At 53.6% G+C, this 70248-nt stretch overlaps 2 protein-coding genes and 1 long non-coding RNA gene across 4 annotated transcripts in view; all 3 read left to right on the forward strand.

Annotated features, from left to right (window-relative positions):
* The first annotated feature begins 14334 nt into the window (after window positions 1–14334).
* Window positions 14335–57165, forward strand: cdc25d (cell division cycle 25 homolog d). 2 transcript variants are annotated; one of them, XM_072479674.1, is made up of 12 exons: window positions 14335–14644; window positions 15996–16090; window positions 20160–20211; window positions 21146–21179; window positions 26333–26398; window positions 30146–30289; window positions 34327–34422; window positions 36748–36810; window positions 50000–50098; window positions 53226–53359; window positions 55078–55189; window positions 56346–57165. In XM_072479674.1, the coding sequence occupies exons 1-12, from the start codon at window positions 14547–14549 to the stop codon at window positions 56484–56486; spliced, it is 1134 nt and encodes a 377-aa protein (XP_072335775.1). In that variant the 5' UTR covers window positions 14335–14546; the 3' UTR covers window positions 56487–57165. The 2 variants fall into 2 exon arrangements, with proteins under 2 accessions (XP_072335775.1, XP_072335777.1); XM_072479676.1 differs by having other exon boundaries at window positions 14606–14644; window positions 21150–21179; window positions 56346–57163.
* A 6294-nt stretch (window positions 57166–63459) lies between these two features.
* Window positions 63460–64329, forward strand: LOC140392467 (uncharacterized). The gene is made up of 2 exons (XR_011935378.1): window positions 63460–63880; window positions 64132–64329. It is a non-coding gene; the product is annotated as an uncharacterized lncRNA (long non-coding RNA).
* Window positions 64330–67371: 3042 nt separating this feature from the next.
* pgam1b (phosphoglycerate mutase 1b) overlaps window positions 67372–70248 on the forward strand; it is a 24394-nt gene continuing 21517 nt past the window's right edge. The window contains exon 1 of the mRNA XM_072477720.1: window positions 67372–68045. Coding sequence (XP_072333821.1) covers window positions 67650–68045 — 396 coding nt within the window. The 5' untranslated portion in view covers window positions 67372–67649. The remainder of the gene's footprint in view (window positions 68046–70248) is intronic.

The following is a 70248-nucleotide window of genomic DNA, read 5'->3' on the forward strand; positions in this document are numbered from 1 at the left end:
AACTTACTGAATTGTGGTCACTGTTCCTGAAATGCTCCCCTATTCATTTGATTTGATTTATTGTCACATGTAGCGAAGTACAGTGAAAAATATTTTTTTGCGGCCGAGGAACGTACACAGTACGTACATAGTAGGCACAAGAATAATCAACAGGGAACATTGACAAATAGTACACCGACAAAACAGTGATTGGTTACAGTGCGGAACAAGGGGCCAAACAAAGCAAATACTTGAGCAAGAGCAGCATAGGGCGTCGTGAATAGTGTTCTTACAGGGAACAGATCAGTCCGAGCGGAAGTTGTTGAGGAATCTTGTAGCTGTGGGGGAGAAGCTGTTCCTATGTCTAGATGTGCGAGTCTTCAGACTTCTGTACCTTCTGCCTGATGGAAGGGTCTGGAAGAAGGCAATGCCTGGGTGGGAGGGGTCTCTGATATTGCTGTCTGCCTTCCTGAGGCAGCGAGAGGTGTACACAGAATCATGTGGGGGTGGCAGGTTTGTGTGATGCGTTGGGCTGAGTTCACCACAGTCTGCAGTTTCTTGCGATCTTGGACTGAACAGTTGCCATACCAGGCTGTGATGCAGCCGGATAGGATGCTCTCTATCGCACATCTGTAGAAGTTTGTGAGAGTTGATGCAGACATGCCAAATTTCTTTAGCTTCCGCAGGAAGTAGAGACGTTGTTGGGCTTTCTTGACTGTTGCACCAACATGAGTGGACCTGGACAGACTGTTGGTGATGGTGACCACCAGGAACTTAAAGCTATCGACTTCGGAGCCATTGGTACAGACAGGAGTGTGTGTCGTGCTTCCTGAAGTCGATAGTCAGTTCTTTGATCTTTCCAACATTTCGAGAGAGGTTGTTTTCGGTGCTCCATGCAACCAAGTGATTTATCTCCCTCCTGTAGTCTGATTCGTCGTTCTTTGAGATGCAGCCCACCACAGTTGTATCATCCGCAAACTTATAGATTGAGTTGGAGTTAAATGTTGCCACACAGTCATGGGTTAATAGGGAGTACATTGAGGACTGAGCACACATCCTTGCAGGGTTCCGGTGTTGAGGACTGTTGTGGAGGAGGTGCTGTTGCCAATCCTGACAGATTGTGGTCTGTTGGTGAGGAAGTCGAGGATCCAGCTGCACAGGGAGGGGTCAAGTCCAAGATTGCGGAGTTTGGTTATTAGTCTTGTTGGGATAATGGTGTTGAAGGCGGAACTGTAGTCTATGAACAGCAGTCTTACATAGGTGTCCTTGTTGTCGAGGTGTTCGAGTGTTGATTGCAGAGCCAGTGAGATAGCATCTGCTGCGGACCGGTTGCGGTCCACTGAAGTTACTGAAACTTCTACCACCTGGCCGGGCTCATTCCCCAATACCAGGTCCAGTACCGCCCCTTCCCAAGTTGGTCTAGCTATGTATTGTTTTAAGAAGCCCTCCTGGATGCTCCTTACAAACTCTGCCCCATCCAAGCCCCTAGCACTCAGTGAGTCCCAGTCAATATTTGGGAAGTTAAAGTCACCCATCACAACAACCCTGTTGTTTTTACTCCTTTCCAAAATCTGTCTACCTATCTGCTCCTCTATCTCCCGCTGGCTATTGGGAGGCCTGTAGTAAACCCCCAACATTGTGGCTGCACCCTTCTTATTCCTGATCTCTACCCATTTAGCCTCGCTGCCCTCTGAGATGTCCTCCCGTAGTACAGCTGTGATATTCTCCCTAACCAGTAGCACAACTCCTCCACCCCTTTTACATCCCCCTCTGTCCCGCCTGAAACATCTAAATCCTGGAACGTTTAGCTGCCAATCCTGTCCTTCCCTCAACCAGGTCTCTGTAATGGCAACAACATCATAGTTCCAAGGACTAATCCAAGTTCTAAGTTCATCTGCCTTACCTGTTATACTTCTTGCATTAAAACATATGCACTTCAGGCCACCAGTCCCGCTGTTTTCAGCAACATCTCCCTGCCTGCTCTTCCTCAGAGCCATATTGGCCCTATTCCCTAGTTCTCCCTCAATTTTTTCACCTTCTGACCTATTGCTCCCGTGCCCACCCCCCTGCCATACTAGTTTAAACCCGCCCGTGTGACACTAGCAAACCTTGCGGTCAGGATATTTATGCCTCTCCAGTTTAGATGCAACCCGTCCTTCTTATACAGGTCACACCTGCCCCGGAAGAGCTCCCAGTGGTCCAGATAACGGAAACTCTCTCCCCTACACCAGCTGTTTAGCCACATGTTTAGCTGCTCTATCTTCCTATTTCTAGCCTCACTGGCACGTGGCACAGGGAATAATCCCAAGATTACAACCCTCGAGGTCCTGTCTTTTAACTTTCTGCCTAGCTCCCTGAACTCCTGCTGCAGGACCTCATGCCCCTTCCTGCCTATGTCGTTAGTACCAATATACACCATGACCTCTGCCTGTTTGCCCTCCCCCTTCAGGATGCCCGCTACCCGTTCTGAAACATCCTGTGCTCTGGCACCAGGGAGGCAACATACTATCCTGGAGTCTCTTACACATCCACAGAAGTGCCTATCTATGCCCCTGACTATAGAGTCCCCTATGACTATTGCTCTTCTGCGCTTTGACCCTCCCTGCTGAACATCAGAGCCAGCCGTGGTGCCACTGATCTGGCTGCTGCTGTTTTCCCCTGATAGACTATTCCCCCGATAGTATCCAAAGGGGTATATCTGTTCGAGAGGGGGGACAACCACAGGGATTCCTGCACTGACTGCCTGCCCCTTCTGGTGGTCACCCATCTCTTTGCCTGCACCTTGTATGTGACCACATCTCCAAAACTCCTATCTGTGACGTTTTCTGCCCCCTGCATGCTCCTAAGTGCATCCAACTGCTGCTCCGACCGTACCACGCGGTCTGTGGGGAGCTCCAGTTGGGTGCACCTTCTGCAGATGTAGCCGTCCGGGACGCTGGAAGCCTCCTGGAACTGCCACATCTCACAGTCAGAGCACTGCACCCCTCTAATTGACATCGCGTTAACTAATTAATGAATATGTGAAGGTGATAGGGGGATGGAAATTGGAAGCAAAATTGATAAATTCTTCCAGGTCTAGATGGGGACATGAAACGGCACCGAAACAGTCATCGGTAGGCCCATCATGTCAGTCTCTTCCTGCCCCACTGAATTTTATACTCCATACTCTTTCCTCTTGTTCAGTCCCTTCCCACCTATATTCTCAATTCTTCTGATTCCCGACATCATATCACAATTCCCAGTTCTTCAGCCCTAACTGCATCCTCTTCACCAGGATGTCCAACCCCTCTGTACCTCCATTCCCCACCAGGATGTCCAACCCCTCATGAAAAATCTTTGGCGGGTAGGATCAAGGAAAACCCCAAGGCCTTTTACACATATGTGAGAAATATCAGAATGACTAGAGCGAGGGTAGGTCCGATCAAGGACAGTAGCGGGAGATTGTGTATTGAGTCTGAAGAGATAGGAGAAGTCTTGAACGAGTACTTTTCTTCTGTATTTACAAATGAGAGGGGCCATATTGTTGGAGAGGACAGTGTGAAACAGACTGGTAAGCTCGAGGAAATACTTGTTAGGAAGGAAGATGTGTTGGGCATTTTGAAAAACTTGAGGATAGACAAGTCCCACGGGCCTGACGGGATATATCCAAGGATTCTATGGGAAGCAAGAGATGAAATTGCAGAGCCGTTGGCAATGATCTTTTCGTCCTCACTGTCAACAGGGGTGGTACCAGAGGATTGGAGAGTGGCGAATGTCGTGCCCCTGTTCAAAAAAGGGACTAGAGATAACCCTGGGAATTACAGGCCAGTTAGTCTTACTTCGGTGGTAGGCAAAGTAATGGAAAGGGTACTGAAGATAGGATTTCTGAGCATCTGGAAAGACACTGCTTGATTAGGGATAGTCAGCACGGATTTGTGAGGGGTAGGTCTTGCCTCACAAGTCTTATTGAATTCTTTAAGGAGGTGACCAAACACGTGGATGAAGGTAAAGCAGTGGATGTAGTGTACATGGATTTTAATAAGGCATTTGATAAGGTTCCCCATGGTAGGCTTATGCAGAAAGTAAGGAGGCATGGGATAGTGGGAAATTTGGCCAGTTGGATAACGAACTGGCTAACCGATAGAAGTCAGAGAGTGGTGGTGGATGGCAAATATTCAGCCTGGAGCCCAGTTACCAGTGGCGTACCGCAGGGATCAGTTCTGGGTCTTCTACTATTTGTGATTTTCATTAATGACTTGGATGAGGGAGTTGAAGGGTGGGTCAGTAGATTTGCAGACGATACGAAGATTGGTGGAGTTGTGGATAGTGAGGAGGGCTGTTGTCGGCTGCAAAGAGACATAGATAGGATGCAGAGCTGGGCTGAGAAGTGGCAGATGGAGTTTAACCCTGAAAAGTGTGAGGTTGTCCATTTTGGAAGGACAAATATGAATGCGGAATACAGGGTTAATGGTAGGGTTCTTGGCAATGTGGAGGAGCAGAGAGATCCTGGGGTCTATGTTCAGAGATCTTTAAAAGTTGCCACTCAAGTGGATAGAGCTGTGAAGAAGGCCTATGGTGTACTACCATGCATTAGCAGAGGGATTGAATTTAAGAGCCGTGAGGTGATGATGCAGCTGTACAAAACCTTGGTAAGGCCACATTTGGAGTACTGTGTGCAGATCTGGTCGCCTCATTTTAGAAAGGATGTGGAAGCTTTGGAAAAGGTGCAAAGGAGATTTACCAGGATGTTGCCTGGAATGGAGAGTAGGTCTTACGAGGAAAGGTTGAGGGTGCTAGGCCTTTTCTCATTAGAACGGAGAAGGATGAGGGGCGACTTGATAGAGGTTTATAAGATGATCAGGGGAATAGATAGAGTAGACAGTCAGAGACTTTTTCCCCGGGTGGAACAAGCCATTACAAGGGGACATGAATTTAAGGTGAATGGTGGAAGATATAGGGGGGGTGTCAGAGGTAGGTTCTTTACCCAGAGAGTAGTGGGGGCATGGAATGTACTGCCTGTGGAAGCAGTTGAGTCGGAAACATTAGGGACCTTCAAGCGGCTATTGAATAGGTACATGGATTACGGTAAAATGATGGGGTGTAGATTAATTTGTTCTTATTCTAGGGCAAAAGTTCGGCACAACATCGTGGGCCGAAGGGCCTGTTCTGTGCTGTATTTTTCTCTGTTCTATGTGTACCTCCATTCCGCACAAGGATGGTCGGAGGGCTCTCCGCCTCTTCCTTGGACAGAGGCCTGAACAATTCCCATCCACCATCACTCTCCTCCATCTGGCTGAAACCTGTCCTCTCACTCAACAATTTCTCCTTTAACATGTCTCATTTCCTCCAAACCAAAGGTGTGGCTATGGGGACCCGCATGGGTCCCAGTTTTGCCTGTCTCTTTATGGGGTATGTGGAACACTCCTTGTTCCAGTCCTATTTCAGCCCCCTCCCACCACTCCATTATCGGTACATCGATGACTGTTTCAGAGCCATTTCATGCCCTCATCTACACCTGGAAAGTTTTATCAATTTTGCTTCCAATTTTCACCCCCCATCACCTTCACAAAGTCCATCTCCGACACTTTGCTTCCGTTTCTTGTCCTCTCTATCTCCATTTCTGGGGATAGACTGTCCACTGATATCCATTACAGGCCCATCGCCTCCCAGTTACCTCGAATGCAGCTCTTCACACCCCACATCCGGGGACGACTCCATCCCATTCTCCCAGTTCCTTCGCCTCCGTGGCATCTGTTCTCACCCCTTTCCAAAATGGTGCTTCTTCCTTAATCGTGGTTTCCCACCCACTGTGTTCGACAGGGCTCTCAACTGTGTCTGACCCATCTCCTGCACCTCTGCTCTCACCCCTTCCCCTCCTTCCCAGAACCAGGATAGGGTCACCATACTCCTCACTTTCACCCCACCAGCCTCTGCATTCAAAGGATCATCCTCCACCATGATGGAGAGTCACAACTCCAGCATGATGCCACCACCAAACACATCTTCCCCTAACTCCCCCTGTTAGCATTCCTTAGGGACTATTCCCTCTGGGATACCCTGGTCCATTCCTCCATCATCCCCAACACCTCACCCTCTGTAGGGGCTGTTTAGCACAGGGCTAAATCGCTGGCTTTGAAAGCAGACCGAGGCAGGCCAGCAGCATGGTTCGATTCCCGTACCAGCCTCCTCGAACAGGTGCCGGAAAGTGGCGACTAGGAGCTTTCCACAGTAACTTCATTTGAAGCCCAGACCGCAGATGCTCCGATATAGAGGAGACCACATTGGGAGCAGCGAATTGTTCTCCTGGTAGCCTGGCCAATATTTATCCCTCAATCACTAAAACAGATGAGCAGGTCGCTGCTTGTGGGATCTTACAGAGCACACCTTGACCCTCTCCAACATTACGACATGTTGGTTGGGGTTTGTGTTTGGGGGGAATGATGGTTATTTTGTTGTGGGTTCTGTTGGATGTAATTTATGAAAAGTGTGAAAATTATAAATGCCTCAATAAAATATTTTCTAAAAAAAAGACATGTAAGTTTGTCTTTGTAAATATTGATTTGGGTGCTAGGTTTTGTGTCGTGCAGATAACCAACTTCAAACACCAGGGATCAAGTTGCTGCATTTCCTGAGCAGTGGGATTTTATAATGTGACAGTCGTGATGTGTTGGGTGATCTGGATCACAAACAGGTCACCAACACTGGAAGTGGTGCAACTCTATTTCATTATAAGGTTAACTATATTAACATACTTGAACTGTGGGTAAATGCAGTACCAGCTTTAACTGCTGACCCTTGCCTAATCCTAACCAGGTGAGGCACTCAGCACATGGTGAATGTCTGTGATGCAGGCTGTGAGCTCTGTGCTCCGAGCTGGCTGCTACTCGAATGAGCGGGAGCTCTCCCGTCCCCTGTCTTTATAGTGCGTGTGCTCTCACTGGTGATTGGCTGTGGTGTTGTGTATGCTGATTGGTCCCACTGCATGTCCATCAGTGTGTGTGTGTGTCTGCACCATAATGTACTGGTGTATATTATGACAAGTAGATTTGTAGAATTGAACAATCGAGGGTCTACAAAATAACAAAAACAGGAAATGCTGGCCGATCGCAGCATCTGTGGAGAGAGAAGGGGGCTAACGTTTCGGGTCTGGGTGACTCTTTGTCAAATGGCGGTCTACAATACTTTGGGTGTTTTCCAGTGGTTGCCATAGAGTCATTATGCACATAACAAGCCCATTCAGCCCATCAAGTGCATGCCAGTCCTCAGTAGAGCTATCTAGTCAGTCCCAATTCCCCTGTTCTTTTCCACGTGGTCTTGGAAGTCGCCCTTTCAAATTCCTTCTGAAATCATTCATCACCTCTGCCTCCACCAAACGACAAGGCAGCAAGTTCCCAGTCATGAGACCAGCGCAGCCAATAGAAGGAAGAAATTAATCTGCAACCTGGCAACTTCTTTTTTTAAATAAATTTAGAGTACCCAATTCATTTTTTCCAATTAAGGAACAATTTAGCGCGGCCAATCCACCTAGCCTGCACATCTTTGGGTTGTGGGGGCGAAACCCACGCAAACACAGGGAGAATGTGCAAACTCCACATGGACAGTGACCCAGAGCCGGGATCGAACCTGGGACCTCGGCGCTGTGAGGCAGCAGTGCTTACCACTGCGCCACTGTGCTGCCCTAAGGGGCTGGTTTAGCACACTGGGCTAAATCGCTGGCTTTTACAGCAGACCAAGGCAGGCCAGCAGCACGGTCCAATTCCCGTACCAGGCGCCGGAAAGTGGCGACTAGGGGCTTTTCACAGTTACTTCATTTGAAGCCTACTTGTGACAATAAGCGATTTTCATTTCATTTTCATTCACCTGGCAACTGCTTAACATTTAAATAGGACACAAAGCTTCTGGTTTTAAAACAGAACTTGACTTATCCCACATGCAACGTGGAGCCACGAGAATAAAGGCTTTCAGTAAATGATTAGAGGAACAAAGCAAGCTTTATGACTGAAACCCTCGTCCCACTTCCTGTCCTACACACTATCCTGTTCCCCGTTATAGTTCTGGATTTTCAGGGGAAAAAAAGCCCTGGCCAACCCCAGACATCCTGGAGTGTCGTAGTCATAGCCATCCCAATGGGCCAATGGCTGCTGCCTATCAGGATACTGAGTTTCATAGGCCAGCAATGATCTGGTCCATGGTTATGACCATAGAATCAGACAGAAGAGAAGGAATCCATCCAGCCCATCCTGCCAGCTCTTTGAAAGAGCTACAAAAGAATCAGGACCTCGGGCGAAATTCTCCCGAAACGGCGCGATGTCCGCCGACTGGCGCCCAAAACGGTGCCAATCAGACGGGCATCGCGCCGCCCCAAAGGTGCGGAATGCTCCGCATCTTTGGGGGCCGAGCCCCAACATTGAGGGGCTAGGCCGACGTCGGAGGGATTTCCGCCCCGCCAGCTGGCGGAAACGGCCTTTGGTGCCCCGCCAGCTGGCGCGGAAATGACATTTCCGGGCGGCGCATGCGCGGGAGCGTCAGCGGCCGCTGACGGCATTCCCACGCATGCGCAGTGGAGGGAGTCTCTTCTGCCCGGACCATGGTGGTGACCGTGGCGGAGGCGGAAGGGAAAGAGTGCCCCCACGGCACAGGCCCGCCCGCGGATCGGTGGGCCCCGATCGCGGGCCAGGCCACCGTGGGGGCACCCCCCGGGGCCAGATCGCCCCGCGCCCCCCCCCCAGGACCCCGGAGCCCGCCCGCGCCGCCTTGTCCCGCCGTTCAAAAGGTGGTTTAATCCACGCCGGCGGGACAGGCAATTTATCGGCGAGACTTCGGCCCGATTCCCGCCCCCGCCGAATATCCGGTACCGGAGACTTCGGCAACCGGTGGGGGCGGGATTCACGGCAGCCCCCGGCGAGTCTCCAACCTGGCGGGTGTTTGGAGAATGACGCCCCAGAAGTCGGCAATTCAGCCCTTCGAGCCTGCTCCACCATCCAATCAGATCATGGCTGATCTCGTCCTGGTCTCAAATCCACCTCCCCACCTATTCCCATATCCCTTTAACCTGTTTTTTAATCAGAAATATATCTGTCTCCCTCTTGAAACCACTTAATGACTCAGATTCCACCGCACCATGGGGCAGCGAGTTCCACAAATTCACCACCCTCGGCGAGAAGTAGTTCCTCCTCGTCTCAGTTCTAAATCTACCGCCTCTCAGCCTATATCCGTGACCTCTCGTTCTAGAAGCCATTCTTAGTGACGCTCCACCGAGTCCAGTATTGAGCAGGGAGGGCAAAGAAAAGTAGGTGCATTTTCCTCTCACAGCCCCAGCATATCCCGAAACCGTTCACAGCCGATTAAGTACAGTGTGGAAGGGTAGATGTTGTTGCAATGTCGGAATTGCAGCAACTGATTTGCACACAGCAAGATCCTGATGTGATGAAATGACCATGAGTCTGAGGAATTCCAGCAGCAAAGATTTTATTTCAAGCAGAAAGGAGGAGAAATGGCCTCAGTCTCCCAGAGACCCTCTCCCAATTCTACAGACGTTGCAGCCCATGTTTATAGTGTTTATCCTACTTCAGTATACTTATCTTCCTAATTTCACCACAACGTTTCTTGGCAATCATTCATTTCTTAACTAGCCAAACTACTACACCAGCAGATATTCCTGTCATCTCGAACCTCAGCCTTCAGTTCCCCCCTGCCTTCCGCTTCTGTATAACAATGAATGGTCTGTATCCTGACGCGGGCCAGCTACGAAGCCAACAACCCCAGAGTCACCTTTGGTCAAGAATCACATCCTTCCCGGGAAAGGAACCTTCATAACAACCACGCTGCTTTTAAGATTAGTAAAGCATTTTAATATTAACCGGCCTCCCCGTTCAGGCGCTGGAATGTGGCGGCTGGGGGCTTTTCGCAGTAACTTCACTGAAGCCTACTTGTGACAATGGGCGATTATTATTATTGTTATTATTTAAGAATTAATAAAAAAATAATAGAAAAAGGTTCCGGATGTCTTTGTTGTAAAAGACAGCATTCGAGCACATTCTATCAGCAGGTCACCTTCGTAAGACTGAAAGACACGCCAATAGAATCTCCAGTGGAAGGGTCTGCATTAGTCGACCTCGTTAGCGATGACAAAGTCTTGGAGTCAGATCGCAAGGACAGTTGTCATAGCACCAGACAGAGATGGGAGGGAGGGGGTGGGCGGGGGGGGGGGGGGGGTAGTCATTCCAGGAGAAGCTAGAAACCTCTGGAGAGGGTGTAGGTATAAGTGCATGGCTAGCAAAAGATTTGGTAAAAATCTATGTGTAACGTCAGATTGAAATTTGAACTATGTCTGTATATGTCTAAAATTATAAGGGGCATAGATAGAGTAGACAGGAAGAAACCTTTCCCCTTGGTGGAGGGATTAATGACCAGGGGGCAGAGATTTAAAGTAAGAGGCAGGAGGTTTAGAGGGCGTGTGAGGAAAAACATTTTCACCCAGATGGTTGTGGGAGTCTGGAACTCGCTGCCTGAAAGGGTGGTGGAGGCGGAGACCCTCAGAACATTGAAGGAGTATTTAGATGTACAGTTGCAATGCCAAGGCAGTCAAGGCTATGGACAAAGTGCTGGAAAATAGGTTTAGAATAGTTAGATGGTTGTTTTTGACGGGCGCAGATGTGATGGGCCAAATGGTCCCTTCTGTGGCACGGTGGCACAGTGGTTAGCACTGCTGCCTCACAGCGCCAGGGACGCGGGTTCAAATCCATCCTCGGGTTACTGTCTGTGTGGAGTCTGCACGTTCTCCCCGTGTGTGCGTGGGTTTCCTCCGGGCGCTCTCTGGTTTCCTCCCACAGTCTAAAGATGTGTAGTTCAGGTGGACTGGCCGTGCTAAATTGCCCTTAGTGTCCAGGGATGTGCAGTTTAGGTTATGGGATTACGGGGATAGGTAGTGGTGGACACTTGTAAATGGGAAGAGTGCTCATTCGAAGGGTCGGTGTACTCTTGATGGGCTGAATGGCCTTCTTCTGCACTATAGGGATACCATGATTCTATGATTCTGTGGTGTAGACCTCTATGGCTCTGTGATGTGCGAAGAATGGTATAAGAATGTGCAGTTTTTCTGTAAACAGCAGAGTGCAAATTAGCTATTGGGTTGAACTGGCTCTCTCTGCATATGCTTGAATGAATAAACGATCGTAACCTACTCCACATCTCCTGAGAGTAACTGGTAAGAAATCAGCAATAACAGATTAACAGCTCTAACAGCAGAGTAGTGGTAATGTCACTGGATGAGTAACAAGATGCTCTGGACATGGGTCCAATTCCCACAGCAGCAGCAGATGGAATTTAAATGCAATTAATATATAAATTTGGAGGGGCAGCACGGTGGTGCAGTGGTTAACACTGCTGCCTCACGGCGCCGAGGTCCCAGGTTCGATCCCAGCAAGGGTCACTGTCCGTGTGTAGTTTGCACATTCTCCCCGTGTCTGCGTGGGTTTCGCCCCCACAACCCAAAGATGTGCAGGGTAGGTGGATTGGCGCACGCTAAAATTGCCCCTTAATTGGAAAAAATTAATTGGGTACTCTAAATTAAAAGAAATATATATATATAAATTTGAAACTGAAAGCAAGTCTCAGTAATGGTGATCAAAAAAAATATTTTGTGGTGTCCCAGCCAGGGGTGGGGGCAGGGATGGGAGGGTTGCCATTCCGTAGGGCAGATACCTGGGGGTGCAGGTTGCTCATGATTGCGGGGGGGGGGGGGGGGAAACTACAACATTTCTAGTTTGGTGAGGAGGGTAAAAGCTGATCTGGCAAGGTGGGATGGTCTCCCTCTGTCACTGGCGGGTAGGGTACAGGCGGTTAAAATAAACGTGTTGCCACAATTTCTGTTTATTTTTCAATGCCTGCCGATTTTCCTGCCAAAGACATTTTGTTAGAGAGATTGAAGGGATGATTACCTCGTTCATATGGGGAGGGAAGATGGCCAGAATTAAAAAGGTGCTACAACAGAGGGGAAGGCAGGCAGGGGGTTTGGGTCTTTCGAAACTGATGTATTATTACTGGGTGGCGAATGTGGAGAAGGTACGGAGCTGGGTCAGAGGGGTTGACTCCCAATGGGTCAGAATGGAGGAGAATTTGGGTATGGGGTCGGGATTGAAGGCGCTAGCGGCAGCGCCACTCCCGACAGCCCCGGGGAGATCCTCAGAGAGTCCGGTAGTAATAGCTTCATTGAGAATTTGGAGGCAGTTTCGACAACACTTCGGGTTGGGGGCAGGGTCAAGGGAAATGCCGATTTGGGGGATCCATAAATTTGAGCCAGGGAAGTGGGATGGAAATTTTCAGAGATGGGAGGAGAAAGGAATTAGGACACTAAAAGATTTGTTTCTTGGGGGTCATTTTGCGGGATTGAAGGAGCTGGGAGCGAAGTATGGGCTGGAGCAGGGGGAAATATTTAGATACGTGCAGGTTTGAGACTTTGCCAGAAAGGAGATACAGAGCTTCCCGGAGGAGCCGGCCTCCACATTACTGGAGGAGGTGCTGACGACAGGGGGACTGGAGAAGGGGGTAGTGTCGGCGGTTTACGGGGCTATTTTGGAGGAGGAGAAGGCGCCGCTTGATGAGATCAAGGTAAAGTGGGAGGAAAAGTTGGGAGAGGGTATGGAGGATCGGTTCTGGTGTGAGGTGCTCCAGAGGGTGAACGCCTCCACCTCGTACGCAAGGATGGGGCTGATACAGCTGAAGGTGGTATACAGAGCACACCTCACAAGGGCGAGGATGAGCCGGCTCTTTGAGGGGCTAGAAGATGTGTGTGAACGTTGCGGGGGGGAGGGGCCGCAAACCACGTTCATATGTTTTGGTCCTGTCCAAAGCTGGAGGATTACTGGAAGGAGGTGTTTAGGGTAATCTCTAAAGTGGTGCACGTGAAACTGGACCCGAGCCCCCAGGTGGCCATATTCGGGGTGTCGGACCAGCCGGGGTTGGAAACGGGCGCGGAGGCAGATGTTGCAGCCTTAGCCTCGTTGATCACCCGAAGGCGGATCCTGTTAGGGTGGAGATCAACCTCTCCACCCTGTGCCCTGGCGTGGCGGGGGGACCTGCTGGAATTCTTGACGCTTGAAAAGGTCAAATTTGAACTGAGGGGAAGGATGGAGGGGTTCTACAATTCATGGGCGTTATTCATTATGCACTTTCGAGAATTGGATCACATCGAACATTGGGGCAGGGGGGGGGGGCTAGAAGGGTTCAGGGGAGGGGGCTGTATGTGTTAACGGTGACTATGGGTGATTCCTGATTCCTTTTTTGTCATTTGTTTATGTTAACATGCGGGCTAATGTTTGGGGTTTGGTGGGAGGATCGGATCGTTGTTATTGATATGGGGATTGACATTACATTCGTCACTGATTATTGTTTTTTGTTCGGTATGAATTTGGGAGAAAATGTGAAAAAGGAGGATTAAAAAAATATTTTTTTTAAATGGTGACCAAGAAATTATCAGCGATGATTGTAAAATCCCATCGGGATCACTAACGTCCTTTAGGGAAGAAATCTACCTTCCTTATTGTGGTGATATGTCTGTGCACAGTTTTGTATATAGTTAGCAATGCGACTTCCAACCAGCTGGTGGCGCCAGACATCCATTACATGTCTTGAGATACTCGCCAGTTGATAGTAAGACGTACAAGAGGATAGTCGCACTTAGAGTTCCAGGAGAATTCACTGAATTCATTTAGTAGCCATTGTCTGTGTGATAATCTGTTACTTATCTTTCCACTTGTTTGTTAATACATCATCTTTCTAGTTAAACAACTAGGTGTTCTGTGTACATCTTTACAATGGTTATATCACAAACCACTTACCTGGTCTGTCCTCAGAGGGTCAGTGCAGACTCAAAGGGCCGAATGGGATCCTATGTGACTCCAGACCCCCAGCCGCTCAGTTCAAGGGGAAATTAAGGATGGACAATAGATGCCAGTGATGCCATGCTTTACACTGATTTCTCCGCTGGCAAGGCTGGGTCCTTTGTCACCTTGTTCGGTAATGCAATTGTATATCATTTCACTGTTTATTATTTGCACAATCCTGTGCAATATGAAAATAAACTGTTCTAAATGACGCGTTGACTAAATTGGCTTAATTGTGCACCACCAGAGGCGTTTGTATTGCAGTTGGACGGCATTTACACGCGAGATTGGGGCAAGTTTCCACCCAGCCGATATTTCCGCCACTCGGCGCATTGCATCGAGACATTTGCACTGGGGAGAACCGGCGCTGGCGAATTTGCGGAGTAATTGCGCCTCCCTCCCGCTCGCAGGCTGGATTAACCCGACATTCTCCCCCGGGGAGCGCTTCAAGGACCAAAGCGTCCCTGACAACCGCTTATCCCAGCAACAAGTCAGCAGCAAGCGGGGCTGAGTGAGTGATGCTGCAGAGAGAGTCACTGCAACGGGAAGCTGCAAGGTGACAACCGCAAATGTCATTCCCCAAACAAACTTTGCATTGTTTTCAGAGTTCAATTGCATTTCTTTCTGATTGAACCGGAAGGCTGGACAGGACATCGATCCTGAACTGTGCAGACCGAAGACTCAGAGAAGCTGCAAGGGGAGAGGATGTCCTTCTCTCCTGACCCACCTTTCTACCCACACCTCCACTTCTCTCCCGTCTCCAGCCTGTCCTTCAATCTCAACAGCCTCAGCTGCCAGGAGAGGTAATCCAAACAGTGCAGAATGAACCAGCATTACTGCCAAACGAGAAGCGGTCGAGTTAAATTTTAAACAAAGATGTATTTGTTTTTAGATGTTTAATTGATTGGAACGCTTTCTGTTTAGCAATCTTAAATTAGCATTTATTGCCCATCCCTAATTGCCTCCTTGAGCCGCTCCAGTCTATGTGGTGTAGGTACACCCACACTGCTGTTAGGGAGGGAGTTACAGGATTGTGATGCAGCCGCTGTCAAGGAAGGGCCGATATAGAACAGTACAGCACAGAACAGGCCCTTCGGCCCTCGATGTTGCGCCGAGCATTGTCCGAAACCAAGACCAAGCTATTCCACTCCCTGCCATTCTGGTGTGCTCCATGTGCCTATCCAATAACCGCTTGAAAGTTCCTAAAGTGTCCAACTCCACTATCACAGCAGGCAGTCCATTCCACACCCTAACCACTCTCTGAGTAAAGAACCTACCTCGGACATCCCTCCTATATCTCCCACCCCGAACCTTATAGTTATGCCCCCTTGTAACAGCTACATCCACCCTAGGAAAGAGTCTCTGAACATCCACTCTATCTATCCCCCTCATCATCTTATAAACCTCTATTAAGTCACCCCTCATCCTCCTTCGCTCCAATGAGAGAAGCCCTACCTCCCTCAACCTTTCCTCATAAGACCTACCCGCCAATCCAGGCAGCATCAGATGAACACAACACAGATGAAAAATGAAAATCGCTTATTGTCACAAGCAGGCTTCAAATGAAGTTACTGTGAAAAGCCCCTAGTCGCCACATTCCGGCGCCTGTTCGGGGAGGCTGTTACGGGAATTGAACCGTGCTGCTGGCCTGCTTTGGTCTGCTTTCAAAGCCAGCGATTTAGCCCTGTGCTAAACAGCCTCTCAGGAAGTGATTTGGTATTTTGTGTCATCCCGATGGTGTTATAGAAATGCAATATCTCACCTGAAGGGCAGGACCTGTGACAGTGCAGCAGTCCCTCAGTAATGCAGTGGGCGTCTCAACTTAGACTTTGTATTTATGTCCCTGGAGTGGGCTTTGAGCTCAGAAGCTCCTGAATCAAAGACGAGAGGAAGAACAAGGAAAACATAGGAATTCTTAGAAGAACTTTATCAGTTAGAGAAAGTCAATCAATGTGTAGGTAATGAAGTGTAATTTATTTTTGAAATGTTCTACAAAAATGTTTTAAATGCAGATGAGGAGGTTTACGTCAGGAGATTTAAACACAGGGCCCCTCCTTGTCAACTGTAAAAGGAAATGGTTAAAATATTTGATCTCTCTATATATGCTCCCTCTGCTCCAGCTTGTTTATGTTTGCTGTTATTCCCTGAACTCAGCGACACCCCCAAGCGCAGACTCAAGCTTTCTCCCGAGAGTGGAAACCCGAGCCCTGAGGCCTTGCCCGTTGCCACGGATACCAAAACTCCTACAGGTCGGTACAGGTTGTGCCCTGCTGGTAAATGGGGTCTGTTGCCATGGTATCAACATCCTGTCGGGGACGACGGAGGGGTGGGTGTGGGTGGGTGAGGGGGGAACAGAATATTTTGCACAAAACGGTCATTGAAGGGGAGCAGCTAAGGGGGTTCTGCCTTTCTGCGTTTAGAAGCCACAGGGCCGGACACGCCTAAAAAATATAACTTTGCATCTAGAGGCAGATTGGCAATCGGAGACAGATGCAGCAAATGGTCAGACTCGCTCATGAATACAGAAACATTTCTTACACCTGCAAGAACTCACGGCTGTGAATCTGATCATTTGTTGCATCTGTCTCTGCATACCTTTCATGTACAGTGACATAGTAGCGACAGCACAAACATAGCTTTGGTCCAGTAGAGCCCAAGCTGGAATTAATGGTCCACATGAGCCTCTTCCCAGCTAACCCCATCAACTCTACTCTCTTTAACTTCCTTATTGGATTCATTAGTGACTACCTTCCTGTATTTATGGACCGAAGTTTTGCTCTGCCTCACAAGTGGAAAAAGCTCTACAGATGTACCCTAGCGAACCTCTTTATAATCTCAAAGACCTCTAATGGGTCATTCCTCAGTCTTTTCTTTTCCCACATCTTCAGTCTACTCAATCTTCCCTGACGTGAGGAACAGGCCGGACTCTAACACTAAGGTCTGGATTTTGCAGTCCCTGCCAGCAGCGGACACCATAATAATAATAATCGTTATTGTCACAAGTAGGCTCACATCAACACTGCAATGAAGTTACTGTGAAAAGCCCCAAGTCGTCACATTCCGGCGCCTGTTCGGGTACACAGAGGGAGAATTCAGAATGTCCAATTCACCGAAGAAGTAGATCTTTCAGAACTTGTGGGAGGAAACCGGAGCACCCGGAGGAAACCCACGCAGACACGGGGAGAACATGCAGAGTCCACACAGTCAGTGACCCAAGCCAGGAATCGAACCTGGGACCCTGGCGCTGCGAAGCAACAGTGCTAACCACTGTGCTACCGGCAGGACGGGAATATTCCAAATGATCCCTTCCCGCCCATGATGATGCTCACTGCTGGCGGGGACTGTAACATTCTGAATGGATTTTGAGTGAGTTAAAATTGGACTGAGCCTCTTAATTCTGGTAATCTGGGACATCTTTGTTAACCTTCTCTACTGCCTTTTTGTGGCTTCCCGTAAAGTATTTTCACTTTTCCCCTAATGATGTGGAGAGAGGAGATAAAGTACTGAGAATATTAATTGAACCTGTGCAAGGATGAGCCTGATACAGTTTAAGGTGGTGCACAGGGTGCATATGACTCGGGTGAGAATGAGTGGGTTCATTCAGGGGGTAGCAGATGAGTGAGAGGTGTGGGTGGGGCCAGTGAATCACACGCACATGTTTTGGGATTGTGAAAAATTGGGAAGGCGGGAGCGTTCGCGGTCTTAGCCAGGACAGTGGAGGAGGGAGTGGACCCGGACCCTTTGGTGGCGATATTTGGGGTTTCAGAGAAGCCGGAGCTCATGGAGAGGAGGAAGGCCGATGTCTTGGCCTTCGCCTCTCTGATTGCACTGAGGTGAATTCTACTGGAGTGGGGGTCGGCATCGCCACCGGAGGTAGCGGCTTGGTTGGGTGACCTGTACGACTTCCTGCGTTTGGAGAAGATAAAGAATGAGTTAAGGGGCTCAGCAGGGGAGTTTGAGAAAAGGTGGGGGATGTTTGTGACCGTGTTTGAGGAGCTGTTCGTTGTAGGGGGGGAGGGGGAAAAAATCTGTCCAGACTGTATAGTTGATTGCTGGGAAGTATGTTTCCCGGGGTGTTTATGGGTTGTAACCTGTTTTGAAACATGCCTGTAATAAAATACATTTTTTTAAAAATGAGAATATTAGTTGAAAATATTGTGAAATCAAATCAGTACAAAAGGGTCATATAATGCCATATCACGTCATTTAGCGACTCCTATACAACTAATAAAACATAGAATATTGTTGCATGTAGTTGAGTGAAAGGCAAGATCTCACAAACAAATGGTTAATGAATCTGTTTTATTCAGGGAGGAATGTTTGCCAGCAAAAATCTGCATTCTTCTTCAAATATGCAATAGTTTCCCCAAATAATTGCCTTGGCTTAATGTATCATCCAAAGGCAGTGGAGAGTGGCAGTGGAGAGTGGCAGTGGAGAGTGGCAGTGGAGAGTGACAGTGGAGATTGGCAGTGCAGAGTGGCAGTGGAGAGTGGCAGTGGAGAGTGGCAGTGGTGAGTGGCAGTGGAGAGTGGCAGTGGAGAGTGGGAGTGCAGAGTGGCAGTGGAGAGTGACAGTGGAGAGTGACAGTGGAGAGTGGCAGTGGAGAGTGGCAGTGGAGAGTGGCAGTGGAGAGTGACAGTGGAGATTGGCAGTGGAGAGTGGCAGTGGAGAGTGGCAGTGGTGAGTGGCAGTGGAGAGTGGCAGTGGAGAGTGGGAGTGCAGAGTGGCAGTGGAGAGTGACAGTGGAGAGTGACAGTGGAGAGTGGCAGTGGAGAGTGGCAGTGGAGAGTGACAGTGGAGATTGGCAGTGGAGAGTGGCAGTGCAGAGTGGCAGTGGAGATTGACAGTGGAGAGTGGCAGTGCAGAGTGGCAGTGGAGAGTGGCAGTGGAGAGTGGGAGTGCAGAGTGGCAGTGGAGAGTGACAGTGGAGAGTGACAGTGGAGAGTGGCAGTGGAGAGTGGCAGTGGAGAGTGGCAGTGCAGAATGGAAGTGCAGAGTGGCAGTGGAGAGTGGCAGTGGAGAGTGGCAGTGGTGAGTGGCAGTGGAGATTGGCAGTGGAGAGTGGCAGTGGAGAGTGGCAGTGGAGAGTGACAGTGGAGAGTGGCAGTGGAGAGTGGCAGTGCAGAGTGGCAGTGGAGAGTGACAGTGGAGAGTGGCAGTGGAGAGTGGCAGTGGAGAGTGGCAGTGGAGAGTGACAGTGGAGAGTGGCAGTGGAGAGTGACAGTGGAGATTGGCAGTGCAAAATGGCAGTGGAGAGTGGCAGTGGAGAGTGGCAGTGGTGAGTGGCAGTGGAGATTGGCAGTGGAGAGTGGCAGTGGAGATTGACAGTGGAGACTGGCAGTGGAGAGTGGCAGTGCAGAGTGGCAGTGGAGAGTGACAGTGGAGAGTGGCAGTGGAGAGTGGCAGTGCAGAGTGGCAGTGGAGAGTGACAGTGGAGAGTGGCAGTGGAGAGTGGCAGTGGAGAGTGGCAGTGGAGAGTGACAGTGGAGAGTGGCAGTGGAGAGTGACAGTGGAGATTGGCAGTGCAGAATGGCAGTGGAGAGTGGCAGTGGAGAGTGGCAGTGGTGAGTGGCAGTGGAGATTGGCAGTGGAGAGTGGGAGTGGAGATTGACAGTGGAGACTGGCAGTGGAGAGTGGCAGTGGAGAGTGGCAGTGCAGAGTGGCAGTGGAGAGTGACAGTGGAGAGTGGCAGTGGAGAGTGGCAGTGGAGAGTGGCAGTGCAGAGTGGCAGTGGAGATTGACAGTGGAGAGTGGCAGTGGAGAGTGACAGTGGAGAGTGGCAGTGCAGAGTGGCAGTGGAGAGTGACAGTGCAGAGTGGCAGTGCAGAGTGGCAGTGCAGAGTGGCAGTGGAGAGTGGCAGTGGAGAGTGGCAGTGCAGAATGGCAGTGCAGAGTGGCAGTGCAGAGTGGCAGTGGAGAGTGGCAGTGGTGAGTGGCAGTGGAGATTGGCAGTGGAGAGTGGGAGTGGGGATTGACAGTGGAGAGTGGCAGTGGAGATTGACAGTGGAGAGTGGCAGTGCAGAGTGGCAGTGGAGAGTGGCAGTGCAGAATGGCAGTGCAGAGTGGCAGTGGAGAGTGGCAGTGGAGAGTGGCAGTGGAGAGTGCCTTCAGTACTGCAGTGCGTGTGTCAGCCTGGACTATGTCTCTGGTGAGGGGTTTGAACTCATAGCCCTCTGAGTCAACAGTGTTACCCACTGAGCATGGCAGACAGCTCCAGGCTGCCAGGGAATTCCTTGTGATAAAGACCGAGAGGCAAAGCAGGAATCAGGGATGCTGCAGAAATGAGTTAATTGTATCTTTTGCATTACTCATTACAGATCAGTCCCCCAACTCACCATGCAGACTGGAGGCGATGAACACAGACCAATGGTGTGTCTCCAGGAATGAATGACAGGACATCTCATCCTGGCATCTATGTATTATGTGATGAACCTTTTTTTTGTGGGGGGGGGGGTTGGGGTGTGTGAGTGGGTGTGTTGGGGTGTATGGATGTGGGTGGGTGTCACCTCTAAGCTCGGACTGGGGATAAAAGGACATCGGTGAATCGGCCCTTACCACGATCCGGGAGGTGTATAATTTCATTATTTCTTTAAAACCTCCCTTCAAAATTCCCAAACATCCATGGTGGATTTGAATTCACTTTATTATTGGTCCAGTAAATGTCACCATAACATTACAATGCAGGATCAAGTGACAGCTATTGAGGGCAGGGGAGTTGGCCTAGGTAGGGTACTCTTTCAGAGGATCTGTGTAGATTCGATGGGTTGAATGGCCTCCTTCTAGACTGTAGGAATTCTACAGTTCTACGGTTCTCTGCCCTCCCAGTGTTGGTGTGAAAGAGTGCGTGACACTATTTTGTAGAAGAGTAGGGAGTTTCTACCTGGTGTCTTCATTGAATAACAGGTCTTCTGGTCATTACTGTTTGCACGATTTTACCTTTTGCAAACTTGTTGCTGCATTTCCGACAATGGTGGGTACACGTCAAGAAAGTATCTCATTGGTTAGGAGATGTTTTAGGATGTCCCGCATTCTTGGAAGGCGCGAGAGAAATGCAAATTTTCTCTTTAAAAAAATAGCCAAATGAGGCTCTGGGGGCACTGTCGGGTGGGGGGGGGGGGGCAGACGGGTGGGGGAGGAAAGGGCGGAGGGGGGGCAGTCGGTAGGGGTAGGAAGGGGTTTCTGCTCGTGGGTATAGAGTTGTCCCAGCACAAGTCAGCATCTTCAGAGGCTGGGAATCATGGAAAAGTTAAAGGTTGAATCCCATTGCAGATGTGTCTGTGATCATGTTGCTCTCTCTCTGCAGCCAGACTCCAGTGAAACGCACAGTCCCCAAACCGGTAAGTGAGGAAAAGACTTCTGTTGATATAGTAAAACACTAGTAAATGACCTGAGTCACTTTCCGCTATCGGTTCATGATTCTAGGCATTTGTTTTATTCTAAAAAGCTCAAGAGAGAGCCTTTTGAAACTCACTCCACAGAGTCGCCCAATGGCTAGACCCCATATCGTTTCCATCCCGGGTTTTCAATTCAAATGCTTGACTTAAAGGTGTGAGAATAGGATGGTGAAAAGGGAATACATGCAAATACAAGATGTACACCCTGTACATAATCCATCGATCTAGATCATTTCTCAGGCGCTGACGGCAAAGTCTATCCCCAAAGATAATTTTTCCGATGCAGGGACGTTAGAAACTGGGGAATAATTAGGCCAGGGGATAGGGTGGAGGTGTTGACCTTGGGTACGGTGCTCTTTCCAAGAGGCAGTGCAGACTTGATGGGCCAAATGGCCTCCTTCTGCACTGTAAATTCTATGAAAATGGCTCTATGAAATAAATGATAAGAGAGATGCTGATTTGTTGGCAAGTTGGCTCTGAGATGTTGCCATGGAAAATGCACCAGGGAACAATTGTCCCACATGTTTTTGTTTATTCAAAAAAAAAGGTGCAATGTCTGGGAATGTTCCTTTTGTCTGAGGAGGACAGGTCTCTGCATATGAATAACATTAGCTGGTTGAATGGCAGAGCAGATTCGAAGGGTTGAATTGCCTACTTCTACTCCTAATTCCTATGTTTATATATGTATCTCCCAGAAAGTGTGAGTGAACTACATCGTGAGCCCAACTGAAAATCTTAAATTCATTGTTAGTGTAATTCTTAGCACATTCGGGATTATTCAGCAAGTGCTGCCCAATCATAGACTCACGCCTAAATTTAGACATTGGGATGGATTCTCCGGTTCCCCAGCCGTCACTTGTCAATGGGATTTTCCATTGAAGCCACCCAACGCCATCAGGAAACCCGTGGGCAGGGATACGCTACTGCCAGGAAAGGTGAATCGCAACAGCCGGAAAATTACGGCCATTGTGATGTGTGTTTAACATTATGTTCAAGGGAAGAAAACCAGAGTTTGTTTAATTTCTCTTCATAGCTTAATCCTTGGAGTCAGATATTTGGTGAATGTAAGACTTTGTCATATTTTGTACTTTTTGCAGTAATGTTATTAAAACCTGGGTTAAGATGCATACAGACAGTATGGCTGCTAGAGCTGTGATTAAAGTATCATAAAACTGAAATAAATCATTAAAGTGTTCTGCTAGATCTTGAGACCCATTTATGTGTTTACAGATAGCTAGCTAATGGAATATTGTTTTGTTTGGCTAAACACATCAAGAGACACCTTGTAAGAAGAGACAAAAGAATGCCTTACGCTTTGGGTATGGATGATGTAGATAATGGGAGGAGCCAGGTCCATCTGGGCTGGTTTAGCACAGGGCTAAAGAGCTGGCTTTTAAAGCAGACCTTGGCAGGCCAGCAGCACGGTTCAATTCCCGTACCAGCCTCCCCGAACAGGTGCCGGGATGTGGCGACTAGGGGCTTTTCACAGTAACTTCATTTGAAGCCTACTTGTGACAATAAGCGATTTTCATTTTCATCTGAAGAGTCAGTAGGTCCTAGAACTTTAAACTGAACAGAGGTTTTTCTGTTTGTTCCTGAAAGGCTGTTCCTGAACCCCTGGCTGTTAACATTATTCATGAATGGGGAGCATGGTGTTGCAGTGGTTAGCACTGCTGCCTCACGGCACCGAGGTCCCAGGTTCAATCCCAGCTCTGGGTCACTGTCCGTGTGGAGCTTGCACATTCTCCTCGTGTTTGCATGGGTTTCGTCCCCACAACCCAAAGATGTGCAGGGTAGATGGATTGGCCGCGCTAAATTGCTCCTTAATTGGAAACAATGAATTGGGTACTCTAAATTTTTAAAAAAAGAATAAAAAACTTTATTCATGAATGGAATTTAATATTGGTTTACTGGTAATATATATATTGGTTTGCTTAATTGGAATATAGTGGTAGGTTTAGGAAGTAAATTAATGTTTCTTCTTTTACCTAAGAATTGTTGTAACTGTTAACGATTAAGCTATTTCTTTGTTGCTGACATGGTTAATTCTGTGTTAAAATTAAAGTTTGTTTTAACATAAAAGGAATCTATTGGTCAGTGTTATCACTCTTGTGGTGCAGTAACATTTCCTCACAGTTTAACAAATTGGATTCTCGTTCGGGATCCTAACAGATATCATTCTGGTAAATACACGCTGCATCCCTCCAATACCAATGTATCTTTCTTGAGTTGTAGTGCCCAGAACTGCTCACAATAAATGCAGCTTTGATCTACCGAGGACTTTGTGTATCAGAAGTAGCACTCTTACCCCTTTTGTATTCTTGTCCTCTAGATATACAAGGCCACATTCCATTTGCCTTCTTTGATTCTTTGTCGTACTTGCTCACAGTGTTGTTATGGTCTCCATACTTGATCAGTCCCAGAAACTTTAGGAATTTCTAACTTTTCACCATTTAGAAAGTTCCCTGTTCGACACTTAGGACCTCTGGGACTATAGGCATGACCACCAATGGTAGGGTGATTAAAACCAGCAATGCCCAAAAGGCGGGAATTTGAGGAGCGTAGACATCGCAGAATGTTGTGGGGCTGGAGGACGTTACAGGGATATGGTGGGATTTTGGTAAAAGGATGATGATTTTAAAATGTGAGGTATTGATGGAGCTAGAGTCAGTGTAGGTCAGTGAGCACAGGGGGTGATGGATGAATGGGACTTCACAATTAAATTGATCAATGTAATTGCATTATTAACAAATCTGCAACATTGAGAAAGTATGCGGGTGACTTGAAGATCCCGATTCCATACACAGGGGCGGATGGAGGCGAGTGATCGTAAGGGTGCTAGTTTGAGGGCCTCGGTTACTGTTCCCCTTCTGATTTCCCCCCGCAAAGTTTACTTCAAGCCCGGTGATATGGAGGCAGTTCAGGCAACATTTTAAGTTGGGCGCCATGTCGATGCTAGCCCTAATCTGCAGATATCATCGCTTTGTTCCGGCGGTTTTGGATTTGTTGTTACAGTCAGGGGGGAAGGGGGGCTGGAGAGGCTGGGGGACATGTTTATAGAGGGGAGGTTCACCAGTTTTGAAGATTTGTTGGGTAAATTCCAACTTCGGAAGTCCAGTCTATTTAAGTTTTATCGGGTGCGTGACTTTTTGCGCAAGGAGATTCCTTCCTTCCCCTTGGTAACCTCGCCTCTCTGTTGGACAGGATCCTTATGATGGCTGAGCTGGGGAAGGGGAAGATATCAGATATTTATGGCCAGATTTTGTCAATGGAGCAAGCTCTGTTAGATGAGGTAAAAAGGAAGTGGGAGAGGGAGCTGGGTCCAATTTCTGATGTGGGGAGGGTGTAGAGTGAAGCTTTTCACAGAGTCAACTCCACCTCCTCATGTGCCCGTCTCAGCATGGTTCAGTTCAAGGTGGTGCACAGAGCACACCTGACCAGGGTTGGGGTGGATTTTATCCGAGAGCGGAGGTGCGAGCACTGTTCTTGGGGTCCGGTGAATCGTACACATATGTTCTGGTCATGTCCTAAACTTGTGAGCTTTTGGGTTTCCTGCTTCAACACAATGTCAGGGATTCTTGGGATTGAGCTGAGGTCCTTCCCGCTGGTGGCGATCTTTGGGGTCTCGGACGGGGGCGAAGGCGAGTTCTCCTTGGATGGACGACTCCAGACCTGCCAAGTGCATGGTCCTGGTTAAGTGACCTTTTGTACTTAGAGAAGGTCAAGCACATCCTAAGTGGGTCGGCAGAAGGGTTCTACTTGAGGTGGCAGCCACCATAGGCGAGGTGGTGGCGTAGTAGGATTGTCACTGGGCTAGTAAACCAGTGACCCTGGGTAACGCGCTGGGGTCCCGGGTTCAAATCCCCCCACTGCAGATGGTGAAATTTGAATTCAATAAAAATCTGGAATTAAAAGTCTAATGATGACCATGAAACTATTGCCGATTGTCGTAAAAACCCATCTGGTTCACTAATGTCCTTCAGGGAAGGAAATCTGCCGTCCTTACCTGGTCTGGCCTACATGTGACTCTAGATACACAGCAATTGTGGTTGACTCCTACCTGCCCCTCAAGGGCAATTAGGGATGGGCAATAAATGCTGACACAGCCGGCGACGCCCACGTCCCACGATGAAAAAAAATATTTCAGGGAGTTGTTCACGGTCAGATGTTAGGGAAGGGGGTTGTCGTTGTCTGGTTTTGATTTGTTTTCTTTTGGGGTGGCTGGGCGGGGGGGGGGGGGGGGGGTGAGGCTGGATAACTTTGGGACTCTGTTATAATGAAACATTTTCTCAATGAAGAGAGATATTTTTCTAAATTTGCAATTTTCAATTTTGCACAAAATCTAATCCTTGGATACCAGGTCCGGGATTCTCTGCCGGCGGGATGCTCCGTTTTGCCGGCGTCCGGGGGGGTTTCCCGACGGCGTGGGGCTGCCCCGCAATGGGAAACCCCATTGACCGGCCGGTGTAACGGAGCATCCCGCCGGAGGGTCGGGGCAGAAATGTGGCCCAGCGGGACGGAGAATCCCGGCCCAAAAGTTTCAGTAAGTGAGAAATCTGTCAATTAAAAATCATTTCAGAAAGTATTGTCGGAGGGTTGACGGAGCTGGCTATCCAGGTTGTGCAGTCAAAAGTTGAGAATTCGCAAAGACAAAACCCACAAGTGATGTGCACACAACGTGGTAATCACCACTATTGTACATATTAGAAGATGTGTGGTAAGGCCCCTGTACTACAGGTACGGGGGTAGTCCCTGCCTGCTGGCTCCGCCCAGTAGGCAGAGTATAAATATGTGTGCTCCCTATACAGCAGCCATTTCGCCAGCTCCTGTAGGAGGCCACACATCTTAGAGTAATAAAGCCTCAGTTGTATTCAACTCTCGTCTCTGTGCAATTGATCACACAACAACACAGAATGGGTATATTTGACGCAAACATTTGACAAAAAGTGATGACAGGAAGTCGCGTGGCAAAATCAGGAAGTGTCGACAGCCCTGAGAAGTTGTACAAAAGAATACTGATGTTTAGTTTGGTGGATTTCAACTTCCTTCTGTTTAAAATATTGCACACAAAAACTTCAACTGATTTATTTCCGTAGATACGTCTTCTGGACAAAATGAAGATTAAAGCGGAAGGAAATTTGCATCAAGCAGACAGGCAATCTGTGAGACTGAACACGCCATCTTTTAATCGTTCTTTTGCATGTGGTTGTTTTATCTCTGCTGATCTGTGTGGTGAATGTATTGTGCCAATAATCCACCATTGTATTTGTATCTGTGCTGTTGCCCTTGTATTTGTATCTGTGCTATGCTGTTGCCCTTGTGGGCTCCTCCTGTGGGCCATTGTATGGCATTATCCATAGGGGATCATGTTCGGGCCTCTATGGGCTCCGCCCATGGCTCCTCCCCTTGAAGGGAGGTAAAGAGCAATCGACCTGTAGGCAGTTCTCAGTATTGGATCAGTCGCAGGCAGGCACTGTTCTAAGTTGATTAAAGCCACAGTTTACTTCTACACCCGTGTCGAGTGAATTGATGGCCGCATCAATCTGTTCAGCCCCATCTTCCAGTGGGGCCCAGCTCAACACCCTGATGCCTCTCCCGCTTGTTCATCTCTCATCTGAGCCTTCACCTGCTCACCGTCAGCATCAGAGAATTTTCAGGTCCTCTCCATGTCTGACTGACCAATTCCTGCTTCCCAGCATAGCTCACTGGGTAATGATCAGGGGCAGGAATCCTGCTTAAGAGATCTCTCTGTCTGCAGGCTAAGTCAATGGTTGCTCTTCCACAGGCTGTTCCATTACACATCATCGAACCAGGCGGGGAACATGGATGGGTCAGTACCGCATTGAGTAGTTCACATCCGCAAAGAAATATGAGAGTCATTTGGAGTCTTACAGCAGAAACCGAGGCCCATTGAGTCTGCTCCAGCCATCAATTACCGACCTATTATAATCCCATGGCTGGCCAAAAATTCAGATTCTCCCATCCGCCGCCGGGTGGCGGCGTGAATCCCGCCCCGCCAGTCCGACGGCGGCTGCCGAATTCTCTGGCGCCGGTTTTCGGGCTGGGGTGGAGATCGCGCCACACCGGTCGGGGGCCGTTGGCAGCGGCCCCCCCCGGCAATTCTCCGAGATCAATGGGCCGAGCGGCCGCCCGTTTTCGGCCAGTCCCGCCGGTGTGAAATAGACAAGGTCCGTCCCGGCGGGACCCGGCTTGGAGGGTGGCTGGCAGAGTACTCGGGGGGGGGGGGGGGGGCAAAGGGGAGATCCGGCCCCAGGGGGCCCCCACGGTGGCCTGGCCCGCAATCGGGGCCCATCGATTTGCGGGCGGACCCGTGCCGTGGGGGCAGTCTTTCCCTCCGCGCCGGCCTCTGTGAGGCTCCGCCATGGCCGGCGCGGAGAAGAAACCCCCTGCACATGCGCCAGAACACGCTGGCGCTCCCGCGCAGGCGCAAACTCGCACTGGCCGGCGGAGGGTCTTCGGCGCTGGTTGGCGAGGCACCAACACCTCCAACGCCGGCCTAGCCCCGGGAAGTGCGGAGGATTCCGCACGGTCCGGGCAGCCCAATGCCAGAGGTGTTGAAGCCACTCTTTTGCGCCGGTACGGGCTGCCCGCCGATCGCGGGAGAATCCCCATGTGTTTGAAAAGACTGGCAGAAGGAGCTTAACTCTGTATCTAACCCCATGCTGTACCTGTCCTGGGAGTGTTTGATGGGGACAGTGTAGAAGGAGCTTAACTCTGTATCTAACCCCGTGCTGTACCTGTCCTGGGAGAGTTTGATGGGGACAGTGTAGAGAGAGCCTTACTCTGTATCTAACCCCGTGCTGTACCTGTCCTGGGAGTGTTTGATGGGGACAGTGTAGAAGGAGCTTAACTCTGTATCTAACCCCGTGCTGTACCTGTCCTGGGAGAGTTTGATGGGGACAGTGTAGAGGGAGCTTCACTCTGTATCTAACCCCGTGCTGTACCTGTCCTGGGAGAGTTTGATGGGGACAGTGTAGAGGGAGCTTCACTCTGTATCTAACCCCGTGCTGTACCTGTCCTGGGAGTGTTTGATGGGGACAGTGTAGAGTGAGCTTTACTCTGTATCTAACCCCGTGCTGTACCTGTCCTGGGAGTGTTTGATGGGGACAGTGTAGAGGGAGCTTTACTCTGTATCTAACCCCGTGCTGTACCTGTCCTGGGAGTGTTTGATGGGGACAGTGTAGAGTGAGCTTTACTCTGTATCTAACCCCGTCCTGTACCTGTCCTGGGAGTGTTTGACGGGGACAGTGTAGAGGGAGCTTTACTCTGTATCTAACCCCGTGCTGTACCTGTCCTGGGAGTGTTTGATGGGGACAGTGCAGAGGGAGCTTTACTCTGTATCTATCCCCGTGCTGTACCTGTCCTGGGAGTGTTTGATGGGGACAGTGTAGAGGGAGCTTTACTCTGTATCTAACCCCGTGCTGTACCTGTGCTGGGAGAGTTTGATGGAGACAGTGTAGAGGGAGCTTTACTCTGTATCTAACCCCGTGCTGTACCTGTCCTGGGAGTGTTTGATGGGGACAGTGTAGAGGGAGCTTTACTCTATATCTAACCCCGTGCTGTACCTGTCCTGGGAGAGTTTGATGGGGACAGTGTAGAGGGAGCTTCACTCTGTATCTAACCCCGTGCTGTACCTGTCCTGGGAGTGTTTGATGGGGACAGTGTAGAGGGAGCTTTACTCTGTGTCTAACCCCGTGCTGTACCTGTCCTGGGAGTGTTTGATGGGGACAGTGCAGAGGGAGCTTTACTCTGTATCTATCCCCGTGCTGTACCTGTCCTGGGAGTGTTTGATGGGGACAGTGTAGAGGGAGCTTTACTCTGTATCTAACCCCGTGCTGTACCTGTGCTGGGAGAGTTTGATGGAGACAGTGTAGAGGGAGCTTTACTCTGTATCTAACCCCGTGCTGTACCTGTCCTGGGAGTGTTTGATGGGGACAGTGTAGAGGGAGCTTTACTCTATATCTAACCCCGCACTGTACCTGTCCAGGGATTGTTTGATGGGGACAGTGTAGAGGGAGCTTTACTCTGTATCTAACCCCGTGCTGTACCTGTCCTGGGAGTGTTTGATGGGGACAGTGTAGAGGGAGCTTTACTATGTATCTAACCCCGTGCTGTACCTGGCCTGGGAGTGCTTGATTGGGACAGTGTAGAGGGAGCTTTACTCTGTATCTAACCCGTGCTGTACCTGTCCTGGGAATGTTTGCTGGGGACAGTGTAGAGGGAGCTTAACTCTGTATCTAACCCCGTGCTGTACCTGTCCTGGGAGTGTTTGATGGGGACAGTATGGAGGGAGCTTTACTCTGTATCTAACCACATGCTGTACCTGTCCTGGGAGTGTTTGATGGAGACAGTGTAGAGGGAGCTTTACTCTGTATCTAACCACATGCTGTACCTGTCCTGGGAGTGTTTGATGGGGACAGTGTAGAGGGAGCTTTACTCTGTATCTAACCCCGCGCTGTACCTGTCTCTGGGAGTGTTTGATGGGGACAGTGTAGAGGGAGATTTACTCTGTATCTAACCCCGTGCTGTACCTGTCCTGGGAGTGTTTAATGGGGACAGTGTAGAGGGAGCTTTACTCTGTATCTAACCCTGTGCTGTACCTGTCCTGGGAGTGTTTGATGGGGACAGTGTAGAGGGAGCTTTACTCTGTATCTAACCCCGTGCTGTACCTGTCCTGGGAGTGTTTGATGGGGACACTGTAGAGGGAGCTTTCCCTGAGAGTCTATCCAAAGGGGGAGAGTAATCATTTGTTTGGCTATCCAGTCCCTCTTGCTGAGCAAAGTTTTTTTTAAATTAAGTAGTTGTCCCTGTCTAGGTTCTGACACGTCCCCTGCGAAGAATCTTCTGTTGTGAGTGTATTGCTGATTTGGTTTTGTTGTTGTTGACAGGACAGTGGACATTCTGCGGCTGTTTATTCCTCGCCATTGAACCAGCTGTCTGGTAAACGTACTGACCAGGCTCACAGTCAGACACCAGCTCAGAAAAAAAGGAAAAACAGTTTCCATGGCTACAGGGACACAGAGCAGAGACGGGTAAAAGTTGTGATTCATATAGACGCTGAAACTAAGGCCGTGGATCTTTCTTGGCACAATTTCCCTGAGAGATTTACTCACTCTCAATCACGATGGGACGCGGGTCTGTGATTCCCAACAGGGTGATGGGACGCGGGTCTGTGATTCCCCACAGTGTGATGGGACGCGGGTCTGTGATTCCCCACAGGGTGATGGGACGCGAGTCTGTGATTCCCCACAGGGTGATGGGCGGCGGGTCTGTGATTCCCCACAGGGTGATGGGACGCGGGTCTGTGATTCCCCACAGGGTGATGGGACGCGGGTCTGTGATTCCCCACAGGGTGATGGGAGGCTGGTCTGTGATTCCCCACAGGGTGATGGGACGCGGGTCTGTGATTCCCCAGAGGGTGATGGGAGGCTGGTCTGTGATTCCCCACAGGGTGATGGGACGCTGGTCTGTGATTCCCCACAGGGTGATGGGATGCGGGTCTGTGATTCCCCACAGGGTGATGGGAGGCGGGTCTGTGATTCCCCACAGGGTGATGGTACGCTGGTCTGTGATTCCCCACAGGGTGATGGGATGCGGGTCTGTGATTCCCCACAGGGTGATGGGAGGCGGGTCTGTGATTCCCCACAGGATGATGGGATGTGGGTCTGTGATTCCCCACAGGGTGATGGGATGTCTGATTCCCCACAGGGTGATGGGATGTTGGTCTGTGATTCCCCACAGGGTGATGGGAGGCGGGTCTGTAATTCCCCACAGGGTGATGGGATGTCTGATTCCCCACAGGGTGATGGGACGCGGGTCTGTGATTCCTCACAGGGTGATGGGATGTCTGATTCCCCACAGGGTGATGGGATGTTGGTCTGTGATTCCCCACAGGGTGATGGGAGGCGGGTCTGTAATTCCCCACAGGGTGATGGGATGTCTGATTCCCCACAGGGTGATGGGACGCGGGTCTGTGATTCCCCACAGGGTGATGGGACGCGGGTCTGTGATTCCCCACAGGGTGATGGGACGCGGGTCTGTGATTCTCCACAGGGTGATGGGACACGGGTCTGTGATTCCCCACAGGGTGATGGGAGGCGGGTTTGTGAATCCCCACAGGGTGATGGGACGCGGGTCTGTGATTCCCCACAGGGTGATGGGACACGGGTCTGTGATTCCCCACAGAGTGATGGGACGCGGGTCTGTGATTCCCCACAGGTTGATGGGACGCGGGTCTGTGATTCCCCACAGGGTGATGGGATGTTGGTCTGTGATTCCCCACAGGGTGATGGGAGACGGGTCTGTGATTCCCCACAGAGTGATGGGAGCCGGGTCTGTGATTCCCCACAGGGTGATGGGATGTTGGTCTGTGATTCCCACAGGGGGATGGGAGGCGGGTCTGTGATTCCCCACAGGGTGATGGGACGCGGGTCTGTGATTCCCCACAGGGTGATGGGACATGTGTCTGTGATTCCCCACAGAGTGATGGGAGCCGGGTCTGTGATTCCCCACAGGGTGATGGGATGTTGGTCTGTGATTCCCACAGAGTGATGGGAGGCGGGTCTGTGAATCCCCACAGGGTGATGGGACGCGGGTCTGTGATTCCCCACAGCGTGATGGGACGCGGGTCTGTGATTCCCTACAGGGTGATGGGAGACGGGTCTGTGATTCCCCACAGGGTGATGGGACGCGTGTCTGTGATTCCCCACAGAGTGATGGGACGCGGGTCTGTGATTCCCCACAGCGTGATGGGACGCGGGTCTGTGATTCCCCACAGGGTGATGGGAGACGGGTCTGTGATTCCCCACAGGGTGATGGGAGGCGGGTCTGTGATTCCCCACAGAGTGATGGGCGGCGGGTCTGTGATTCCCCACAGGGTGATGGGAGGCGGGTCTGTGATTCCCCACAGGGTGATGGGTTGTTGGTCTGTGATTCCCCACAGGGTGATGGGAGGCGGGTCTGTGATTCCCCACAGGGTGATGGGACGCGTGTCTGTGATTCCCCACAGGGTGATGGGAGGCGGGTCTGTGATTCCCCACAGGGTGATGGGACGCGTGTCTGTGATTCCCCACAGGGTGATGTGACGCGGGTCTGTGAATCCCCACAGGGTGATGGGACATGGGTCTGTGATTCCCCACAGGGTGATGGGACGCGGGTCTGTGATTCCCCACAGGGTGATGGGACGCGGGTCTGTGATTCCCCACAGGGTGATGGGAGGCGGGTCTGTGATTCCCCACAGGGTGATGGGACGCGGGTCTGTGATTCCCCACAGGGTGATGGGATGTTGGTCTGTGATTCCCCACAGGGTGATGGGAGGCGGGTCTGTGATTCCCCACAGGGTGATGGGACGCGGGTCTGTGATTCCCCACAGGGTGATGGGAGGCGGGTCTGTGATTCCCCACAGAGTGATGGGACGCGGGTCTGTGATTCCCCACAGGGTGATGGGACGCGGGTCTGTGATTCCCCACAGGGTGATGGGATGTTGGTCTGTGATTCCCCACAGGGTGATGGGAGGCGGGTCTGTGATTCCCCACAGGGTGATGGGACGCGGGTCTGTGATTCCCCACAGGGTGATGGGCGGCGGGTCTGTGATTCCCCACAGGGTGATGGGACGCGGGTCTGTGATTCCCCACAGGGTGATGGGCGGCGGGTCTGTGATTCCCCACAGGGTGATGGGAGGCGGGTCTGTGATTCCCCACAGGGTGATGGGAGGCGGGTCTGTGATTCCCCACAGGGTGATGGGTTGTTGGTCTGTGATTCCCCACAGGGTGATGGGAGGCGGGTCTGTGATTCCCCACAGGGTGATGGGACGCGTGTCTGTGATTCCCCACAGGGTGATGGGAGGCGGGTCTGTGATTCCCCACAGGGTGATGGGAGGCGGGTCTGTGATTCCCCACAGGGTGATGGGTTGTTGGTCTGTGATTCCCCACAGGGTGATGGGAGGCGGGTCTGTGATTCCCCACAGGGTGATGGGACGCGTGTCTGTGATTCCCCACAGGGTGATGGGAGGCGGGTCTGTGATTCCCCACAGGGTGATGGGACGCGTGTCTGTGATTCCCCACAGGGTGATGTGACGCGGGTCTGTGAATCCCCACAGGGTGATGGGACATGGGTCTGTGATTCCCCACAGGGTGATGGGACGCGGGTCTGTGATTCCCCACAGGGTGATGGGACGCGGGTCTGTGATTCCCCACAGGGTGATGGGAGGCGGGTCTGTGATTCCCCACAGGGTGATGGGACGCGGGTCTGTGATTCCCCACAGGGTGATGGGATGTTGGTCTGTGATTCCCCACAGGGTGATGGGAGGCGGGTCTGTGATTCCCCACAGGGTGATGGGACGCGGGTCTGTGATTCCCCACAGGGTGATGGGAGGCGGGTCTGTGATTCCCCACAGAGTGATGGGACGCGGGTCTGTGATTCCCCACAGGGTGATGGGACGCGGGTCTGTGATTCCCCACAGGGTGATGGGATGTTGGTCTGTGATTCCCCACAGGGTGATGGGAGGCGGGTCTGTGATTCCCCACAGGGTGATGGGACGCGGGTCTGTGATTCCCCACAGGGTGATGGGCGGCGGGTCTGTGATTCCCCACAGGGTGATGGGACGCGGGTCTGTGATTCCCCACAGGGTGATGGGCGGCGGGTCTGTGATTCCCCACAGGGTGATGGGAGGCGGGTCTGTGATTCCCCACAGGGTGATGTGATGTCTGATTCCCCCTCACGGTGATGGAGTGTGGGTCTGTACTATCAAGAGACGGTAGAAGATCAATATTCAATCTCAGAGACAATGAGCAGGCCAATAAAAATAAATTGAACCCAGATTCCTGCTCCAGCCACTCTCCAGTGGAACGCTTGTTTGTACGAGGATTGTTCGTAAGATGCCCTCACAGTCGAAAAGCCTACCTTGGCTCATTGTCGAGACTCACATATGGCTACCTGAGTGAGGACAGGGGGCGACTGGTGGCCGTTGATGCCAGACCTGAGCGATGAGTCTGCATGTGTGGGGTGCAGACCGAGAACTATACTGTCCTTCTGTTCTTCTTCTGAGTTCCATCTCTGATTCCTTTTCCAGGTTTTTAATCCCTGTCGATTATCCGGCTCCCAGGAAGTCGACGTTAAACACATCCCAGACTCCGAAGATTGCGCTCTTATCGGAGATTTCTCTAAAGTAAGAACCATGTCAGACCTCATTGTTTCCCTCCCTCTCCTGCACCTACTAACATCCCCTTGCCTCCCACGCAATAACCTCCCCCCCCCCTCTCGGCTCCACTCCTCTCCCCATTACACCGATCCCACCTCCCCCAGTGCAGCTTGTGTAGAGGGAGTTTTACTCTGTATCTAACCCCATGCTGTACCTGTCCTGGGGGTGTTTGATGGGGACAGTGTAGAGGGAGCTTTACTCTGTATCTAACCCTGTGCAGTACCTGTCCTGGGAGAGTTTGATGGGAACAGTGTAGAGGGAGCTTTACTCTGTATCTAACCCCGTGCTGTACCTGTCCTGGGAGAGTTTGATGGGGACAGTGTAGGGGGAGCTTTACTCTGTATCTAACCCCGTGCTGTACCTGTCCTGGGAGAGTTTGATGGGGACAGTGTAGGGGGAGCTTTACTCTGTATCTAACCCCGTGCTGTACCTGTCCTGGGAGTGTTTGATGGGGACAGTGTAGAGGGAGCTTTACTCTGTATCTAACCCTGTGCAGTACCTGTCCTGGGAGAGTTTGATGGGAACAGTGTAGAGGGAGCTTTACTCTGTATCTAACCCCGTGCTGTACCTGTCCTGGGAGAGTTTGATGGGGACAGTGTAGGGGGAGCTTTACTCTGTATCTAACCCCGTGCTGTACCTGTCCTGGGAGAGTTTGATGGGGACAGTGTAGGGGGAGCTTTACTCTGTATCTAACCCTGTGCTGTACCTGTCCTGGGAGTGTTTGATGGGGACAGTGCAGAGAGAGTTTTACCCTGTATCTAACCATGTGCTGTACCTGTCCTGGGAGTGTTTGATGGGGATGGTGTAGAGGGAGCTTTACTCTGTATCTAACCCCGTGCTGTACCTGTCCTGGGAGTGTTTGATGGGGACAGTGTAGGGGGAGCTTTACTCTGTATCTAACCCCGTGCTGTACCTGTCCTGGGAGTGTTTGATGGGGACAGTGTAGAGGGAGCTTTACTCTGTATCTAACCCCGTGCTGTACCTGACCTGGGAGTGTTTGATGGGGACAGTGTAGAGAGAGTTTTACTTTGTATCTCACCCCGTGCTGTACCTGTCCTGGGAGAGTTTGATGGGGATAGTGTAGAGGGAGCTTTACTCTGTATCTAACCCCGTGCTGTATCTTTCCTGGGAGTGTTTGATGGGGACAGTGTAGAGAGAGTTTTACTCTGTATCTCACCCCGTGCTGTACCTGTCCTGGGAGAGTTTGATGGGGATAGTGTAGAGGGAGCTTTACTCTGTATCTAACCCCGTGCTGTAACTGTCCTGGGAGTGTTTGATGGGGACAGTGTAGTGGGAGCTTTACTCTGTATCTACCCCGTGCTGTATCTGCCCTGGGAATGTTTGATGGGGAGAGTGTAGAGGGAGCTTTACTCTGTATCTAACTCTGTGCTGTACCTGTCCTGGGAGAGTTTAATGGGGAGAGTGTAGAGGGAGCTTTACTCTGTATCTAACCCCGTGCTGTACCTGTCCTGGGAGTGTTTGATGGGGTCAGTGTAGAGGGAGCTTTACTCTGTTTCTAACTCCGTGCTGTAACTGTCCTGGGAGTGTTTGATGGGGTCAGTGTCGAGGGAGCTTTACTCTGTTTCTAACCCCGTGCTGTACCTGTCCTGGGAGTGTTTGATGGGGACAGTGTAGAGGGAGTTTTACTCTGTATCTAACCCCGTGCTGTACCTGTCCTGGGAATGTTTGATGGGGACAGTGTAGAGGGAGCTTTACTCTGTATCTAACCCCGTGCTGTACCTGTCCTGGGAGTGTTTGATGGGGTCAGTGTAGAGGGAGCTTTACTCTGTTTCTAACTCCGTGCTGTAACTGTCCTGGGAGTGTTTGATGGGGTCAGTGTAGAGGGAGCTTTACTCTGTTTCTAACCCCGTGCTGTACCTGTCCTGGGAGTGTTTGATGGGGACAGTGTAGAGGGAGTTTTACTCTGTATCTAACCCCGTGCTGTACCTGTCCTGGGAGTGTTTGATGGGGACAGTGTAGAGGGAGCTTTACTCTGTATCTAACCCCGTGCTGTACCTGTCCCGGGAGTGTCTGATTGAGACAGTGTAGAGGGAGCTTTACTCTGTATCTAACCCCGTGCTGTACCTGTTCTGGGAATGTTTGATGGGGACAGTGTAGAGGGAGTTTTACTCTGTATCTAACCCCGTGCTGTACCTGTCCTGGGAGTGGAACACCTATCTCTAACTGGATATTGCTGCTCGTCTAGTTGTGACATCCCTCAGATTTCTGAGTGAAAATGTGAAGGCCGGTTGGGGGCGATGATGACGACTGTCCCCTTGCTCGTTACTCTAGGCTTGTGTTTTGCCAGTGGAAGAGGGAAAACATCAGGATCTGAAATATGTTTCAGCTCGCACTGTGAGTATTACAGCCGCATTGGGAACAATCTGCAGGCCAGTGGCAGCCAGATGGATCAATCAGCAAAGACTGTGTGTGGAATTGAGCCAATTCCTCCCGGAAACACTCTGCTTTGAATCTCGGCCTTGGAAGCAGGTGGGGTCGGTTACTTCCACCTTAGGTTTCTGGCCCTTTGGATGGAGGTTCAGCCAGGACCAGGGTTGATGTGGAAGGAGGTCGAAGGAAAGATTCATAGGAACAGGAGGAGGCCATTCAGCCCCTCTATAGCCTGTTACCCGTTCAACCCTTTACCCATCGGAAATGTGAGTTTTGAAATTGTCTCCCACTCTCCTCAGCTTTTTGAGGGAGAGAGAATTTCCCATTTCCGCTCCTCTTTGTGTGAAGACGTCCTTTCTGACACCACCCAAGGGAGGCCTGGCTCGCTTTTACAGTGTTTTTCCTGCTTGTATTCCAGACCCTCCCCATAACCGATCCCCCAATCAAATCCTTTAATCACCTTAAACACCATGATTTTGGCACTTCTGGATAAGTCTGTACAAACCGTCCTCACATTCTAACTCTGTCAGCCCCTCAATAATCTTTATTGTCACAAGTAGGCTTACATTATCGCTGCAATGAAGTTACTGTGAAAAGCCCCTAGTCGCTACATTCCGCCGCCTGTTCGGGTACACTGCGGGAGAATCCAGAATGTCCAATTCACCTAACAAACACGTCTTTCGGGTCTTGTGGGAGGAAACCGGAGCACCCGGAGGAAACCCACGCAGACACGGGGAGAACGTGCAGACTCCACACAGTCAGTGATCCAGCGGGGAATCGAATCTGGGACCCTGGAGCCATGACGCAACAGTGCTAACCACTGTGCTATTGTGCTCCACCTTCAGATTAAAGCTCTATACAACTGAAGTATGATGTCACGTCCTTTGAGATAAAAGCTAACATTCCACTGGGCTTTTTGATTACTTTTTGTACCGGTGCTGTTAATTTTGTATTAATGTGTGCACATGGATACCAAAATCTCATGGTTCCTTCGCAGTTTTTAATCTCTCACCATTAGAAAATGATTGCAATTTATCTTTCTTAGATCCAGTGATGCCCGCACTGGTGAAGTGTGGCTGCACCCCCTCAAGGCCATTTCTATCCTTCCTGATTGCAGTTTGGCTGTGATGCCCCTTACAGTGAAATAGCCTGCACGCATTCTCTGTGTGGGCCCTTGTGCGAAGTCATTGGGTGGTGTTCTCCGTCCCGCGCCCCCGGGATTCTCCGTCCCGCGCCCCCGGGATTCTCCGTTCCGCGCCCCCGGGATTCTCCGTCCCGCGCCCCCTGGATTCTCCGTCCCGCGCCCCCGGGATTCTCCGTCCCGCGCCCCCGGGATTCTCCGTCCCGCGCCCCCGTGATTCTCCGACCCGCGCCCCCGGGATTCTCTGTCCCGTGCCCCCAGGATTCTCCGTCCCGCGCCCCCGGGATTCTCCGTCCCGCGCCCCCGGGATTCTCCGTCCCGCGCCCCCGGGATTCTCCTTCCCCGCCCCCGGGATTCTCCGTCCCGCGCCCCCTGGATTCTCCGTCCCGCGCCCCCTGGATTCTCCGTCCCGCGCCCCCTGGATTCTCCGTCCCGCGCCCCCGGGATTCTCCGTCCCGCGCCCCCTGGATTCTCCGTCCCGCGCCCCCTGGATTCTCCGTCCCGCGCCCCCTGGATTCTCCGTTCCGCGCCGCCGGGATTCTCCGTCCCGCGCCCCCTGGATTCTCCGTCCCGCGCCCCCGGGATTCTCCGTCCCGCGCCCCCGGGATTCTCCGTCCCGCGCCCTCTGGGATTCTCCGTCCCGCGCCCCCGGGATTCTCCGCCCCCGCCCTCTGGGATTCTCCGTCCCGCGCCCCCGGGATTCTCCGTCCCGCGCCCCCGGGATTCGCTGCCTGCGCCCCTGGGATTCTCCGTCCCGCGCACCCGGGATTCTCCGTCCCGCGCCCCCGGGATTCTCCGTCCCGCGCCCCCGGAATTCTCCGTCCCGCGCCGCCGGGATTCTCCGTCCCGCGCCCCCGGGATTCTCCGTCCCGCGCCCCCGGGATTCGCTGCCTGCGCCCCTGGGATTCTCCGACCCGCGCCCCCGGGATTCTCCGTCCCGCGCCCCCGGGATTCTCCGCCCCGCGCCCCCGGGATTCGCTGCCTGCGCCCCTGGGATTCTCCGTCCCGCGCCCCCGGGATTCTCCGTCCCGCGCCGCCGGGATTCTCCGTCCCGCGCCCCCGGGATTCTCTGTCCCGCGCCCCCGGGATTCGCTGCCTGCGCCCCTGGGATTCTCCGACCCGCGCCCCCGGGATTCTCCGTCCCGCGCCCCCGGGATTCTCCGCCCCGCGCCCCCGGGATTCGCTGCCTGCGCCCCTGGGATTCTCCGTCCCGCGCCCCCGGGATTCTCCGTCCCGCGCCCCCGGGATTCTCCGTCCCGCGCCCCCGGGATTCTCCGTCCCCCGCCCCAGGGATTCACTGCCTGCGCCCCTGGGATTCTCCGTCCCGCGCCCCCGGGATTCTCCGTCCCGCGCCCCCGGGATTCTCCGTCCCGCGCCCCCGGGATTCTCCGTCCCGCGCCCCCGGGATTCTCCGTCCTGCGTCCCCGGGATTCTCCGTCCCGCGCCCCCGGGATTTGCTGCCTGCGCCCCTGGGATTCTCCGTCCCGCGCCCCCGGGATTCTCCGTCCCGCGCCCCCGGGATTCTCCGTCCCGCGCCCCCTGGATTCTCCGTCCCGCGTCCCGGGGATTCTCTGTCCCGCGCCCCCGGGATTCTCCGTCCCGCACCCCCGGGATTCTCCTTCCCCGCCCCCGGGATTCTCCGTCCCGCGCCCTCTGGGATTCTCCTTCCCCGCCCCCAGGATTCTCGATCCCGCGCCCCCGGGATTCTCCGTCCCGCGCCCTCTGGGATTCTCCGTCCCGCGCCCCCGGGATTCTCCGTCCCGCGCCCTCTGGGATTCTCCGTCCCGCGCCCCCGGGATTCTCCGTCCCGCGCCCCCGGGATTCGCTGCCTGCGCCCCTGGGATTCTCCGTCCCGCGCACCCGGGATTCTCCGTCCCGCGCCCCCGGGATTCGCTGCCTGCGCCCCTGGGATTCTCCGTCCCGCGCCCCCGGGATTCTCCGTCCCGCGCCCCCGGGATTCTCCGTCCCGCGCCCCCGGGATTCGCTGCCTGCGCCCCTGGGATTCTCCGTCCCGCGCCCCCGGGATTCTCCGTCCCGCGCCCCCGGGATTCTCCGTCCCGCGCCCCCGGAATTCTCCGTCCCACGCCGCCTGGATTCTCCGTCCCGCGCCCCCGGGATTCTCCGTCCCGCGCCCCCGGGATTCGCTGCCTGCGCCCCTGGGATTCTCCGTCCCGCGCCCCCGGGATTCTCCGTCCCGCGCCCCCGGGATTCTCCGTCCCGCGCCCCCGGGACTCGCTGCCTGCGCCCCTGGGATTCTCCGTCCCGCGCCCCCGGGATTCTCCGTCCCGCGCCCCCGGGATTCTCCGTCCCGCGCCCCAGGGATTCGCTGCCTGCGCCCCTGGGATTCTCCGTCCCGCGCCCCCGGGATTCTCCGTCCCGCGCCCCCGGGATTCTCCGTCCCGTGCCCCCGGGATTCTCCGTCCCGCGCCCCCGGGATTCTCCGTCCCGCGTCCCCGGGATTCTCCGTCCCGCGCCCCCGGGATTCGCTGCCTGCGCCCCTGGGATTCTCCGTCCCGCGCCCCCGGGATTCTCCGTCCCGCGCCCCCGGGATTCTCCGTCCCGCGCCCCCGGATTCTCCGTCCCGCGCCCCCGGGATTCTCCGTCCCGCGCCCCCGGGATTCTCCGTCCCGCGCCCCCGGGATTCTCCTTCCCCGCCCCCGGGATTCTCCGTCCCGCGCCCTCTGGGATTCTCCTTCCCCGCCCCCTGGATTCTCCGTCCCGCGCCCCCGGGATTCTCCGTCCCGCGCCCCCTGGATTCTCCGTCCCGCGCCCCCGGGATTCTCCGTCCCGCGCCCCCGGAATTCTCCGTCCCGCGCCGCCGGGATTCTCCGTCCCGCGCCCCCGGGATTCTCCGTCCCGCGCCCCCGGGATTCGCTGCCTGCGCCCCTGGGATTCTCCGTCCCGCGCCCCCGGGATTCTCCGTCCCGCGCCCCCGGGATTCTCCGTCCCGCGCCCCCGGGATTCGCTGCCTGCGCCCCTGGGATTCTCCGTCCCGCGCCCCGGGATTCTCCGTCCCGCGCCCCCGGGATTCTCCGTCCCGCGCCCCCGGGATTCTCCGTCCCGCGCCCCAGGGATTCGCTGCCTGCGCCCCTGGGATTCTCCGTCCCGCGCCCCCGGGATTCTCCGTCCCGCGTCCCCGGGATTCTCCGTCCCGCGCCCCCGGGATTCTCCGTCCCGCGCCCCCGGGATTCTCCGTCCTGCGTCCCCGGGATTCTCCGTCCCGCGCCCCCGGGATTCGCTGCCTGCGCCCCTGGGATTCTCCGTCCCGCGCCCCCGGGATTCTCCGTCCCGCGCCCCCGGGATTCTCCGTCCCGCGCCCCCTGGATTCTCCGTCCCGCGCCCCCGGGATTCTCCGTCCCGCGCCCCCGGGATTCTCCGTCCCGCGCCCCCGGGATTCTCCTTCCCCGCCCCCGGGCTTCTCCGTCCCGCCACCTCTGGGATTCTCCTTCCCCGCCCCCGGGATTCTCCGTCCCGCGCCCCCGGGATTCTCCGTCCCGCGCCCCCGGTATTCTCCGTCCCGCGCCCCCGGGATTCTCCGTCCCGCGCCCCCTGGATTCTCCGTCCCGCGCCCCCGGTATTCTCCGTCCCGCGCCCCCGGAATTCTCCGTCCCGCGCCGCCGGGATTCTCCGTCCCGCGCCCCCGGGATTCTCCGTCCCGCGCCCCCGGAATTCACTGCCTGCGCCCCTGGGATTCTCCGTCCCGCGCCCCCGGGATTCTCCGTCCCGCGCCCCCGGGATTCTCTGTCCCGCGCCCCCGGGATTCGCTGCCTGCGCCCCTGGGATTCTCCGTCCCGCGCCCCCGGGATTCTCCGTCCCGCGCCCCCGGGATTCTCCGTCCCGCGCCCCCGGGATTCTCCGTCCCGTGCCCCCTGGATTCTCCGTCCCGCGCCCCCGGGATTCTCCGTCCCGCGCCCCCGGGATTCTCCGTCCCGCACCCCCGGGATTCTCCTTCCCCGCCCCCGGGATTCTCCGTCCCGCGCCCCCGGAATTCTCCGTCCCGCGCCGCCGGGATTCTCCGTCCCGCGCCCCCGCGATTCTCCGTCCCGCGCCCCCGGAATTCACTGACTGCGCCCCTGGGATTCTCCGTCCCGCGCCCCCGGGATTCTCCGTCCCGCGCCCCCGGGATTCTCTGTCCCGCGCCCCCGGGATTCGCTGCCTGCGCCCCTGGGATTCTCCGTCCCGCGCCCCCGGGATTCTCCGTCCCGCGCCCCCGGGATTCTCCGTCCCGCGCCCCCGGGATTCTCCGTCCCGCGCCCCCGGGATTCTCCGTCCCGCGCCCCCGGGATTCTCCGTCCCGCGCCCCCGGGATTCTCCGTCCCGCGCCCCCGGGATTCTCCGTCCCCCGCCCCCGGGATTCTCCGTCCCGCGCCCCCGGGATTCTCCGTCCCGCGCCCCCGGGATTCGCCGTCCCGCGCCCCCGGGATTCTCCGTCCCCCGCCCCCGGGATTCTCCGTCCCACGCCCCCGGGATTCTCCGTCCCACGCCCCCGGGATTCTCCGTCCCGCGCCCCCGGGATTCTCCGTCCCGCGCCCCCGGGATTCTCCGTCCCGCGCCCCCGGGATTCTCCGTCCCGCGCCCCCGGGATTCTCCGTCCCGCCCCCGGGATTCTCCGTCGTGCCCCCGGGAATCTCCGTCCCGTGCCCCCGGGATTCTCCGTCCCGTGCCCCCGGGATTCTCCGTCCCGTGCCCCCGGGATTCTCCTTCCCCGCCCCCGGGATTCTCCGTCCCGCGCCCCCGGGATTCTCCGTCCCGCGCCCCCGGTATTCTCCGTCCCGCGCCCCCGGGATTCTCCGTCCCGCGCCCCCTGGATTCTCCGTCCCGCGCCCCCGGTATTCTCCGTCCCGCGCCCCCGGAATTCTCCGTCCCGCGCCGCCGGGATTCTCCGTCCCGCGCCCCCGGGATTCTCCGTCCCGCGCCCCCGGAATTCACTGCCTGCGCCCCTGGGATTCTCCGTCCCGCGCCCCCGGGATTCTCCGTCCCGCGCCCCCGGGATTCTCTGTCCCGCGCCCCCGGGATTCGCTGCCTGCGCCCCTGGGATTCTCCGTCCCGCGCCCCCGGGATTCTCCGTCCCGCGCCCCCGGGATTCTCCGTCCCGCGCCCCCGGGATTCTCCGTCCCGTGCCCCCTGGATTCTCCGTCCCGCGCCCCCGGGATTCTCCGTCCCGCGCCCCCGGGATTCTCCGTCCCGCACCCCCGGGATTCTCCTTCCCCGCCCCCGGGATTCTCCGTCCCGCGCCCCCGGAATTCTCCGTCCCGCGCCGCCGGGATTCTCCGTCCCGCGCCCCCGCGATTCTCCGTCCCGCGCCCCCGGAATTCACTGACTGCGCCCCTGGGATTCTCCGTCCCGCGCCCCCGGGATTCTCCGTCCCGCGCCCCCGGGATTCTCTGTCCCGCGCCCCCGGGATTCGCTGCCTGCGCCCCTGGGATTCTCCGTCCCGCGCCCCCGGGATTCTCCGTCCCGCGCCCCCGGGATTCTCCGTCCCGCGCCCCCGGGATTCTCCGTCCCGCGCCCCCGGGATTCTCCGTCCCGCGCCCCCGGGATTCTCCGTCCCGCGCCCCCGGGATTCTCCGTCCCGCGCCCCCGGGATTCTCCGTCCCCCGCCCCCGGGATTCTCCGTCCCGCGCCCCCGGGATTCTCCGTCCCGCGCCCCCGGGATTCGCCGTCCCGCGCCCCCGGGATTCTCCGTCCCCCGCCCCCGGGATTCTCCGTCCCACGCCCCCGGGATTCTCCGTCCCACGCCCCCGGGATTCTCCGTCCCGCGCCCCCGGGATTCTCCGTCCCGCGCCCCCGGGATTCTCCGTCCCGCGCCCCCGGGATTCTCCGTCCCGCGCCCCCGGGATTCTCCGTCCCGCCCCCGGGATTCTCCGTCGTGCCCCCGGGAATCTCCGTCCCGTGCCCCCGGGATTCTCCGTCCCGTGCCCCCGGGATTCTCCGTCCCGTGCCCCCGGGATTCTCCTTCCCCGCCCCCGGGATTCTCCGTCCCGCCTCCGGGATTCTCCGTCCCGCGCCCCCGGGATTCTCCGTCCCGCGCCCCCGGGATTCTCCGTCCCGCGCCCCCGGGATTCTCCGTCCCGCGCCCCCGGGATTCTCCGTCCCGCGCCCCCGGGATTCTCCGTCCCGCGCCCCCTGGATTCTCCGTCCCGCGCCCCCTGGATTCTCCGTCCCGCGCCCCCTGGACTCTCCGTCCCGCCCCCGGGATTCTCCTTCCCCGCCCCCGGGATTCTCCTTCACCGCCCCCGGGATTCGCCGTCCCGCGCCCCCGGGATTCTCCGTCCCGCGCCCCCGGGATTCTCCTTCCCCGCCCCCGGGATTCTCCGTCCCGCGCCCCCTGGATTCTCCGTCCCGCGCCCCCGGGATTCTCCTTCCCCGCCCCCGGGATTCTCCGTCCCGCGCCCCCGGGATTCTCCGTCCCGCGCCCCCGGGATTCTCCGTCCCGCCCCCGGGATTCTCCGTCCCGCGCACCCGGGATTCTCCGTCTCGCGCCCCCGGGATTCTCCGTCCCGCGCCCCCGGGATTCTCCGTCCCGCCCCCGGGATTCTCCGTCCCGCCAGCCATCAACTGGGGATTCCCATTGTGGCCAACCCGCGTCGTCGGGAAATCCCTGGGCTGCCGGCACACCGGAGAATCCCGACAGCGGAGAATCCCGACAGCGGAGAATCCCGACAGCGGAGAATCCCGACAGCGGAGAATCCATGGTATTTGGGACAGGAGCAGCTGGGCTCAATGGAATCTGTGTCCCGGCAAGATCTCAGTGTGAGGAGGAGTGGTGGAAATCCGACTGTTCCTTGACTTGAGTTTGGCTTTTAGCGTTGCACCAAGCTCCGCCTCTCTCTACCATGGCCCCTCCCACAACAATTTACTCCTCCTTCTCTTTCCAACCTTCCTTTGCCTTTGGGTTCCTGATAGAATCCAGGTTGACACTCCCAGTGTAACACTGAGGGAGTGCTGAACTGCCAGAGGTGCTGTCTTTCAGATGAAACATCCAGGAGCCTGTCTGCTCTCTCAGGCGGATGCAACAGATCCCGTGACACTATTTCGAAGAAGAGCGGGGATGTACTCCCCGGTGTCCTGGGACCAATATCTAACCCTCAACCAATGTTATACCCCCCCCCCCCCCCCCCCCCCAACGAAACCCATGGGAGTGAACCGATTAATCTCCCGTGAGCCTGGTGGAGTACGAGCTCCCTCGCTGAAAGCAGAGACCCATCAGCAGGATATTAGAGTTGGGACATAAAGGCCGGCCCAGATCGGGGCCTTGCTGCTGTCTGCCGTCCCAGTTGGGACGCAAATTGTGTTTGCACATAGTTTACTTTAACCTTTTTGTTGAACTCTCTTACCGGGCTTCTCTGTGACCACTAAAACCAACATCATAAAAAAAATCAGATTATTTAGCCATCGTCACATTGCTGTTTGTGGGAGCTTACAGTGCGCAAATTTGCTGCTGTATTTTTTGGTATTAAAGCGGTGACCACACTTCAAAAGATTAAATAATTGGCTGTAAAGCATTTGGGATTTCCCATGATGTTCTTTGTTCTTTGGAAGGCACGATTGAAATGCAAGTCCTTTCCTTTTCCCCTTGTGGTGAACCACTGGAATAGGAGATGTGAGGTAGGACCTGCACTACAGGTTCGCTGGTAGCTCCTGCCGGCTGGCTCCGCCCACGGAGAACTGTATAAATATGCATGACCTCCAGTGCCCTGCCATTTCGCCAGCTGCAGCAGGAGGCCACGCATCTGACTGTAATAAAGCCACAGTTGTACCAAACTTTAGTCTTTGTGCAATTGATCGTGGATCAATTTATTACAGTCAGATTATCCACAGAATGGATATCAGAATTAAGCCCGATCGCCTGCAGCTGGATCCTCACTCGCCCGACGCCAGGAAAGACTTAACTCACTGGCTAGCATGTTTTGACGCCTACATCAATGCTGCGGGCCCCGTGCCAACGGAGGCTCAGAAGATAAACGTCCTGTACTCCAGACTGAGCTCCAGCGTATTCCCGTTGAGCCAAGCCGCCACGAATTACACAAAAGCAATGGAACTCCTTAAGGAACACTACGCGCAGAAGGCGAACACGCTCTTCGCCAGGCATGTACTCGCCACCCGCTCGCAACTACCTGGTGAGTCCATCGAAGACTTCTGGCGGGCCCTAATTCCACTCGTCCGGGACTGCGACTGTCAGGCCGTCACGGCCGCCGAACACGCGAATCTCCTCATGCGCGATGCCTTTGTGACGGGGATTGCGTCGGACCGCATCCGAGAACGATTACTGGAAGGGGCCACGCTCGAACTGGTGGAGACGAAAACCTTGGCGCTCTCCATGACGGTCGCATCCCGTAACGTGCAATCGTACCCCCCCCGCCGCGCTGCCCAACCTTCTACTCCTTCCTACCCCTCCTGGACCCCGCCGACGACCTCCTCAGCCGGGGCCCTGCCTTCCCAATACGCCTGCGCCGCACGCCGATCCGCGCACCCCCGGAGGTCCCCACTGCTACTTCTGCGGTCAGCAGAAGCACCCCCGCCAACACTGCCCGGCTCGCACTGCCGTTTGTAAAGCCTGCAGTAAAAAGGGCCACTTCGCGGTTGTGTGCCAGGCCCGCGCAGTCGCTGTGATCGCCCCCTCCCCCACGCCAGACGCACAATGGGAGCCGCCATCTTCTCCTCGCAGGTCCATGTGCGATCAATGGGCGCCGCCATCTTGTCCCCCTTCGGCTACGTGCGCACCAGGGGCGCCGCCATCTTGTCCCCCACAGGGTCTCTGGACATCCTGACATCGGAACTGCACACGCTCGCCACCCGAAGCATCCGATGGCTACCTGCAGCTCGCTTCCATGACGCTGGACCAATCTCGCCCGCACAACCTGGCCACCGCGTCGACGACGGTTAAAATCAACGGCCACACGACCTCGTGCCTGCTGGACTCCGGGCGCACCGAAAGCTTCGTTCACCCAGATACGGTAAGGCGCTGCTCCCTCGCAGTCCACCCTGCCAATCAAAAGATCTCCCTAGCCTCCGGATCCCACTCCATCCCGATCCGAGGCTTTTGTACAGTCACCCTCACGGTCCAGGGCACAGAATTTAGTAACTTCCGCCTCTATGTCCTTCCTAATCTCGGCGCTGCACTCTTGTTGGGTCTGGACTTCCAGTGCAATCTCCAGAGCCTCACCCTCAAATTCGGCGGGCCCCTACCCCCCCTTACCGTTTGCGGCCTCGCGACCCTCAAGGTCGATCCCCCCTCCCTTTTTGCCAATCTAACTGCGGATTGCAAGCCCTTTGCCACTAGGAGCAGACGGTACAGCACCCAGGACAAGACCTTCATCAGGTCCGAAGTCCAGCGGCTGCTTAAGGAGGGTATTATCGAGGCCAGCAACAGCCCCTGGAGAGCCCAAGTGGTAGTGGTTAAAACTGGGGAGAAACACAGGATGGTCGTGGACTACAGCCAGACCATCAATCGGTACACGCAGCTCGATGCGTACCCCCTCCCACGCATATCTGATATGGTCAATCAGATTGCGCAGTACCGGGTTTTCTCAACAATTGACCTGAAATCCGCCTACCACCAGCTCCCCTTCCGGAAGTCGGACCGGCCATACACTGCCTTCGAGGCGGACGGTTGCCTCTACCACTTCCTTAGGGTCCCTTTCGGCGTCACAAATGGGGTCTCGGTCTTCCAAAGGGAGATGGACCGAATGGTCGACCAGTACGGTTTGCGTGCCACCTTTCCGTACTTAGATAATGTCACCATCTGCGGCCAAGACCAGCAGGACCACGATGCCGACCTCGATAAATTCCTCCGCACTGCCACTCTTCTCAACCTGACCTACAACAAAGAGAAGTGTGTGTTCAGCACGACCCGGTTCGCCATTCTCGGATATATTGTCCAAAAAGGACTTCTCGGGCCCAACCCCGACCGCATGCGCCCCCTCATGGAACTTCCCCTCCCCCACTGCCCCAAGGCCCTCAAACGCTGCCTGGGGCTCTTTTCCTACTACGCTCAGTGGGTCCCAAACTATGCGGACAAGGCCCGCCCACTCATTCAGTCCACCCAATTCCCCCTCGCGGCCAAGGCACAACACACTTTCGCCCGGATCAGAGCAGACATCGCCAAGGCCGGGATGCGCGCAGTGGACGAGTCACTGCCTTTCCAAGTAGAAAGCGACGCTTCAGACGTCGCCCTTGCCGCCACTCTAAACCAGGCAGGCAGACCCGTGGCATTCTTTTCCCGCACCCTTCATGCCTCGGAAATTCGACACTCATCCGTCGAAAAGGAGGCCCAAGCTATCGGTGAAGCTGTGCGGCATTGGAGGCATTACCTGGCCGGTAAGAGATTCACTCTCCTCACTGACCAACGGTCGGTAGCCTTCATGTTCAATAACACACAGCGGGGCAAGATCAAAAATGATAAAATCTTGCGGTGGAGAATCGAGCTCTCCACCTATAATTACGAGATCTTGTATCGCCCCGGCAAACTCAACGAGCCCCCAGACGCCCTCTCCCGAGGTACATGTGCCAGCGCACAAGTGGACCAACTCCAGGCCCTACACGACAGCCTTTGTCACCCGGGGGTCACTCGATTGTACCATCTGGTCAAAGCTCGCAATCTGCCCTACTCCGTCGAGGAAGTAAGGACAATCACCAGGGACTGCCAGGTCTGTGCGGAGTGCAAGCCGCACTTCTACCGGCCAGACCGCGCGCGCCTGGTGAAGGCTTCCCGCCCCTTTGAACGCCTCAGCGTGGATTTCAAAGGGCCCCTCCCCTCCACCGACCGTAACACGTACATTCTCAGTGTGGTCGATGAGTACTCCAGATTCCCCTTCGCCATCCCATGCCCCGATATGACGTTTGCCACCATCATCAAGGCCCCCAGCACCATCTTCGCTCTGTTCGGTTTCCCCGCTACATCCACAGTGACAGAGGATCCTCATTCATGAGCTGCGTCAGTTCCTGCTCAGCAGGGGTATCGCCTCCAGCAGGACGACCAGCTACAACCCCCGGGGAAACGGGCAAGTAGAACAGGAGAATGGGATGGTTTGGAGGGCCGTCCAGCTGGCCCTACGATCCAGGAACCTCCCAGCCTCTCGCTGGCAGGAGGTCCTCCCTGACGCTCTACACTCCATCCGGTCACTATTGTGCACCGCCACTAATAACACACCCCATGAACGTGTTTTTACCTTCCCCAGGAAGTCCACATCTGGGGTGTCGCTCCCGACTTTGCTCGCTGCTCCAGGACAGGTCCTTCTCCGTAGGCACGTCCGACTCCACAAGGCGGACCCCTTGGTGGACAGGGTTCACCTGCTCCACGCCAACCCTCAATATGCCTACGTTGAGATCCCCGACGGCCGCCAAGATACTATCTCACTCAGGGACCTGGCACCGTCAGGTTCCACCCCAACATACCCCCTCACCAATGCACCCCCCCACCTCCCACCGCGCCGCCAATATTGACCCCACCAGAGCAACCCCCCCTCCCCTTTTCCGCACAAGAGGACTTCTGCACGCTCCCAGAGTTCCCCGATGACTGGCCAGCATCAGCACCGCCATCGGTGCCACCTCCACCACCGCCAGCACCGACTTCGCCGCCACCATTACGCCGCTCCCAACGAAGCACCGGACCGGCTGAACCTTTGACGGACGCCGGACCGTCAACATGGACTTTTCTTTCCCTCCCACTGTACATAATTGCACTAATTGTATATAGTTCCACGTCACCTCCGCCGGACTCATTTTTAACAAGGGGTGAATGTGGTGAACCACTGTATTAGGAGATGTAAGGTAGGACCTGCACTACAGGTTCGCCGGTAGCTCCTGCTGGCTGGCTCCGCCCAGGGAGAACTGTATAAATATGCATGACCTCCAGTGCCCTGCCATTTCGCCAGCTGCAGCAGGAGGCCACGCATCTGACTGTAATAAAGCCACAGTTGTACCAAACTTTAGTCTTTGTGCAATTGATTGTGCATCACCCCTCTCTATCATGAGGCACTGATGTCACTGAGATTTTGGGATGTTTTACAGACCGCAGCTCTGCTGGCCGGCCGGTTTGAACACGTTGTCGATGAGTATGTGATCGTGGATTGCCGCTACCCTTACGAATACAATGGAGGGCACATAAAGGTTTGTTCCTTACTCGCTGTTTAAGGTCTAGGAGTTTGCGGCTGTGTATTTTCCCCTTCTCTCCATTTCAGGTTTGAGATAGTTGTTCCTTTTCCTCCATCTTATCCCCCCCCCCTCCCCCCCCACCATAGCAGGGGGGCAAGGGAGAGACTTTCCCCTTTCTCACTTTTTGACTGAAATGTGTTTCTGAGAAAGCCGACCCACTGCTGTGTGTTCGGGTTCCGTAGGATCATAAGTCAGAGGAGCAGAATTAGGCCACTCGGCCCATCGAGTCTGCTCCGCCATTCAATCATGGATGATATGTTTCTCATCCCCATTCTCCGGCCTTCTCCCCATAACCCCTGATCCCCTTGTTAATCAAGAATCTATCTATCTCTGTCTTAAAGACACTCTGTGATTTGGCCTCCATAGCCTTCTGCAGGAAAGAGTTCCACAGATTCACCTCCCTCTGGCTGAAGAAATTCCTCCTCATCGCTGTTTTAAAGGATCATCCCCTTCATCTGAGATTGTGTCCTCTGCTTCTAATTTCTCCTTCAAGTGGAAACATCCTCTCCACGTCCACTCTATCCAGGCCTCGCAGTGTCCTGTAAGTTTCAATAAGATCCCCTCTCAGCCTTCTAAACTCCAACGAGTACAGACTCAGAGTCCTCAACCGTTCCTCATATGACAAGCCCTTCATTCCAGGGATCATTCTTGTGATCCTCCTCTGGACCCTTTCCAAGGCCAGCACATCCTTCCTTAGATACGGGGCCAAAAACTGCTCACAATACTCCAAATGGGGTCTGACCAGAGCCTTATACAGCCTCAGAAGTACATCCCTGCTCTTGTATTCTAGCCCTCTCGACATGAATGCTAACATTGCATTTGCCTTCCTTGTCATGATATTCAAACACACACATCATGATGGACACACCAACAGGCAAATCAGAGCACACAACACCACAACCAATCACAGACAAGAACACCAACCACATAAAAAGCACGAGCACGACACCTGGTGGTCAGTAGGTCTGGGGATAAAGAAACAGAGAAGAGCTGTTACAACATCACAAGCAGGGAACCCCCACGTGCAGAGTGCAAAGACAAAACTGTACATAGTAAGTTTGAATAAAATAGCGTTGTACCATATACAACCGTGTTGGCTCATCTGTGTGTCAGAACACCCAACACCACATTCCTAACTGCCGACTGAACCTGCACGTTAACCTTAAGAGAATCGTGAACAAGGACTCCCAAGTCCCTTTATGCTTCTGATTTCCTAAGCCTTTTTTCCCCATTTAGAAAACAGTCTATGCCTCTATACTTCCTATCAATACCACATTGTATTCCATCTGCCACTTCTGTGCCCACTCTCCTAGCCTAAGTCCTTCTGCAACCTCCCTGCTTCCTCAATACTACTATCCATGCCTGAACCTTGCCCTTAGCACCATGGGATCTTACCTTATTTAGAAGCCTCCTGTACAACATCTTGTCAAAGGCCTTCTGGAAATCCAAATAAATCACATCCACTAGCTCTCCTGTGTCCAATTTCCATGCTGAATGCCTTCTTGACCACTCTATCGACCTGCGTTGCCACCTTCAGTGTACAATGGACCTGAACTCCCAGACTTCTCAGCACCTTCTCCTTAGTGATGGCCACGACACTCACCTCTGCTCCCTGACTCTTGAAGTTCTGGCATCCCACTGGTGCCTTCCACCCTGAAGACTGATGCAAAGTAACTATTCAGTTATCTGCCATTTCTTTGTTTCCTATTATTACTTCTCCAGCCTCATTTTCCAGTGGTCCAATGTCTATTCTTGTCTCTCTCTTAGCTTTTATTCATTGAAAAAAAACTCTTCTTATCTTCTTTTATATTACTCGCTAGCTTACACTCATATTTCATCTTCTCCCCTTCTTAATGCTATTTTATTTGTCCTCTGCTCACAATACAGGCTTGCAAATCTTCTGGCTTCCCGCTAATCCTCGCAACCTTGTATGCTTTTTCTTTTGCTTTCATGCTGTCCTTGATTTCCCTTGCCAGCCATGGTTGCCTTGTACTCCCTTCAGCATGTTTCTCCCTCCTTGGGGTGAATTTCTATTCCGGTTCCTGTCCCGTTCCTGTTCCCACTCCTGATCTCATTCCTGATCCAGATATCCAAGAGGACTGGATTGGGTTTTTCTCTGCATGATGCCTAACACGGTTGAACAGCCTCCCAGTTCCTCGCTGTCTAGCCACATGCTTAAGTGTTGGTCATTTAGGCAATTAGATTGAAAGATGGGCCAAACACAGTGGAATTATTTCATTTTCCTGGGTGTGATTGAGCTGTGGTTCAGTGGACAGAATGCTGGCTTCTGAGGCAGAAGACTGGGGTTCAAACCCAATTCAGGGGCCTGAGCATAAAAATCTAGGTGGACACAGCAATGCAGCACCGAGAGAATGCGGCAGTGTCAGAGGTACGGTGTCTGGGATCAAATATTAAACTGAAGCCCTCTCTCCCCATGCCCATGGCTACAAAACGATCCAAAGGCCCTTTTCAAAAACGATTGGGGCAGTTCGCCCTGGAATCCTAGCAAATATTAATCCCTCAATAAAAATCGCTAAAACAGATCATCTGATCACGATCACATTTTTAAGAATTAATTCACGGGACATGGCTGTGCCAGCATTTATAGCCCATCTCTGATTGGCCCTGAACTGAGAGAGCATTTAAGAGTCAACCCCAGGGCTAAGGTTCGGGAGTGGCATGTAGGCCAGACCGGGTAAGGACAGCAGATTTCCTTCCCTAAAGGACATGAATGAACCAGATGAGGGTTTTTTTTTTCCACAATTGACAATAGTTCCATGATTATCATTGGACTTTTAATTCCATGATTTTTAATTCAAGTTTCGCCATGGTCCCCAGAACATTACTCTGGGGTTTTTAACTAGGCCAGCGACAACACCACTACACTACACGTTGCTGCTTGTGAGTGCTTGATGTGCACAAATTGCCTGTCACATTTCAAAACTGTACCATTGGGACATCCTGCCGCTGTGAAAGGTGCTACAGGAATGCAAGTCTTTCTTTTTTTTCTTTATCACGTTGAGGGAAATGTAAAATATTCCTTTCTGTCCCTTCTGAAGACTTTTCCGTGTGTGTTTTTCAGGGAGCTGTGAACCTGTACACCGAGGAGCAGCTTATCGACACATTCTTTCCAAGTCGGGCGGTGTCAGGCCCCAGGAAGCAGTGTCGGGTCATCATCTTTCACTGCGAGTTCTCCTCTGAGCGAGGTCCCAAATTGTAAGTTGTCATTCTGGTACGTCTACGTCCTCGCCTTGCCTCATTGGCTTTCAGATTATATAAAGATTATTAGAATCTTTATAATAATCTTTATAACAATGATAATTTTTATTGTCACAAGTAAGCTCACATTAACACTGCAATGAAGTTACTGTGAAAAGCCCCTGGTCACCACATTCTGGCACCTGTTCAGGTACACAGACGGAGAATTCAGAATGTCCATTTCACCTAACAAGCACATCTTTGGACTGTGGGAGGAAACCGGAGCACCCGGAGGAAACCCACGCAGACACGGGGAGAACTTGCAGACTCCGCACAGACAGTGACCCAAGCCGGGAATCGAACCTGGGACCTTGGCGCTGTGAAGCAACAGTGCTACCCATTGTGCTACTGTGCCGCTCTCCACACTTCCCAAGTACTTCATTGCCTGGGAAGCTCTTTGGGACATCCAGAGGGTTGTGAAAGGTGCTATATAAATGCAATCTCTTTTCTTCCTTATTCTGTTGCCTCGCTACTTCTGACTCCTCTGTAGCGACACACATTATGGAGGTGTTGAGAGGTAGCCCATCCCCAGTCTCTCTGACAGTGATTCCTGAGGCAGGCACATGAGAAGGCCTTGATTTCTATGTGCCCTGCATGTTTTCTTTCTTCGCAGATTGACAAACTGCGAGTCTCTGCTTTATGCCTGAGATCAAATCGATTCCAGCTGGAAATCGCAGGCGAAAACCCCATGGGCCGATCAGTGTGACCAACTATCCCGTTCCCCACACTGAAATATCCCAAACCTTTTTCCCCCGAGAGTTGGTCACCTTGCACCCATATCCCACTGTTCCCAGCGTGAAAGGAGCTAATTATGTGACATTAACGTGAGCAGCTCAAACACACCACACATGTTGTATGATTGGATTTTAAAAATCATAAATAACTGAAAAATAATAAAGTTAAAGGGCGGGATTCTCCTTTCCGGGGACTAAGTCCCCACGCGGGCGAGAAAACCGGCTCGAACGACTCCGGTGTCAACAGCCCCTGAAAGTGTGGAATTCTCCGCACTTCCGGGAGCGAGATGGACGCCGGAGGAGTTGGCGCTGCACCAGCCGGTGCCGAAGGGGCAGTGCGAGTTCGCATGCGCTAAAGGGCCGGCGTGATTTCGGGCATGCGCGGAACCGCCGGCATGGTTTGCCGCATGCGCGGGGGTCTCTTCTCCGCGCCGGCCATGGCGGAGCCCGACAGGGGACGGCAGGAAGGAGTGCCCCCACGGCACAGGCCCGCCCGCAGATTGGTGGGCCCCGATCACGGACCAGGCCACCATGGGGGCCCCCCGGGGTCAGATCCATCCGCGCCCCCCCCCCCCCCCCCCCCCCCCCCCGAGGACCGCCCCTGCCGACCTACCTGCCGGGTCCCGCCATGTCTAATCCACGCTGGCTGGCTCGGCCCATCGGGGCCTGGAGAATTGCCGGGGGGGGGGGGCGCAGCCAACGGCACCCGACCGGCGCGGCATGAACCCCGCCCCCGCCCGAAAAACGGCGTCGGAAAATAAGGCAGCCGACGCCGGGGCGAGATCCACGCCGTCCCCCGGGATTCTCTGACCGGGTTCTCGGGTTGGAGAATCCCGCTGAATGTCAGTCGACTCACACTCGGTTTGAACCAGGGGTCCTGGATCTGATGCAAGCAGCTGACCTGATTCCTCACACAAAATGTTATTCTCTTTCCCCCTCCAGTTGTCGGAATCTCAGGAGAATGGACCGGAATGTAAATGTCTATCCCAGCCTCTGTTTTCCAGAACTTTACATATTGAAGGACGGATACAAGGAATTCTTCCAGGAGTTTGAGGTAACTCGACCAGGATTGCTAACAGCTAACAGGGTCAATGGGGCAAATTCAGGATGATTGTGAGTTTAAACAGATAGAGAGTGTGCAAGAGAGATAGAAAGAGTGACTGAAATAGAGGACCAAATCATAGAATCCCCACAGTGCAGAAGGAGGCCATTCGGCCCATTGAGTCTGCACCGACCCTCCAAAGAGCATTCTATCTAGGCCCCCTTCCCTATCCCTGTAACCCCACGTAACCTGCATATCTTTGGACTGTGGGAGGAAACTGGAGTACCCGGAGTAAACCCACTCAAGCACAGGGAGAACGTGCAGTCACCCAAGACCAGAATCGAGCCCGGGTCCCTGGTGCTGTGAGGCAGCAGTGCTAACCACTGTGTCACCTGTCCAACACACTGTGAATGGTGATGTGTGAGTTAAAATCATGTCCAGTGTGTGTATAAGAGACAGAAAGGGAAAGAGAGAGATGGAGATGGAAAAAGAGATACAAAGGGTAAAACAGAGAGGGAGAGACAGAGGAAGAGGCAATGAGATAAATGAAGAGGAGAAGCAAAGGACAGAGGGAGACAGAGAGAGAGAGAGAGAGAGAGAGAGAGAGAGTGAGACAGATAATGAGAAAGAGAGATGCCGAGAATTTCCTTGGAGTTTTTCCTGATGGTCTGTGGTAATATCGGAAGACGAACCATAATTACCCGGTGTATCTGGCGTTCCACCAAACCTCCGCCAAGGTTGCAGAGACCAATAATGAGTTTTGCCTCAGTAAATGTGGTGGTGAAAGAGATCAGGAGAGTGTGAGAGAGATAGAGAGCTAAGGAGCAGAGGGAGAGGCAGCAAGATAGAGAGACAGCGAAAGAGATAGAGCGATAGACTGATACATGGAATGTGAATGGGAGAAACCAAGGCACAAGGGACCTTGGCAGAGGCATCAGCACAGAGAGCTAGAAAGAGAGGAAGAGAAAGGCAGATAAAGGAACAGATTATCATTGAGAAAGGAAGGAACTAAAGAACGAAGAAGGTTATATTGAGAGAAATAGACAGACTTAGGTGATGCAGAGCAAGAAAGCGATAGTTTGCGCCAAGAGAAGGGATGAGCTCCGGAGGAATAATGTGTGTTTTCCTTTCATTCGGTCATCCTTTAACCCATTTCTTTGTCGTGTAGACATTCTGTGAACCTCGGGGGTACATCCAGATGCACCACAAGGATTATAGGGAGGAACTTCGCTCAATGCGCAGGAAAGGGCGGTCGGTGGCTAGATATCGCAGGCGGAAGGAACTGTTCCAAACAGCAAATGGACATTGAAAGCATGGTCAAGACCTCGACTTCAGAACAAACGTTTAATAACTTTACTGAGTTAAAGTCCGGCTCATTTGCCATACACTTTACTGGTCAAATCAACATCAACCTTCCTTGATGGCAGCCCCTCACAGAATATACAAACTCTTTGCTTGGAGGCCAAGCAAATTCATAATCAAGAATAAAACACTTAAGTAATGTTTGTACTCCAGGTGAGCCGGGGGAATCTTACCACTGTGCCCAATGTCCCATCAAACACTCCCGGGACAGGTACAGCACAGGGTTAGATACAGAGTAAAGCTCCCTCTACACTGTTCCCATCAAACACTCCCAGGACAGGTACAGCACGGGGTTAGATACAGAGTAAAGCTCCCTCTACACTGTCCCCATCAAACACTCCCAGGACAGGTACAGCACAGGGTTAGATACAGAGTAAAGCTCCCTCTACACTGTCCCCATCAAACACTCCCAGGACAGGTACAGCACGGGGTTAGATACAGAGTAAAGCTCCCTCTACACTCTCCCCATCAAACACTCCCAGGACAGGTACAGCACGGGGTAAGATACAGAGTAAAGCTCCCTCTACACTGTCCGCATCCAACACTCCCGGGACAGGTACAGCACGGGGTTAGACACAGAGTAAAGCTCCCTCTACACTGTCCCCATCAAACACTCCCAGGACAGGTACAGCACGGGGTTAGATACAGAGTAAAGCTCCCTCTACACTGTCCCCATCAAACACTCCCAGGACAGGTACAGCACGGGGTTAGATACAGAGTAAAGCTCCCTCTACACTGTCCCCATCAAACACTCCCAGGACAGGTACAGCACGGGGTTAGATACAGAGTAAAGCTCCCTCTACACTGTCCCCATCAAACACTCCCAGGACAGGTACAGCACAGGGTTAGATACAGAGTAAAGCTCCCTCTACACTGTCCCCATCAAACACTCCCAGGACAGGTACAGCACGGGGTTAGATACAGAGTAAAGCTCCCTCTACACTCTCCCCATCAAACACTCCCAGGACAGGTACAGCACGGGGTAAGATACAGAGTAAAGCTCCCTCTACACTGTCCGCATCCAACACTCCCGGGACAGGTACAGCACGGGGTTAGACACAGAGTAAAGCTCCCTCTACACTGTCCCCATCAAACACTCCCAGGACAGGTACAGCACGGGGTTAGATACAGAGTAAAGCTCCCTCTACACTGTCCCCATCAAACACTCCCAGGACAGGTACAGCACGGGGTTAGATACAGAGTAAAGCTCCCTCTACACTGTCCCCATCAAACACTCCCAGGACAGGTACAGCACGGGGTTAGATACAGAGTAAAGCTCCCTCTACACTGTCCCCATAAAACACATCCGGACAGGTACAGCACGGGGTTAGATACAGAGTAAAGGCTCTTCCTGTAATCTCTCCCTCAATGCCAGCAAAACTAAAGAGCTGGTAATTGACTTCAGGAAGCAAAGTACTGTACACACCCCTGTCAGCATCAATGGGGCCGAGGTGGAGATGGTTAGCAGTTTCAAATTCCTAGGGGTGCACATCTCCAGAAATCTGTCCTGGTCCACCCACGTCGACGCTACCACCAAGAAAGCACAACAGCGCCTATACTTCCTCAGGAAACTAAGGAAATTCGGCATGTCCACATTGACTCTTACCAACTTTTACAGATGCACCATAGAAAGCATCCTATCAGGCTGCATCACAGCCTGGTATGGCAACTGCTCGGCCCAGGACCGCAAGAAACTTCAGAGAGTCGTGAACACCGCCCAGTTCATCACACGAACCTGCCTCCCATCCATTGACTCCATCTACACCTCCCGCTGCCTGGGGAAAGCGGGCAGTATAATCAAAGACCCCTCCCACCCGGCTTACTCACTCTTCCAACTTCTTCCATCGGGCAGGAGATACAGAAGTCTGAGAACACGCACGAACAGACTCAAAAACAGCTTCTTCCCCACTGTCACCAGACTCCTAAATGACCCTCTTATGGACTGATTTCATTCACACTACACCCTGTATGCTTCACCCGATGCCGGTGCTTATGTAGTTACATTGTATACCTTGTGTTGCCCTATTATGTATTTTCTTTTATTTCCTTTTCTTCTCATGTACTTAATGATCTGTTGAGCTGCTCGCAGAAAAATACTTTTCACTGTACCTCGGTACACATGACAATAAACAAATCCAATCCAATCCAATCACTATTTTGCTAATAATTAAAATGAAAATATCAAGTTACAATCTGATTTTTGATCATATTTCTGTGACTTTTTAGAAAAAAAGTCACCTGAATGATGTTGTAGGGTTCTGTTTGTGAAACGTTTTCAGAAAATGTCATATTACTTTCATGTAACATCCATATTAAAACTAAATGAGCCGATCTGTGACGCACTGTCTATTTGAAACCTTCAAACCCAAGCTGCAATGTTCTGCAGTAATACTGTTTCACTGGGGAGGGAGCTCCTAGATATTGACCTAGTGACGGTGAAGGAACGGCGATATGTTTCCAAGTCAGGGTGGTGAGTGATTTGGAGGGGAACCTCCAGGTGGTGGGGTTCCTAGGTATCTGCTGCCCTTGTCCTTCTAGATGGTAGTGGACGGTGCTGCTGGAGGAGTCTTGGTGAGTTGCTGCAGTGCATCTTGTAGATGGTACACACGGCTGCTACTGTGCGACAGCGGTGGAGGGGGTGAATGTTTGTGGATCTGGTGCCAGTCAAGCGGGCTGCTTTGTCCTGGATGGTGTTGAGCTTCTTGAGTGTTGTTGGAGCTGCACTCAACCAGGCAAGTGGAGAGTATTCCATTACACTCCTGACTTGTGCCTTGTAGATGGTGGACAGGCCTAGGAGAGTTAGGAGGTGAGTTACTTATCGCAAAATTCCCAGCCTCTGGCCTACACTTGTAGCCACAGTATTTATGTGGCTAGTCCAGTTCATGGTCAATGGTAATCCCAATGGAAGAGACAATAACTTTCAATTACCAGTTAAACAATGCTTAACAATACAATGAAACAATCCTAACTGCTATCTTTATCTCCACTCAAACAAAAACCCATTTCAGGTCACAATCCACTTTTAAATACAGTGAGCAGACTCAGAAACACTTGCCCAATTGAGATGTCTTGGATAAACCACTTTGAGAAAGCGATATCATTCAGGACTCAGTTTGCAGGTTCTTGCCTGTCTCGACTACTGTTTAAAATGCCAGCCTTTGAAATTGCTCCTACCCTGTTCGCAGGCAAATCTGTAATTCACTGTCCTGAGATCAACTGCTCAACTGTCCACAGTCAAATCCTTAACTGAACTGTTTCTCCAGAAACTGCTGGTCTGTTCCCAGACGCTTCTAACCTCACTGCACTGAGCGCAGTTTCTTGTCTGCTCACATCTCAATCTAAATCTAAACTCAAACTCCAAAATCTCCTTCAGCCCCTGGCTCCTCCCATTACCTATTTTCTTGCTAAAACTAAACACACTGGCCGGGATTCTCCGACCCGGTGACTCTCCGGGCCCCGATGGGCCGACGTGTTTGGCCAAGTCCCGCCGGCGTGGATTACTCACCTCCCACTCGGAGGGACCTGGAAGGTAAGTGTGTGGGGGCTATTCTGTGGGGGGGGGGGGGTCTGACCCCAGGGGGGGCCCTCACGGTGGCCTGGCCCGCGATCGGGGCCTACCGATCGGTGGGCGGGCTGGTTCCATGGGGGCCTACTTTTCTCTGCGCCGTGCCCCTGTACGGCTCTGCCATATTGCCCAGGGTCCGGCACGGAGAAGGGAACCCCCGCACATGTGCAGAAATACGCCGGCCATTCTGCGCATGCGCGGAAATATGCCAGCCGTCCGCGGGTGCCTGGACTCGCGGCAGCCGTTCTGCGCCGGCTGGATCTGCGGGGACCACTCCGGCGGCAACCTAGAAAGGTGAGAATTCCTCACTTTCGGGCGTCGTTGACGCCGGAGTCATTGGCGTTGGTTTTCACGCTGGCGTGGAGACATAGCCCCATTATTACAGAATCCCGCCCAATGTCTCTAGTTATTTACTCCCCAGGGAACCATCTTTATATAAACAAAAGGCCATTCGCCGAATGTTTATGATGCTTTAATTTCACCTGTCACCAAATGTTCTGGCTGCCTTTCAAACCAGAATTACTAACATGACTGCAGCAGTTACACAGTACCCCCATTTCTGAAAAGGCTTGCATTCATGTAGCACCTTTCCTGATATCAGAATGACCCAAAGTGCTTTAGAGCCTCTTACAGATAGGAGGGGAACTAATTGCAACAGCCCTGATTTCACTGCCCATCTCACTACCCATCTCTAAACGCAAAGGTGTTTTTTACTTTTGATTTCTCCCCCTTTTGTATTTTTCCCAGCCCTTAAATTTGGAGTGTTCCAATTCTCTATGAATAACTCACACAGCAAACTGGAGATAAGAGGGAATAAAAGGGCTGGTTTATGTTACACTGCAAGGACCCTTCCTGTTGATTTCCCTTTCTTTATTTTTGCTGTAATCATTTTGATCCATGGATGTTTAATGGGCTTGTATCCGTAAGTCAAACAGGGGAAATGAGGAACTCACAGGTTACGAAACAGAACACTGCTAGCCTTCAGACAGCAGAACTCAGACTTTCTGGCACCCGAGGGATGGGTGGGACCTGGTACGATTGGTTGGCTGGTGGCTAATGATTTGGCCAAAAGGCCGTATTCTGCCCGATAACAGGCGGTGATTGGGTCCTACCTGAGTGGGATAATTTTCCGAGAGCCAGGGGATGGAGTCGATGCCCTGGACACTCAGAGGAAAAAACCTGCTCCCTCTTTCTCCCTTGTTTTCCTCCAGAAAAGCTATACCGCTGCTGTATTTCTGAAACTGCAGAGACTTGACTGAATCCACAGTGAAAACCATTGCAGACTGGAAACAGAAAACCTCAAACTGAGAGCCTGGTTGGAAGAAAGCTGTGCTCAAAATAACCATCTGAAACAACAAATCTTATTCTTTTACTTGTTATTTTCACACCCTTCTTTTCCCCTCTGTGTTTGTCTGTCTTGTATTTGTGTGTGTGTAGAGGGTGGGGACAAGTTTAAATGGGGCGGCAGCGGGGGGGGGGGTGGGGTTAGGAATTGGATAATAGTCAACCTGGTGTATTTGCCGCAGTTTAATTATAGTTTTTGTTATTAATAAACTTAATTGCGTTTATATTTACAAACCCGGTGGTTGTAATTATTGGGCAGCCAAGGGCCAAAGACCTAGGGTGTTTGTCTTAGAAATATTTATTAATTTATTGTGACTCTGGGTCAGGGCGTATCAACCCAGGGGGTCGTAACAACACACTCAATGCAGGAAAGGGGTTTTGCAATGTTTGCCCCTTTTACACTCACAATAAAAGCGGGAGAAGAGAAAATAAAACGGTACGGGCCAGGCCACGATAACAATACAAGTAATGGTTTTACTCGAGTCCAGAATCAAAAGTCTAATGGAGTGTTTCTTCAGAGGGTTAGTTGGTTGACTGTCTCCGGTTCACCCATCTTTCCAGAAGTGAGACTTCCACGAGGGGAGCGTGGAGTTGAATTAATCTTGAATGCAGAGGTTTAAATGTTTCAGTGGTTCACAGTGTTAAATTGAGGGGAGATAGATATAGGACAGATGTCAGAGGTAGGTTCTTTACTCAGAGAGTAGTAAGGGCGTGGAATGCCCTGCCAGCAACAGTAGTGGACTCGCCAACACTAAGGGCATTCAAATGGTCATTGGATAGACATATGGACGATAAGGGAATAGTGTAGATGGGCTTTAGAGTGGTTTCACAGGTCGGCGCAACATCGAGGGCCGAAGGGCCTGTACTGCGCTGTAATGTTCTATGGTCTAGATGAGGGCCAGGCGATTGTACAGTGACAGGCGGTTTTCCTGGAGTTACTGTTCCCTTCAGGTCAAATGGAAAACTGACTATAAGATCCAACAGCTGATTAATCAAAGGAATTCAGACAGCTCAAGTCTTGGATATGCAATGTTGTGGTTGGCTAATCAGGCGCTTGGTTGAAACTCATTGTATTTTGGAGCAGGTGATGGCCAGGCTATTAACACCACGTTGAATACTAGGAGTCACAAACAGCTGCCTTTGACCATAGCTGCCTGCTGTGGACTATTCTATTGGCTCAACAGGAATGTTTATATGATGCAAGGAGTGTTACATTCCAGTGGGTGTGAGGTGTTAACCTTTGTTCACTTTCAAATTTCTCCGAAACTTCCAGAAGCTAGCATGTGATCCACTGGAGCCATTTTACGCCTCGGCAATTGTCCATTTTGAAAAACAGAGAAAAAATAATTTTATAAAGTAGCCAGACTGACAGATATTTTTTTTCCTTCTCATCCCAATGATGATGAGCCAATGAAATACCATTTGAAGTGTTGCCGGAAACATGGATGCCAATTTGTGCACAGCAAGCTCCCACAAACAACAATGGATGGTCCATCTCGGTCTCCTCCTGAGGTTCCAGCATCGCAGATGTCAGTCTCCAGCCAATTTGATTCATTCCACGTGACATCAAGAAATGACTGAAGGCACTGGATACTGCAAAGGCTGTGGGCCCTGACAGTATTCCAGCAATAGTACTGGAGACTTGTGCTCCAGAACTTGCCGCACCCCGAGCCAAGCTGTTCCAGTACAGCTACAACACTGGCATCTACCCGGCAATGTGGTAAATTGCCCGGGTGTGTCCTGTACACCAAAAGCAGGACAAATCCAACCCAGCCAATTATCAGTCTACTCTCCATCATCAGTAAAGTGATGGAAGGAATCATCAGCAGTGCTATGAAGCGGCACTTACTTAGAAAAAGCCTGTTCACTGAGTGGGCCACGGGGATAGGGTGGAGTGGGCTTAAGTAGGGTGCTCTTCCCAAGGGCCGGTGCAGACTCGAAGGGCCGAATGGCCTCCTTCTGCACTGTAAATTATTTGATTCTATGACGCTCAGTTTGGGTTCCGCCAGGGTCCTGACCTCATTACAGCCTTGGTTCATGCATGGAGGGGAAGAGCTGAACTCCGGAGGGGAGGGGAGAGTGACTGCCCTTGACACCAAGGCAGCAAGACTCAAGGGGACAAGAGGGAAAGTATTTGCACCCGGAGGGGCGTCTGGAATTCACTGCCTCAGTTGGTGCTTGAGGCTGAAACACTAAACCCATTTAAAAGGTGCCTAGATGTGCATCTGAAGTGCTGGAGCTTGCAAGGCGACTGGACAGGAAAATGGGATTAAAATGAGCGGCTGGCTATTTTCTCCTCATTTTTGGCCTGCTTACTGCACCAGGACAGTTTTATGGTTGTAGCGTCAGAAAACTAAACGGGATCAGTTTCTATCGCAGAGATACATCTGGAAACACAGCAGCGTAATGAATGGAGCAAACTGGTGCTGATAGTGAGTATCGCCCGCGTATTGTATATGTGTAATTACGGTGGCAGAGCTGCTTTCGGCACCATTAATCTCAGTGTTACATTGAGATCATTCAGACTCAGGTCGAGTGTAAATTATACATTAATAATGTTGCAAACGCGTTGAAATCGTCACATTTTATCAGGGAGCGATTATCCCAAGGCGATGCAATATTTGTATTTTGCAAATTTGTTTTGTTAAAAGACATAGAATCAGGATGTTTTTTTTTTGCCTAGGTCGGCAGAGACAATTTGCTGGGCTGATTCAGAAGTGCCCAGCACGGTCAGCCGCTGGCTCTGAGACACTCTGCAAATCCCGAAGGCGTGTCTGACCCGGGGCTCTGGCTGCAATGCAGAGAAAGCGACTGGGGGTTAACTCTCAACAAAGATGCTGTTTATTTGTTTACGCAAAGCATTAAATTCATACGTGAAATATTGCAATGTCCTCACCCTTATTTGATTCAGAAAGTGCAGGCACAACGTCAAATGTAGACCCCCCCCCCCTATACATAAATAAACATCTGTGCTAATGACGCACACATAATATATTTTATACCTTAATGTACAGAAATGAAATAATTGTGCATGTATATACATCCATTCATATTTAAATGAATATACATATATGGCATATTAAGTGATATCCATGTTTTAGATTGAAAAGTGTGTAATTATTATCAATCAAATATGAAAGTTTTACATTAATAACAATGATATATTTAATTAACAATTAATGTAACTCCTTTTGCACCTCAGAAACAAAATAGTTACTTGATAACAAATATTGATATAATTCTCTGAAGGTTTATTGAGTTTATATGTTATATGCTGAGCATGAGCACAGTGGTTAGCACTGTTGCTTCACAGCACCAGGGTCCCAGGTTTGATTCCCGGCTTGGGTCACTGACTGCGTGGGTTTCCTCCGGGTGCTCCGGTTTCCTCCCGCAGTCCCGAAAGACGTGCTTGTTAGGTGAATTGGACATTCTGAATTCTCCCTCTGTGTATCCGAAAGGGGGGTCGCAGTAGCACAGTGGTTAGCACTGTTGTTTCACAGCTCCAGGGTCCCAGGTTCGAGTCCCGGCTTGGGTCACTGTCTGTGCGGAGTCTGCACGTTCTCCCCGTGTCTGCGTGGGTTTCCTCCGGGTGCTCCGGTTTCCTCCCACAGTCCCGAAAGATGTGCAGGTTAGGTGGATTGACCATGATAAATTGGCATTAGTGTCCAAACAGGTTAGGTGGGGTGACTGGGGAACGGGAATGGGGTGAAGGTGTGGGCTTAGGTAAGGTGCTCTTTCCAAGGCTGGTGCAGACTCGATGGGCCGAATGGCCTCCTTCTGCACTGTAAATTCTATGATTCTAAAAGGGCCGGAATGTGGCAACTAGGGGATTTTCACAGTAACTTCGCTGCAGTGTAAGCCTACTTGTGACAATAAAGACGATTATTATTTATTAAGAGTCATTATTAACTGTGTTGCCTGAGGCTCATGGGAAGCACTCTCAGCTCTGACCCAGGAGCTGTGGGTGTGAGTCCCACTCCTGGATTTGAGGCTGACTCTCCCAGTGAAGTACAGACATTAAGCTGAAGATTCTAGACAGTGAGGGGCAGCCCAGGCTGGTCAGTGGCATGATTGAAATTCACCTCAGTGGGTCGCAAGATTGAAATTGGGCTTGTTCACTAACTACGGTCACATGAATAAGATTAAATACATTTAACACATGCCAAATATTTCATAACGCTTGCTCAGTGGAAAGGATGATGCTTATAATAAACGAGACAGCGTGCAAGCTTGTGCTGAAAGGCAGCAAGTAACATTTGTGTCAACAAACGTCTCCAACAAGGGAGAATCTTACCATCGCCTTTGACAGTCAGTGGCATTCCCATCGCTGAATCCACCACCATCAACATCCTGGGGGTTACCATTGACCAGAAACTGAACTGGACTAGCCACATTCATACTGTGGCTACCAGAGTAAGTCAGAGGCTAGGAATCCTGTGGTGAACAATTTACCTCCTGACCCCCCCCTGTCATAATATACACATCAGTATATGATGGTGCAGAGACACACACTGACTGACACACTGCAAGACCAATCAACACACACAACACAGCAGCCAATCACCAGTTAGGGCACGGTCACTATAAAGACAGAGGGCACTAGTTTTCCCGCTCATTCGGGATGCAGCGTCTGAGAGAGACAGAGCCCGCAGTCAGTAGCACAAACAATCCACCATGTGCTAGCAGTGTAGGCTGGTCAGGTTAGGCATCGGTCTTCAGTCAATCTAACATAGTGTCAACCCACCGTGCAAGTATGTTTAACAGCTCTTGGTTAAATAAAATAGAGTTGTACTATTACAAGTGTTGGTAGCCTGTCTATTACTGCTAAGGTAAACGCAGTCTCCACAGATCCAGAGTACCCAACACATCACACAAAGCCTGTCCACCATCTACGAGGCACAAGTCAGGAATTAATGGAATACTCTCCACTTGCCTGGATGAGTGCAGCTCCAACAACAGTCAACAACCACAATACCATCCAGGACAAAGCAGCCCCGCTTGATTGGTACCCCATTCATCATGTTAAACATCCATTCCCTCCACCATCGAAGCACAGTGGCAGCCGTGTGTACCATCTACAAGATGCATTACAGTAACTCACCAAGGCTCCTTCAACAGCACCTTCAAAATTCTCAATCCCTGCCATCTAGAAGGATGAGAGCAGCAGACACATGGGGCGCGATTCTCCAACCCCCCACCGGGTCGGAGAATCGCCGGGGGCTGGCGTGAATCCTGCCCCCGCCGTGTCCCGAATTCTCCGCCACCAGAGATTCGGCAGGGGTGGGAATCGCGCCGCGCCGGTCGGTGGGCCCACCCCTGGCGATTCTCCGGCCCGCGAATGGACCGAAGTCCCGCCGCTGTCAACCCTCGCCAGCCGGCGTGGATTAGACCTCCTTTTCAACGGTGGGACAAGGCGGCGTTTTTGGCGCCGGGTAGCGGACATTGCGCTGTTTGCGGAGAATCCCGTCCATGGACCCCACCACCTGGAGGTTCCCCTCCAAGTCACTCATCATCTTGGTTTGGAAATATATCGACCGTTCCTTCACTGTCGCTGGGTTGCACTCCTGGATCTCCCTCTCTGTCAGCACAGTGGGTGTACCTACACCAGAGCAGTTAAAGAAGGCAACTCGCAACCACCTTCTCCAGGACAATTAGTGATGGGCAACAAATGTGACAGGAGACCCCCTACCCTGCAGGGATAGTCCATCCCTTGCTCTCTGTACCCAGTACACAGGGTCCCCTGTGAGCAGGCAGCAGCTTCAGAAGAAAGGATACACATCTATAAAACAAAAGGATTCAATATTTGAGCGCCATTTTTTCTCTGCGATTAAACTGAAAGGGAGTGGTGGCTTATACATTTGGTTCGAGCTTTTCACTAGTAAATTGGGTTCAGTCCTTCCTGAAGGTCGATGTGTCCTCGTTACGTGCGTTTTGTCTGCTTTCAGTTTGCTGGAAGGTGCTGCAGACCATTGGAGAGAGACAGAGAGAGAGGGGGAGAGAGATACAGAGAGAGGGATACAGAGAGATACAGAGAGAGAGGGATAGGGAGAGAGAGAGATAGAGAGAAAGAGAGCAATTGGGGAAAGCAGGACAGAGACAAATAGAGAGAGATACAGAGAGAGAGGGGCAGACAGAGGGAGGACACAGCAGGGAAGGAGAGGATTCGGAGCAGGGAGTCAGGGACTATCGGCTGCCGGGGTGATGGCAGCTCACAGGTTGGTGTTGATCCGGCACGGGGAGAGTACCTGGAACCAGGAGAACCGATTCTGCGGCTGGTTCGATGCGGACCTGTCTGACACGGGGCTGCAGGAGGCTGCCAGGGGAGCCCGGGCTCTGGCTGAGGCTGGTTACCAGTTTGATATCTGCTTCACCTCGGTGCTGAAGCGGGCCATCCGCACGCTGTGGGCGGTGCTGGAAGGGGTGGACCAGATGTGGGTGCCGGTGGTGCGTTCCTGGCGCCTCAATGAGAGACATTACGGGGGCCTGACCGGCCTCAACAAGGCGGAGACGGCGGCCAAGCACGGAGAGCAGCAGGTGAAGGTCTGGAGGAGAGCCTTCGATGTGCCCCCGCCTCCCATGGACCCGGAGCACGACTGCGTACTCGTACCATCAGCAAGGGCAATACCTCACCTTCCAGGCCTTTTCATTCCAAACCGATGGCTGTTATGATCTGTTTACCGCATGTTGGGGGGTACATGCGCCCCACGCAATATTACGAGGTCTGGACGGGTATGGGGAACCCGCGGGGGCACTCCCCCCCCTGTTCTCTCCCCCCCCCTGTTCTCTCCCCCCCCCCTTCTCTCACCCCCCCCCCTGGCGCGCCCCCCCCCCTTCGGGCGCGCCCCCCCCCCTGGCGCGCCCCCCCCCCTCCGGGCGCGCCCCCCCCCCCGGGGCTCGCCCCCCCCCCTTGGCGCGCACCCCCCCCCGGTCGCGCCCCCCCCCCCTGGCGCGCCCCCCACCCCCTTGGCGCTCCCCCCCCCCCGGTCTCACCCCCCCCCCCCCCGGGCGCGTCCCCCCCCCCCCCCCGGGCGCTCCCCCCCCCCCCCTTCGGGCGCGCCCCCCCCCCCGTTCGCTCCTCCCCCCCCCCCGGGTTCTCTCCCACCCCCCCCTTTCTCGCGCCCCTCCCCCCCTGGTCTCTCGCCCCCCCTCCCCCCTGGCGCGCCCCCCCCCCCCGGGCGCGCCCCCCCCCCCGGGCGCTCCCCCCCCTTTCGCCTACCCCCCCGGCGCGCCCCGTCGCTCCCCCCCCCCGGGCGCGCCCGCGCCCCCCCCCCCCTGGCGCGCCCTCCCCCCCCCCCTCGGGCGCGCCCCCCCCCCCTCCCCCGGCGCGCCCCCCCCCTTCCCCACCGGCGCCGCCCTTCTCTCCCCCCGGGCGCGCCCCCCCCCCTTGGCTCGCCCCCCCCCCCCCGGTGCGCTCCCGCCCCCCCCCCTGGCTGCTCCCCCCCCCCCCCGGGCTCTCCCCCCCCCCCCGGGCGCTCCCACCCCCCCCCGGGCTCTCCCCCCCCCCCCGTTCTCGCCCCCCCCCCCCCTTGGCTCTCCCCCCCCCCACGGTCTCGCCCCCCCCCCCCGGTCGCCTCCCCCCCCCCCCTGGTCGCTCCCCCCCCCCCCCTTTCTCTCCCCCCCCCCCCTTTCGCTCCCCCCCCCCCCCTTTCTCTCCCCCCCCCTTCTGCGCCCCCCCCCCTGTCTCTCCCCCCCCCCCCTTGCTCGCCCCCCCCCCCCTTTCTCTCCCCCCCCCTTTCTCTCCCCCCCCCCCTTTCTCTCCCCCCCCCCTTTCTCTCCCCCCCCCCTTTCTCTCCCCCCCCCTTTCTCTCCCCCCCCCTTTCTCTCCCCCCCCCCTTCTCTCCCCCCCCCCTTCTCTCCCCCCCCCCCTTCTCTCCCCCCCCTCCCCCCCTTCTCTCCCCCCCCCCTTTCTCTCCCCCCCCCCCCTTTCTCTCCCCCCCTTTCTCTCCCCCCCCCTTTCTCTCCCCCCCCCCCTTTCTCTCCCCCCCCCCCCTTTCTCTCCCCCCCCCCCTTTCTCTCCCCCCCCCCCCTTCTCTCCCCCCCCCCCTTTCTCTCCCCCCCCTTCTCCCCCCCCCCCTTTCGCTCCCCCCCCCCCCTTTCTCCCCCCCCCCCTTTCTCTCCCCCCCTTTCTCTCCCCCCCCCTTTCTCTCCCCCCCCTTTCTCTCCCCCCCCTTTCTCTCCCCCCCCCCTTTCTCTTCCCCCCCCCCTTTCTCTTCCCCCCCCCCCTTTCTCTTCCCCCCCCCCCTTTCTCTTCCCCCCCCTTTCTCTCCCCCCCCCCTTTCTCTCCCCCCCCCCTTTCTCTCCCCCCCCCCCTTTCTCTCCCCCCCCCCCCTTTCTCTTCTCCCCCCCCCTTTCTCTTCCCCCCCCCCTTTCTCTTCTCCCCCCCCCTCTTTCTCTTCCCCCCCCCCCTTCCTCTTCCCCCCCCCCCCTTTCTCTCCCCCCCCCCCCTTTCTCTTCCCCCCCCCCTTCTCTTCCCCCCCCCCTTTCTCTTCCCCCCCCCCCCTTTCTCTTCCCCCCCCCCCTTTCTCTTCCCCCCCCCCCCTTTCTCTTCCCCCCCCCCCCCTTTCTCTTCCCCCCCCCCCTTTCTCTTCCCCCCCCCCCTTTCTCTTCCCCCCCCCTTTCTCTTCCCCCCCCCCTTTCTCTTCCCCCCCCCCCTTTCTCTTCCCCCCCCCCCCTTTCTCTTCCCCCCCCCCCCCTTTCTCTTCCCCCCGCCCCCCTTTCTCTTCCCCCCCCCCCCCTTTCTCTTCCCCCCCCCCCTTTCTCTTCCCCCCCCCTTTCTCTTCCCCCCCCCTTTCTCTTCCCC

Source organism: Scyliorhinus torazame, chromosome 16, assembly GCF_047496885.1.
Source record: "Scyliorhinus torazame isolate Kashiwa2021f chromosome 16, sScyTor2.1, whole genome shotgun sequence".
NCBI classification, from domain to species: domain Eukaryota; kingdom Metazoa; phylum Chordata; class Chondrichthyes; order Carcharhiniformes; family Scyliorhinidae; genus Scyliorhinus; species Scyliorhinus torazame.

Coding starts and splice junctions, on each gene's coding strand:
- cdc25d (XM_072479674.1), top strand. CDS start 14,547: ATGTCCTTCTCTCCTGACCCACCTTTCTACCCACACCTCCACTTCTCT. Junction 21,180..26,332: donor AACGCACAGTCCCCAAACCG/GTAAGTGAGGAA, acceptor TTATTTCCGTAG/ATACGTCTTCTGGACAAAAT. Junction 53,360..55,077: donor TCTGAGCGAGGTCCCAAATT/GTAAGTTGTCAT, acceptor TTCCCCCTCCAG/TTGTCGGAATCTCAGGAGAA.